The 65,454-nt window shown below is 34.2% G+C and overlaps 2 protein-coding genes across 2 annotated transcripts; one reads left to right on the top strand and one right to left on the bottom strand.

Moving 5' to 3' along the window:
- The first annotated feature begins 20,113 nt into the window (after positions 1-20,113).
- LOC148768864 (uncharacterized) lies at positions 20,114-27,922 on the top strand. Its single transcript, XM_088822424.1, has 23 exons — positions 20,114-20,429; positions 21,658-21,788; positions 21,890-21,974; positions 22,136-22,189; positions 22,368-22,459; positions 22,552-22,655; positions 22,759-22,831; positions 23,167-23,551; positions 23,674-23,997; positions 24,085-24,291; positions 24,404-24,499; positions 24,588-24,651; positions 24,733-24,860; positions 25,305-25,551; positions 25,630-25,739; positions 25,828-25,946; positions 26,034-26,148; positions 26,227-26,285; positions 26,402-26,492; positions 26,582-26,765; positions 26,860-26,962; positions 27,060-27,184; positions 27,698-27,922. Exons 1-23 carry the CDS (start codon positions 20,382-20,384, stop codon positions 27,832-27,834), a joined length of 3,081 nt encoding a protein of 1,026 aa, XP_088678550.1. The 5' UTR covers positions 20,114-20,381; the 3' UTR covers positions 27,835-27,922.
- An 18,195-nt stretch (positions 27,923-46,117) lies between these two features.
- Positions 46,118-53,148, bottom strand: LOC105964916 (phosphoinositide phosphatase SAC7-like). The gene is made up of 20 exons (XM_088822423.1): positions 52,830-53,148; positions 52,612-52,695; positions 51,549-51,676; positions 51,358-51,449; positions 50,806-50,863; positions 50,663-50,719; positions 50,531-50,564; positions 50,344-50,424; positions 50,073-50,179; positions 49,886-49,972; positions 49,560-49,637; positions 49,046-49,116; positions 48,783-48,881; positions 48,287-48,386; positions 48,061-48,169; positions 47,833-47,905; positions 47,553-47,646; positions 47,362-47,454; positions 46,592-46,658; positions 46,118-46,420 (listed from the first exon to the last, which is right to left on the bottom strand). The coding sequence occupies exons 1-20, from the start codon at positions 52,975-52,977 to the stop codon at positions 46,290-46,292; spliced, it is 1,791 nt and encodes a 596-aa protein (XP_088678549.1). The 5' UTR covers positions 52,978-53,148; the 3' UTR covers positions 46,118-46,289.
- Between the last annotated feature and the right edge of the window lie 12,306 nt (positions 53,149-65,454).

Genomic DNA, 65,454 nt, shown 5'->3' with positions numbered 1-65,454 from the left:
TGTCTACTCGAAGCACTAGCACTAACAATATTTTCATGTTGTGTAGTTGGATTCACATCATAGCTTTCATCATATAAGGCCAGGTGAGTCTTCATTGAGGAGATTGGTGAAATTTCCACAGTAATCGGAATTCATCTGCAATACAAAAACAAACAAAAAAAAAATATTAGAAATCATAAAATATAAATAAATACAATTAAACCAAACCAATTATAAGCCCAACCCTTACCCAAGTCTAATCCTCAAATTATTTTAACTAAACAAATTAAATAATTTTTTACATATATATATATATATATATATATATATATATATATATATATATATATATATATATATATGCTTATAATATTAAGATCATTGGAAAAGTATTGAAATGTATGTCTAACGAAAAAACATTGTTGAAATTTAACGTATAAAAATAATTACGATAACTAAGAAAAAAAAACTTTTAATATATTTTGTAGTATACTAACATGTCCTTGACATAACATTATATTACTTAAAAGTAAGTAACATACATTATCATTTATTAACTTATTATGTTTTATGTTTTTTTTTACATAATTGAATATGGTTAATTCATATTATCACTTATACTAATAAAATACATAAATAACGATAGTAAATAAAATTTAATAATTTATTTAAGCTCAATATTTTAAAATCAATCTTAGTCATTCACAACTATTTCATTTTATTTCTAAACATATTTCTTATATACTGGTTTTCAATATTTATTTTTAATTATATTTTGTTATTTCTAAATAGTGCTAATTAACCTGATAACGTTCACTTACATGTTTATGATGTCACTGAAAAACTCTATTATGATTTATGAGTTTTGTATGAAATACATTTTCTTTAAGAATTTAAGAAAATAAAGTCCGAGTTTCGAAATAAATTTAATATATGAAAAGATTATCATACTTTTAATATAACATAATATAAATAATAATTAATTTGAGATTACATTACTACATTTTCACATTTGTGGAATTTACGTAATAAAAATTATATGAGAACTAATTTAAAATTTGGAACTACTTTAGGTATCTAATGATTAACTTAAAATAAAAGGATTTATTTTTTAATAAATTTTTACATATATATACTTATAATATATCATTGAGAAGCTTTTCAAATGTAGTTTTATACAAATTAAATAACATCGAAAATTTCAATATGTATAAAAAATTTCCATACGAGGGATGTATATCTAATGGGCCCAAAAATTAAATGGTTCAGCAATCAATGGATATGGATTATGAAAATTCAAAGAACATATCACCAGTCAGGTCAGTAGAAAAAAAAAAATGCAATTCATTTTTGATATGTCGGCGTTAAACAAAAAATTGATTAGATTATATAGTGATGGGACCACTTTGGCTACACATGATTATTTGGGCTTTTACATACATGTATAGATTATATGAGTTTATTCAAGATCTTTAATGGGCTTAAATAATAATACCTTTCCGTGAGAACGATGTTTAGATGAATACTAGTATTTCACCCGTGCGTTGCACGGATGTCAGTTTTGAAATGAGAAAAAAATAATAATATGGAAACGACTATCTCTTTATAACAACACGAATTTAAATAAAACAAAATGGAAGGAAATAAAAAAAGAACATAAACTTTATCTCTTAATTCAGAGTTGTAACATATGCGTGAAGCGCACAAAACACGATATGATGATTAAGTGAAATCATTTAAAACATATGGTATAACTCTATTTCGTGGAATGCAATCTTCTACACTTATGATGTGATCCCAATCACATCATACACCATGTCAATCTTCTACAAAATAACTAACTTAACAACAAACACGGTAGCAGAGAAGTAACACAATAGATATTCAAATAACCTGCAAGTTTATCACTAACGGTGTTCAATTAGTAATATACATTACTCAAACAACAATACAACTTATAAATATCGCAAAAGAGATAAGATGTATACGCCATTATTGATACAAATGTTAATACCAATACCGATACCAATACCGATACAAATATTGATACCAGTATTGGTACTAATATCGATACTAATACTAATAATCGTACTAATATTGATATTAATACTAATACTAATACAATGCTAATAGTGATAGTGATATAGATAGTGATAGTGATATAGATACTGATACTGATACCGAAACTGATACTAATACTAATACTAATACTAATACTAATACTAATACTAATACTAATACTAATACTAATACTAATACTGATACTAATACTGATACTAATACTGATACTGATACTGATACTGATACTGATACTAATACTAATACTAATACTAATACTAATACTAATACTAATACTAATACTAATACTAATACTAATACTAATACTAATACTAATACGAATGTTAATACTAATACCTATACTGATACTAACACTAAGACTAATACTAAGACTAATACTAATTATAATACATTACTAATACTAATACTAATACTAATAGTGATAGTGATACTGATACTGATACTGATATTGATACTGATACTGATACCGATACTGCAACTGATACCAAAACCGAAACTGATGCTGATATTGATATTGATACTGATATCTATACTAATAACGATACTCATACCAATACTCATACTAATACTGATATTGATAATAATACTAATAAAAATACTAATAAAAATACTAATATAAATACTAATAAAAATATTGATACTGATACTGATATTAATACTGATATTAATACTGATACTGATATTGAAACTGGTACTGATATTGGTACTGATAATTATATCGTTATTGACAGTGATAGTGAAAGTGATACTAATACTGATACTGATACCGATATCTATACTTGATACTGTTATTGAAACTTATACCGATACCGATAGAGATACTGATACTGATACTGATACTGATATTGATACTGATACTGATACTGATACTGATACTGATACTGATACTGATAATGATACTGATACTGATATTAATACTAATACTAATATTAATATTAATATTAATACTAATATTAACACTAATACTAATATTAACTCTGATACTGATACTGATACTGAGACTAATACTAATACTAATACTAATACTAATACTAATACTAATACTAATACTAATACTAATACTAATACTAATACTAATACTAATACTAATACTAATACTAATACTAATACTAATACTAATACTAATACTAATATTAATAGTAATAGTAATCTTAATCCTAATGCTAATGCTAATGTTGATGCTAATACTAGTGCTAATACTAATACTAATACTAATATACTAATATACTAATACTGATATTAATACTAAGACTAATACTTATACTAATACTAATACAAATATTAATTCTATTACTAATACTAATATGTTAATATTGTTAATGTTAATGCTAATTTACATGTAGTAATGCTAATACTAATTTTTATGTTAATCATAATCTGGATATGCTAGTGCTAATTATAATTGTAGTCCTAATATTATCCAAATCATTATCCTATTCCTAATCCTATTCATAACACTAATCATGATTCTAATCATAATCATAATCCTAATCCTAATCATATTCCTAACACTAATCATGATTCTAATCCTAATCATAATCCTAATCCTAATCCTATTCCTAACACTAATCATAATTCTAATCATAACCCTAATAATTTTAATACTAAGGGCTCGTTCGGTTACCTATATTGGATTAGATTGGATTACATGAGATTGGATTAACTTCCTACTGACTAATTAATTATTTAGTTAGTAGCATGTACGGTTTCTTAGATTAGATTTTCTATTAAATTTGTTAAAATCAGTTATTACATATGAATTGTCTATAAAACCACTTAATTTACAATAATAAAATATAATTTTAAGGATAAAATTGTATTTTTCCTTTTTAGTCACCCCCTATTAAATTAATCTCAGAGGGAGGGGTGCTACTAATTTAATGAAATAGTAGCATTTAATAGCGGGCTTTGAATTTAATAGCGGGTTTGAAAAAGTGTGAATCTTACCAACCGGACATGCTATTAGCCCATATTATTTAGTCAGTAGAACCTTATAGCGGTAGTCGAACGAGCCCTAATAATACTAATGCTAATGTTAATTATAATTATAATTCTAATCTTAATTCTAATCATAATCCTAATCCTAATGCTAATCATAATCCTAATACTAATGCATGTCACTAATTGTAGTACTAATCATAATCATAATCTTAATTGTAATTCTAATACTAATATTAATCTTAATATTAATTCTAGTACTATATTAATTTGAATCCTAATCCTAGTTTTAATACTAATACTAATTCAAAGAATATTAATTTTAATCCTAATTCTAATGCTAATACTAATCACAATCCTAATTTTGATTTTGTATCAATGTTTTTCGCAATGATCTATTATTTTATATAAAAAACAATTATATTCAATCTTGCAACCTTTATATCAACTTTCTTATGTATGGTAGTTGACGCATCCAAAAACACATATTAAATATATTAGAAATTAATATTTAATTAAATTATCAAACTGACATTAAAATTATTTTAAATATTATAAGGGTATGAGCAAACGTTAAGACGTAAAAAGAAGAATAAATATCGTTGTTAATAGGATAAATTATGAAAATCTTCCTGAACTTTGGCTAAATTACGGAAAACACCCCCATTTATCGGTAATTACCAAAATTCCCCTGATGTTTGTTTCTATCTTACACGACCCCCTTAAGATGTGATTTTTTACGGAATATTTTTTATTCCATGTAATATCCCAAAAAAATGTGGATTCTATCCTTGTAGACGTGACATTTCTTTTATCCTATTTTTTTAAATAAAAAAATTTTCCTTAGGGGAGGTAAAGGTAATATTAAAAACTTGTGAAGGTGTTATTTAATAAGAATAAATTAAGATTCTGTGTAAAGTCCCCTTAGGGTAATTTTTTTTCTTTAAAAAGTACCATAACGCAATGTCGCGTGTGTAGGGTAGAATCAATATTTTTTGGGGTATATTCCAAGTAATAAAAAAATTCGTGAAAAGTCATACTGTAAGGAGGTGTATGTAAGACGGAAACAAACATCAGGGGAATTTTGGTAATTACGAATATGTGAGGGTGTTTTTCTTACCAAATGAAATGATAACCACCGATTTGATATTTGTTAGATAATTTTTTATTGATATACTATGATACTTGAAATTTTATAACTTTTTCCATCCATAGCAACAATATTGCATCAAACTTTCTCAATTTGGAAGAAACACACATAATTATGCAATTACTTCTTATGTAATAATTGTAGTCTTTTATATAATATATTAATATCTTATTGAGTTTTTAACTAAAAATGGATCGTAGAAACTACTGATTTGCCGATTAATATTGTATTTGTTAATGTAAACTATTTAAAGTAACAACGCCTCGAGTGAGTTTATTAAATGGGCTATCAAAACTTTTAACCACCATTTTCATTCTAAAAAATAGTAATTTTAATGCCAATAGAGTTATGAAAAAAGGGTTGTATTTTGATTTTTTTTTTTCGAAATGTAAAATACTTCACGCGGAATAAAATATCAAACATGAGTTATGAATTTAACCACCTCAGTGTCCATTTAGAAAATGACATATGGCAATTGGATATATAAATCAATTTAATGATTTTTAATTAACAACTATTTAATACCTATGGTTGGAGCATATTAAATATGATATAAATATTTGCAAAACCATTTTGAACTTTTGAGTTGGAGTTGCTCTAGGTATGTACTTAATTATATTTATCAAAGTTATAGAGAAATACTTATTAGTGAATAAGATATATAGTATATATGATCATTATACATTTTAAACAAAACAATTGATATTCTAAACTTTTGGTATTAAATAAAGTGAATAAACGAACTTAATACTAAAGATTTAGAATAGCATTGTTATATTTTGTAATATATGAAACCAATATTTTGTTATCAATTGATTAAACTTAACTTATGTTTTTCAGTTTATTAGTATAGCCATGAGAAAGTTTGTATTTTAATTAGTATATAATTAGAAAAATTAAATCAATCATAAAATTTATTGTCACTAGATCCGGTGAAGAAAAAAGAAAAGTTAAAACACTAACATGAAATTCATGTAGTATAGTTTTCAATATGGTAAATAATTGGGATAATATTACTGCACACATAGATGAAAAAAAAATAGTGTCAATTTCCGCAATATAAGAAATTCGAACATGTATCTTGCTTTTATACATATAATGTTAATATATAATATTAAATTAGTACAAAAAATACATATTCTCTGGTTATGTTCATGTAAAATATATAATATATTAATATCAAATAATTTATTCTGCGTATTTTTTAATATAAATCCAAATTTATTAATTAAAATACAAAATTTCCGTAACATCACCAATCATGCAACTATAATAAGTGAAGACTCTAAATTGAATTTAACTAAATTTAAATAAAATTAATTACTATTAAAATTAAACTTAAAAAATCTATTTATAGTTTCAAAGAAAGGTAGGGGTGAAAGTCGGATGGATCGGATCGGAATTAGCCTTTTCGAAAAAAATTCAAAAAAATTTGGAAGTACAAAATCGATTCCTATTCCAATTCCAAAAATTTCGGAATTAAAAAATTCATTCCAATTCCAAAAGGCCCGAAAATTTCGGAATTTCGGAAAAAAATCGGAAATCACATAAGTTTTAAAATTTTCAAAACTTAGCCGAAATTTTACTAAAATGTTCATAATATTTCTAAAATAAGAACATCCACAATGATAAAAATAAAACTAATAAGTACTAAATTTCAGTTCAAAAAAATAAACACAACGTAATATTCAATAAAACTTCTAACAATAATTCATTCTGTCAAAATCCTAAAACAAAACTTATAGGTGTATATTTCGGAAAATAAGTATAATATAATAAATATTATTTAAAGGTGTATTTTTCGGGGAAAATCGGAATTTTTCGGAATTAAATTGGATCGAAAATCGGAAATTCCAAATTTATTTTATATAATTCCAATTCCAATCCAAAAAAATCAGAAAAATTCGGAAATCGGAATTTCGGAAGTCGGAATGAAAAAAGTTGTTCCAAAATCGAAACTTTTCTGATTGGAACCGGCGGATATTGGAAATTCCGTTCCAACTTGCACCCCTAAAGAAAGGTGATATATTTTGAGATTTTATAAATGGTAGGATATAAATATATTAATAAAATATATTAAATTACCTTTAAATTTGGAAATAATGACATGTTTTTTATGATTTATTTGCACCAATCAATTTGCCACATGTGATGAAATTGAATACATGTCATTAATTAAAATTGCCAAATGTCAAACAATTAAGGATGGAATTCAACTTTTATATATTATATAAATATGGGGGAAGTATATATTAAAAAAGTGATGGATATAATACGAGTCTTATCAAAAACCACCGGACCTACCCTTTTGACCTAGACATGCCACATATATATATATTAAAGGTAAATGGGCCTTTTCTAACCACGTGGCATACACTTTAGGCCCAAATCGCAGCCACGTTATTACCTACTATGCCACGTGGATGATTACCATTGGTAATTTTCTATGTTATCTACCAATATTGGTCTGTCACGCTATTACCTACTATGCCACGTGGATGATTACCATTGGTCCTTTTCCCTGTTATCTACCGGTATTGGTCTGTCACGCGTCATTTTCGTATTAGTCCCCTTACTTTTAACTTTTGGGCGAGGAAAGTACACCTCTCTGCCAAGATGGCGAGTTATCTTGCCAACTTGACGTTATGACTTTAGCTGTACTGGCGACATGACTTCCCGATTATGCTAGGTTTCCCTCCTGGGCTACCCTATTCATCGCCGCCAGCCCACCATAGGGATAACCACAGTTGGGCCTTCTTTGGACTTTGGTCTTCAGGGCCTTCTTTTCTTATTATAAATGGGGGCAAAACAGTCTGAATCATATAGTTCTGTTTTGAATGCAATCTTTTGACATGGGAAGATGACATCAAGAACTGATTTGTTTTTTCATATGCTGTTTTAAGGTTTTCACTTGAATGTAAAAATTTATTCTTGTTTTACATTTTTGTTTTACCTTTGGCATCTGTTAGAGCTGTTTAGCTACAAATATTTCTATCCGTAGAGCAAATGTCTTCGCTTCTGCTTGATTCTTTGTCATTAACTTGTTTTATATCACAAGTCAACAGAAAGAGCTTAAAGATATAATTTTTTTCTCAGATTCTAAATTGTCAACTTCTTGTTGTAGAAATATTTTTTGAAGCACCAATCAGAATGGAAGCACATTGGTGAATGTCAAAACTCTCAATCACGATGGAATTCAAGCCCTCAGAGTACCGGACTTTTACACTGTAGTTGAGGGTTCATGCCTAGGGGAAGCGACACCTCAAAAGTATGTATTCATATGCTTGTCTAAATGAGCACATATATCCACTTTGCTCTGTGATGATTTGAGCTTTTGCTGTAGGTGTATTATGTGAATAGTGTAGATGCAATATTTCTAGGATACTTTTGGATCAAGTTGAGAGCAAGGGATTTCGGAAACTTGAAGTTTGCAATGGATTGAGATGCTTATGTCATCAAATTGCAACTTTATTCTAAGTAGACAAAAAATGGAACTAGTGCTCTATTATCATCAGTAAAAAGTATGTTAGATTGTTGTTACGAGTGTAAATATTCTTACTTGTTGACCATTTTTAACTGTTTCTGGCAATTGGCCAAAAATAAAACTGTGATGAAGATTTCAATATTTCAGGTCATTATCAATTATGAAATGTGTGCAGATGATGAAGACAGACAATTTCAGTTGTCCCTCCTATTATATTATATAGATATAAGTTCTGGAGATAGGGAAATAATTAGATGATCAATTTAGTATCAATGACATAGGTCGAATTCTTAGAGCCCGAACCAAGTTAAAATCTGTTTACAAAGATTTATTCGTAATTCACACTGCTTATTGACTAGATTATGGACAAGAGCATAAAATCTATACCTTAGTGATAGGACAAACCGAAACGGGGAAAACATATAATTGCATTAGAAATAACATTATTATTAAGGGAACATAAATCAAAATAACACCCTATAACTCTAGTACTAGAATAAAAAAATTGAAAAGCCTGCATAAATAAGTAATAATTTGATGAGCACAAAAACTAGGCGCTGTAATAGGATCGGGTTGGAAATGGAGTGAACCACGTTGGTGTAGGCTCAATCCTTCTAGCGCTGTGGCTATCACAAGGATAGTAGCACGGAGAGATGGTCCTTTCTTCGTAATTAAAGAGGCCGATATCGTGTCCACCGTAATCTTGTGTTCTCTCACTTCCCCAATAATAATCTTGTGGAGTGAGTTCCTTTGTGTCGGTGAAATAGATGGAATTGGGCTCCACATTATCTATCATTTCGTCCTTTTCAACGACGAACCCATCTCCACAAGAACCAATGAAGAACGCCATACCATCCAACGTACCCTCCATGTACCTCAACTCTCCTGTCTCCATAATCAATTCATGAGCTTCCATATCAACAGTCTTGTACGGAGCAGTTTCGTCGTACTCCTCATCGGCAAGGGGGCCGACGTAGAAATTATCAGCTCGGCGCACATGCTGCATCACGAACCGGTGCACGACGAAAGCCCGATTGGAGCGCTCGGCGTACACGATGTATTTCCACCTTCTGCAGAACTTTTTCCTGGCCACAAACTCGACATATGATTTGACGGGCCAAGGGTAGTTTTGTCTATTGAAGTCCATTTGGGCCAACGACTTCTTCCAGTTGAGCTTCGGAGACTGTGGGTCTCGGAGATCCCAGCTCTCAAAGTCATAAAACTTGGTAATGCACAACAATTGATTGTCCGAATAACAGACAAAGTCCTCGTAGCCCCTAGGAATCCTAGTCCTTCCCAATCTCTCATTGATTTTCTCGTTTTCATGATAGAGGGAACCTATGGGGGTCCACTGGTTACTAAGGCTAGGGCAGCAGAACGCCAGCTTTTTTGCATGTCCGAAAGACATCACCGCACGACATGTGTCTTCTTCTTCGGGAGAGGATGAAAGGATGATCTTCCTTGGTTTTTCCCGAAAATTACGTAATGTGTCTTCAGGTATAGGCAAGGTTTCAACTGGTGGAAGTTTTTCATAGCCATCATCTTGATGAGAGAGAGGATTAGTGAGAAATAGATCAAAACCGCCGAGCCTGCGACTTTGACTGCACCGCCACTTGTACAAAGCTAGCCAACCCTGAGAAGATCCGACCAAAGCACCATCGTCTTCTTCCCTTGTTTTTTTGCTGACTCTTTTAGTTAGATCGTACGGAAGGCTATAGAAGTTGTAAAACCTGTTCTTTTCACCTTCAATCATCAGCCATGGGGAACCCGCAGAGGGGGAACCCGCAGAGGATGATAATCGTCGAACTGACAATTCGGTTCTTATCGCCCAACACCCTTGACGGCGGAGTATGGAAGAGGCCATTTGTGCTGTAACTTTTTTTTTTTTTTAAATTATATATATATTGACTAACTTCGTAGTCAATACCCTAACTAAGAGATGCATATATATATATATATATATATATATATATATATATATATATATATATATATAATCACGTATCTAAGTAACCTAATCATATAGACCCAAAGCTGTAACTAATTAATAGCCCTTAAGGTTTCGGGTTCGGCCATCAGCCAGGCCCAGTTACCCTTGTTCTAAGTTTTATTTTTTATTTGAGTATAGTGGTTTTCATCTGTTTCTTTTTCTTCATTAAACTTAAACAGTGCTCGACACATCTATCTAGGACTGGAAAAAAATTACCAAATACCGATTACCATGGCATACCTACCACAAATTACCGAATAAATACTGAACTATCGGTTACCACTACATTTATTATGATATTGGTACCGTACCATTATTTTACGGTACGGGGTGGCAGTATTCAATCTTGAATACCATGGTAATACCTCAAGTTTCGAAACAACCTCATTGCATCACTCCCCCAAAAATCGACGCCTCACCTGAAAACCCATTGACACTGAGATCCAACTCGACCAATGGGACAAGCCCTGCAAGATTCCGACCGGTAAAGACCCGAAAAGCTGATTACTTCCGAGCCATGGAACATTAAGATTCGGCAACTGCTCAAACTCCGAAAGCTCACCGGCGATTCCATTATAGCCCAAATCCAAAACCCTCAAGTTTCAAAACAACCTCATTGCATAACTACCCCAAAAACCGCCCCCTAAATTATTACCACTCAAGTTTATGTGCTGCACTGTATTAGCCAAACTAGACACATTCTCCACACTCAAATCCATGGACCCGAAGAAGTTATTTCTGCTCAATCCAAGTATTCCACATTTCTCAGTTCAGGAATTAGTTGTTGTTGTGTTTCCACTCGAAGAATCTTATGATCCCCAGAAACACACACAGAAATGTTAGTACACAAATTACAAACATAAATGAATATAAGTAAATAGAAACTGAAAGACCAAAGATAATAGTGAACAAATCACCCACTCACCACAGACCCAACTCACAGAAGAGAAGGACAAGGCATGACAAACTTGGGTTTTTCTCTAGGTCTTACCTTCTGCCACTCTACTCCCCGCATTAAATATGAGCTACAGTCAAAGGTAACCGTTGAAGTGACCACCACTGGGCCAAGCACGGCCAAGGACGGTGTCGTTTGACCCATGGCTGTTGGAGCAAAAGGAGTAAAGAGCAGAAGGGGACAAAGAGGGAAAACAAAGACTGTCTAGGGCACAAAACGGGCAAGAGAGTACAAGTGAGAGGGAGAGTCAGACAAGATCAATGGCCAGGATTACAAGACTTAATCCCAGGGCTAGGATTAAGTCTTCCAGTACATTCCAACAAATGGGCTATCAACTGATGGGCCTTTCTCAATAGTGGTGTGTGTAGGAAATAAAGGAGCATTTGGGCTCCAGACCCAAACTACATTGAGCCACAACCTCAACAAATCTCCACCATGGACCAAAGTGTAGCATTAGTGAATTTATTGGTTTGTTTGGAAGTCATCATTGCTGTTTTTGACATATAAGTAAAACACAGAGTAATACTAGTACATCTTTCTGCTTTAATTTCACAAAGGAAGTCGAGGTAAATCACAAAGATTTCTACATTTACACAAAATGCAGAAATGCAATCACACAGATAGGCATATTGCAGTTCACAGAGAAAAGCATGAATGAAAGCAATCACACAAAAATGACACATAGATCAGTCACACAGACAGTAACAGGAAAAAAAAAAAAAAAAAGCACACATCAGTTTAATCTTGTGAAATTAAGTTTAAGTTTTTCAAACAATAACGAAATTTCTCAACAGGTAAACACTTTGTTCCCATATCAGCAGAATTGAACTCTGATGAGATTTTCTCAAGATCAATAACCCCTTGTTCCACAATTCTCCTAATGAAATGGAATTTAATCTCAATATTTTTAGTTCTATCATGGAAGACAGGGTTTTTGCACAATTGAATTCCAGATTGACTGTCAGAAAATACTACCACTTTGTTTCTCAGAAAACCAATTTCAAGCAACAGTCCTTTTAGCCAGATAGCTTCCTTAATAGCTTCTGTAGTAGATACATACTATGCATCAGTAGTAGATAGAGCAACAATACTTTGAAGCTGAGATTTCCAGCTAACACAGGAACCATTTAAAGTAAACACATAAGAAGTGGAGGATTTTCTGCTATCCCTATCATTGGCAAAATTAGAATCTACATACCCACCAAGTTCACTATCAGTTTTACACTTAGAAATCATCAAACCAGTTTTAACAGACCCTTTCAAGTATCTAAGCAACCATTTAAGAGCCTCCTAATGAGGTAAACCTGAATTACACATGTACCTACTAAGATAACTCACAGAATATGCAATATCTGGCCTAGTGCTAACCATCAAGTACATAACAGATCCTATAGCATTAGCATATGGCACATTATTCATTTCAGAGATTTCAGATTCAGTCTTGGGGATTGTTCCTTACTTAACATAAAATGAGCAGCAAGAGATACAGATACAGGTTTTGCAGATTGCATAGAAAACTTTTCAAGATTTTTTTCAGTATAAGAAAATTGATTCAGAAACAATTAACAACATTTTCTATCTCTGATTATATCCATGCTGAGTATCCTTTTAGCATTACCAAGTAATTTCATGTCAAATTCATCACTTAGATACTTAATGACATGATTAACAGTTTTAATGCAAGGACTAGTCAGAAGCATATCATCCACATAGAGAAGCAAGAAAACATGAATATGAGCAGATTGTTTGAAGTACAAGCAAGAGTCGTAAGAACTTCTTTTAAACTTCATGGACTTCATAGTTTGTCGTAATTTTCAAACAATAATGTATATTGTTCTTTACTTATCTAACTTTTACTTTCCATTTAAATGCCCTACTCTGCTCTAATCTCATAGTATAACATAAAAGATTTTTTCCGTGCATATACTGATTGCATGCTTCTCGAGCTTTTTAAGAGGACTTTCTCTAATTGCATGTTTCGTATTCTCTGAATCATCTTGTTCAGAAAGAAAATTACTTGTTTCACAAACTCAATAATTGTCATGTTTTGATCGACCGCAAGCTTAATTAACGAGTTCATTGACTTAACATTTGCATTGTCCATGTCATTGCCATAAAATGTTCGCAAAAATATGCCTCGAACCCCTTTTATTTCTTTTCAAATATAACTAAAACCCATTTTTTTTTCTACCTCATCATCTCAACTGTATTTGCCCTGCGTACCTTAAACTCATCAACTATACATGATTTCTTCAACAATCTCAAACAAATTTGAACAAAAATCTGGCACTTTGATATTTTGTAGAACATTTATTCCAAAATGCCAATCACATAATTAATGCTTTGTTCTAGGAAAGTTTGAAAGAATAGGAGCTACCATAGATGAATCTTGACCTATCAGAATAGACCTAGGAACTTCACCGTTCATCGCTTCAAGAAGTGCTTGCAACAACCATTGATACGAATCAATTAACTCATTCCTCAAGAAAGGTGCTCCAAGAAGGCTTTTTGAACCATTCTCAAATAGTAAAACATTCCCAAAAAAAGGTTCATATTCAGCTCTTGCAACTCCATCACACCAAAAAATATCTGAAAGGGCACCTTCTTCCTCCACCTCGTATTTGTAGAAAAAAAATCATCGTCTTTTATTTTCATACTATCAAATAAGGATAATAATGTGTTGATATTGCATCCTTGTATTCTTTCTCGCCATATCTTGTTCAACCAATTATAACCATCTTTCTTTGTAAAAGATATTTTTTCAGTGTCTCCGGCAAGCTGCTTCAACAAATCTATAACCATATATAGATTTATCGGGCATTGAAATGTACCTCTACATACCTCATAAATTTGCATACATATACTTGCATGAACCGTGAAACAAAAAAAATTGATCACCGAAAGAATCAAGTTAGGTATGTGCCTCTTCTTGAAACCTCGCAATTCATGATTATATCAAGATTCAAAATTCGTCACAACATAATGTCCTGAAAAACGATCATGTGCTACACGTTAGCCAGCTTTACAACCACATCTAGTTAGAGCTTTCTCCTTTCGTTTTCTAATATTATCTTCTTTTAGCGGTCTACAAATCCATCACATGTACAAATCTATTCCATGTACTTTACAAGGTCGGTGGATTTACGTTTCACACTCTATTTTTGAATTCCAAAACCAGCTAAGTTGAAGTAGGATGAGTAAAAACTTTCAGCATCATCGATACTTTAGAATATGAGTTGTCGGACCACATCTTCATCAATACTTTTTATATCAAAACCAATTGAATTGCCTCACTCATCGAAATCATGATTGAGTGAACTTCACAATCGCTATTATCTCTGGGATTACCTTCATTACCCAAAAAATGTGGGGTTGATTCCTCAAATCCAATGTTGAAATCCATTGTACCTATTCAAACATCACTTCAAATCACATTGTAGACAATAAATTGAATTGTAAAAAAATTCTAATATATGACATGGATAAATCAATTCGATTTACCTAAGAAAAAAAAAATATATAAATGGTATATAGACTTGATGCGATTAAGTCACTCGCTTGTAAACATTAGATATAGAATTGACATTGACTCATGCAATGCATAGAACATGACCGTATTATCTCATAAAAATATTATTACTTTGAAAATATAATATTTAAACAAGTAAAACCTTCAAAAGTACCAAAAGGTACAAAATTGTCATTTTTCCCGAGTGCAGTTGACAGACTTTAGGAAAATGATTGTAACTTCCTCCTCAGGTCTTCGCTTTGCAAACCTTATAAAAAAAACTAGACTTCGAGTGATTTCTAACCATATGTAGTATATATTATAATTGCTTCTCAATCGAATTAGTTTTGGGTTCAAACAGACCTTATATGCAGACTTGTATTATGAAATAAGAATATGATGGCACATGTAACATAAATCCAACGTTGAAATCCATTGTGCCTATTTTATGTCAAACATCACTTTAAATCACATTGTAGACAATATGAAAAAAAAACCTAATTGATGTAGTGGGTCAAACTTCATTTATGGTTGGTGGTGTTGGAGACTAAACTTCTCATATTCCAAATTACAAGATCATGAACAAGCCGAAACTTTCAAACTTCCAAGTTCATGAAGGGTTCTAGAGTCTCTATTTTTCAACACTCATATTTATTTACGTATTTATGGTTCTTGATAATTGTAACATGGCTAGCCTATAAATTTGTTGTATGGAAGGAGAAATAGAGAATGGAATATTGGAATTATCTAATAATAAAGTGTGAGATTATAAGCTCTCAATGTCATCTTATTTCAACTTGTATAATTGATTTTTGCATTACTTTGAATTTCTTCTTAATATCACCCTCATCATTTGGTATCACGATTTAATCTCGTTTCGGCCTATGTCTTCTTTCTCGATGGCAACAAAAGGAACCACAAAGGGTTGGAATCCATGGATCATTCCAGATTAGAACATTGGATTGGAAATGGATGAAGTAACATGCACCTGTTGGGATAAGGTTCTTGGATTGAATGATATCTTTCCATATCTAGATCTAAGATGCATCATGAGGGGTGGAATCAAGGTACATAAATATTTAGGTTCTAGTGTATTTGGAAGAGAGGAGAGTAATCTGAAGCTTGTTTGAGGGGATTGGCAAGGTTCGAGGAGAGTTTGACAATGAGGGCTTTGTTGGTATCAACCATTCTTCGAAAGCCAATTCCACTAGCTCATGGAAGGTAGATTGAGTCCCAGCATTTTGAGTTCCCACTTTGGTTTGAACGCCACCAGAATTTGCTCATATGTGCATCTTTATCTATTGACATATATTATTTGGAATAAGAAAGATGGACATGGGGTATGTGGGGATGGCATGAGCAACAATTTTAAGGAGAACTCCTCTACCAACTTATGAAAGGTTCTTTTCTTCCCATCCACTTAATTTGGAGGGTAATTTGTTCTTGAGCTCTTGAAAAATACTACATCTTGAGAGAGGCTAGCAAAAAGGAAGACAAAGATGAGTGCTACATGATTGTATTTCTTGAAGCAAAGAGTATTGATTATCATCGATTTTGTTTGAGGGTTTGTATTCCTGCCGATGTGGATGAGAGTTTTGTTGAGATTAACAATCTGACGGAACCAAAGGGTGAATTTAGACAAAATATTCTTCATAGCAATTGCATCTGAATTTGAGGATCTGCAATAGATAATTATATCGTTAGCATACATTAAATAAGAAATAATGGGGGAAGTTCTAGCAATTTTTATACCATTAAAGTGACTAGAATTTGTCTTTTAAGTAAGAATTTTGTAGAAAAGTTAAGTGTAAATGATAAAAAAAGAGTGGTATTATTTCCACCTCCAAAGTATCTCAATTCACCACTAAAGTGTATAATATGGCATAAATACCCCTCAAATTTATAATCCATCACCTTTCCTTATATCCGTTTAATCCTGATGTGTCTGAGTTATTTCCATTTTATTTTATTTGTTATTATTTTTTTATTTTTTTATTTTTTTGCAATGAAAAATTTATTACAAGATATTTAAACTTATATATCAGATGACATACAAATTATATAAATATTTCTTAGGAAACAAAATTATATTAAGCCAAATTGGCCAATTCTGGAGGAAGTTCAGAACTTTCCATACAAGCACTCTTAATTTATTTCTCCAAGAACGTGAATTCCTACTCTTTTTGACCTTCAAAAATATTTTTCTCGGATGAAAGTATTATTCATTTAAGGTGGAGATGGTGAAATTTTGCGGTAAAGATTCCAATGAAAATGGTGTGGGGTTTTATAAATATTTTAATTAGTTTAGTGATGGATGATTTATAAATTTGTAAGAATATATAGGTGAAAGAAAGAAAAAAATAGGCAAAATGGAAAGTATATTTAATTTGATGGTGGAATAAGATATTTTAAAAGTGAAAATAGCACCTCTCTAAAAAAAAGGTCTAGGGTTCGAGTCACACCTCCTCTAATTCCCCTTGTAATGACTTGAATTACTCAAAAAAAAAAAAAAAAAAAAAAAAAGGAGAGAGTAGTTGAGAAAGCCAAATAAAGATGGGGAAATATGCAATACACCCCTAAAATGGAAAATATTTTGAACTAAACCCAATTGACTTATAAAGACTTTTGCCTACACCCAAATTTCATTCTTAATTAGTGAGACCCCCTAGACTAGTGTGAGAAGACAAAAGTTCGAATATGATTATAGTCATATTTATGTATTTAGTTAGACGAATTGAAGCGTATTCCCCCTCCCACTCCTTCGTTAATTTTCTACCTTTATTTATGTACTTTCGATTTTTCTCTTTCTCTCTCTCTCTCTCCCTCTCTCTCTCTCTCTCTCTCTTCCAGATCTGAAAATACAATTCAGATCTGTACAGTAGCAGCAACATGACTATAGTCATATTCGAATATGACTATAGTAATATTTATGTATTTTTTCGAATATGACTGTAGTCATATTCGAATATGACTATTGTTGAATATGATTGTAGTCATATTCGAATATGTTCTATCTTCTCGTTTCAAGTTGACTTGTAATAACAAGATTCAAATTGTGATTGTTGTGATTTTTTGTGTGGATGTTGATTGCATTGTTTACCTAACCAATAGGGAATCGTAGTTGTTTTATATAATTTGGTAAACATGACTGTACCGCACAATATAGTCGGAATTTTGAAGTTAAAAATGTAAAAAAACGCAATTTAAAGAAAGAATATGACTACAGTTGATATAGTCACATATAGTCATATTCGGCATTGTAAACTGTCCAAAAAAATTCAATTTTTTGTTCAAAAAAAATATTTTTATTAAAAAAATATTAAAAAATAAAAAATGACTAAATAAAATCCGAAAATATTAAAAAATAAAAAATAAAAAAAAATCATTTTTTTTTATTTGGTAACAATTTTTTGGAATTTGGAAGTATATTTTTAGGAATTAGATTATTGTTATGGAAAGAGAGAAAAAAAAAAGAATAATTGGGAGAAATTATGCTAATTAAAATAAGGGTAGAATTGAGAATACAAATTCTATGATATTATCACAAAGAAAGATTTAAGAGGTGACATATCACCATTTCTTAATCATATAAGGGTTTATCGCTAATGACCCCAATAAAGATTTATCGATGAGCAGAAAAAGACTAGCCAATTATATAAGTTGAATTATGAGGATCTAGCCAATTACTCCAATAAATAAATATGATTATTTTTTTCTTTTTTTTTTTTTGATAATGGATTTTTTTTTTTCATTAAATTGTAATATATTATGACCATTGACCACGTAAGACCAACTAAAGTGCTATGTCGTGTAAGGTGAAATGACTTAATTACCCCTGGTTTGGACACAACTTGCATCTTGTACGTGGCAATGGATTATAATATTTGTCGTGTTGTAGACCGTTGGATGGTGACAAAAAAACAAATGTCAGCGAAAATATAGATCACACCGTCAAAAACTAGGGGTGAGCAAAAAAACCGAAAAACCGAAAAACCGAACCGAAAAACCGAAAAACCGAGCCGTTTTAAACCGTATCGAATAGCAAACCGCATGTACGGTTTTTTATTTTTGAAATACCGAATTATTCGGTTCGGTATGGTGGGAAGGTAAATAACCGAACCGAAAAACAGAACTGAACCGAAACTATAAAATGACTTCATTTTATATAATATATGTATTATTTTACCCTAATATTTATTTTCTATCTTTCAATTACTTGTCTCATTCTAAGCATTTGTTCATAAATTGAGACATTGTATTTTATTTATTTAGTAAGTAAAAATTTACTTGAGTTCATGGTTTTAATAATGTGGTAGATGAAAGTAGGAAAAAAAAATGAAGCATAATACATCATCTAAATTACGTAAGTCCTATGAAATTAAAGATTTTATATTTTCATTGCATTAGTAAGTTGTGAAAGTAATTGTAATTGTATTTTTTTGTTTGTACAACAACTTGAATATATATTGACACTTGAACCGAAAAATAACCGAAACCGAACCGAAATCGAAAGAAACCGAACCGATAAAAAACCGACATACACGGTTTTTAATTTTACAAAAACCGATATATTCGGTTCGGTTCGGTTTTTGGCTAAAACCGAACCGAACCGACCCGTGCACACCCCTATCAAAAACTACATTCTCTCTCCCAATCTCTACCCACGGATCAAACGGTTGTCAAGCTCCACGTGTCCCCATCATTGAAAAGATCCGACCGGCCTTCTCTCCTCTTTCCTCCAAATAAGTTCCTCTGTTCCACAATAACTGTCTCTTTTTTAAAATATTTTTGTTTCATATTATCTGTCACTTTAGATTTCCAATACTGCATTAAATGCATTTTTCCTGTTTTAACCTTATTAATTCAACTATAAATATTAACTCTCTTCTCTTATCACATCATTAAATAATCAAGGTTATTTTAGTATTTCTAATATATTTTACCTAAAATCAAGATATATTTATTGAGCTTGTTAATCCTGGTGCAAAGCAAAAAACGACACTTAATAAGGAACGGATGGAGTAATAAATAACCAACAACCAAACAAAGAAAGAAAAAAAGAAACTGCCCTCCCCTGTAATAAAAATCAAAATAATCAACCGTTACCTTATTATATTATTATATTATATTCATTTCTTCTCTTTCTCTCTTCTCCCTCCACTGTAAAGAAAGCCCATTTCCCCATAATTAATAATTAATACTCCCATTCTCTCTTTTCACTGAACTTGGAACTGATTGGTGTTCAAATTTCTAATCGGACAACAACAACCTCGGACGATTCTTTCATAGTTTGTGCATATGTCTGTGTTTGTGAAGAAACTTGTTGAGAAGGCTTCTTTGAAGAAGGTAATCATTTCTTTCAAATTTTGATTGTCTTTTTAGTTCGTAGTGGTTGGGAAAATTTTGTTGTTAAGTGGTTGTTTCATGTTTTTAGGTTGTGGGCTGATTTTTCTGTTAATTCATTTTGATGTGTAATGGGTTTTTTTTTTTTTTTTTTTTTTTTTGTTTTTCTTTTTCTAGTCTTTTGGTCTTTCTAATTCTTGTTTTTGTCATTTAAATAGTGATATGAAATTGGTGTTCAATTTTCCATGTTCTTTGACTTTAATCTGCTTTAGTCGAGATAAGGTAGCATGTTGGTAAGCAACACCTTGCACCTAGACCTGTTTCGTTATGGGTTCGAGACCCTAGGAGGGAATCGGGGAACCAGTAACTGTCCTCCATTAAGAAAAGAGAAAAAAAGAAAATGAAATTTGTTTGATGTTTTAGTTTCTTGGTGTGACGATTCGTTGTAAGATCCCGAACAAGGAAAATGTATCCCGAATGTCTTCAAAGAAAATGAAATTTGTTTGATGTTTTAGTTTCTTGGTGTGACGATTCGTTGTAAGATCCCGAACAAGGAAAATGTATCCCGAATGTCTTCCTATTGTTTGATTTACTAATTTATGCATTTATGAGGGTCTTGTATTTATGGTGGTGAACTTATGATATATGATTTGAAAGATAAAATCAAAGTTTATAGCAAATGGAGTTGGTAAACATCAATGTAGAAATCGAACCCATATCTTGTATTCAAGTTTATAATTTAATGTGTTATCCATGGAGATTGGTACCGAATCGGGTATGAAGCCAGCTGGCGTATTAATTAATACATATCATACATAAATGGAACTAAAGCTAAAAGAAACTTTCAAAGGCACAAGATTATTCAGGGCATATAGCTTCCCTGTTCTTGAAGTTACAAAGAACTACGGATAATCTTTTGATCAAATGTCGTGAACGAGAAAATAAAATAGGAAATTGAAAATAAAATAGGATAATATCCCCACTTAGAAGAATCGAGAATAAGTGAAGTGCATATCTTCTTGTTTGGAACTTATCCAAAGCACAAATGATACTGTCTGCTTTCGATTTTGTGTTATCAGGTCTGCATTACGAATTATTCCATGGGAAAATACGACATGAGTTAACCATATTAAATATTATACGTATATTTGTTTTACGAAGTCTACCATATATACAAATTTGGTTAAACTGTTTTAACTATTAACTCTTTGTTACAATATTGTTGTAGCAGCATGCTGTGTTTTCAGATAATCTTAAAACTGAAGATTTGCACCCTTATTTAGCTTTCCATTACGGGATTCCATCAGGATCGATACTTCTCGCATACGATTCCATTCAACAAATTCTTGCTATTTCAACTAAGTAAGTTTTCTCGTTCACATTTTCATCAAATAAATTGCGATTTTGTTTTTCACACGGTAAGATTGGACGAGATGAAACTGTTTTTTTTTACCCCGACTCAGAGATGGACAAATCAAACTTTTCGGTAAAGATGGCTCACAAGCTCTACTCGAATCTTCTGAGACAATTCCTAGCAAATATTTGCTTGTAAGTTTCAAATATGTCTTATTTCATTTACTTATATATATATATATATATATATATATATATATATATATATATATATATATATATTTATTTATTTTATTTTTATTTTTTGTTTTTGTTTTTTTACCTAACTCATACGAAGTGGTAGTTTTTGTTGACAGTTTATTGAGAACCAGGGAATTCTTCTAAATGTAAATGTCAAGAACCATATCGAGGCAAGTTATTTAAATTTATTTATTTATTTTAATTATAGTTGTATATTGATCATTCAATTTATCATTACTAAGAAAGTCTACGTTGACGGTTAATGCAGCAGAAGTTTTATTTTAATCTTTTTTTAATCATTATGGAGATCGAATTAATGACTGATTTTCTTACAAGAATCATTTGCAGGTGTGGGATTTAGACAGGAAGTTTTTGTCTGCTATTCATCACTTTGAAAGAGAAATCACCTCGTTTGCAGCCATTCGCACCGGACCTTACATGTATTAAACCGTAATTTTTCTCCAAATTAAAAATTAATTCGTATGCATGCAATGCTATATATTTTATTAATAATTATATTTGTTATCGACAGGTACGTCGGAGATTCTGGCGGAGATGTGTCAGTCTTGAGGCTACATCAAGACCAATGCCGTATTGAACTAATGAAATATCGCATTCCGTTTTCAGCCTCTCATGGTAGAAAGTTTTTGTAAAAAATGGGATTTATATATGTATATAAATATTTATTTACTATTTTTTTCGGAGATGTTTATTAATTTTTGAAATAATTATGCTGCAGGGAAGATAAACGAAGTTAGAAGCGATACCGCAGCAAAAGTTGTATTACCTCAACCAACAGCTGAAACTAAAAGGTAATTTATCTACGTGTAATATATAGTCTCGACTATTATTTAGAGTTAATTTTATGATTATGTGTACTATCGGAAGTACGAAATCGGGAATTTTTTCGAAGTAGATTCTTCCATGCCGCTACTCCTCTATGCGTTCGTATATAATCACTTAATAAATATGTACATTTATATTTTTAGCAACATTACATCACCTATTTAAAATTATATTTTCGAAAAAAAAAATTATATATCAAATGTAGGTTTAAATAGTTTCGATGATGGCTCGGCTCTTGTTTCTTGATTTTTTTTTTTTTTTTTATTTTTTTACGTAGAAATAATATTTTATTTTTCTTCAGGGTCCTTGTAATCTATTCAGACGGAATTATTACATTATGGTCAATCGAAGAAAGCAAAGTCATATGTACAAATTCGAGTGGTACGGCTTTGCAGTCTATATATCAAGAAGCAAAAAAAGTGACATCAGCATGTTGTGCTTGCCCCGATGGAACTAAAGTTGCGGTCGGATATAGTAACGGGGATATATTCCTCTGGAATATTCCTTGTCCTTCAGAATCTATTACCGAACAAAATTTTCAAGTAACTCCTATTTATAAGCTGAATCTCGTATATAAAGCCGATAAAATTCCAATAGCAAAGCTAAAATGGGCCGATGCAGATGGAAAATCGAGTCGATTATATGTCTTAGGCTGCTCCGACTCTCATTCTGCCAACATGTTGCAGGTACTGAATTTTTTCACTGTAGGGGGCCGTGGCCCCCCCATCACTTCTCAAAATAATTAATTTATTATTTTATAAAAAAAATCATTTTTTTTCAGTTTGCTGAAATGAATGCAATGTGGCAGGTGGTTTTACTGAACGAACAAACTGAAACTCGAACTATTAAATTGGGGCTCCATCTCTCTGAGTCGTTGATCGACATGGAAATTACTACAAGCTCGATTGAACAAGACAAACATAGACGCGATTCTCTTATTTTGCTTGGGAGGTCGAATAACGTCTTCACGTACGATGATTCCTCGATTGAAAGATACCTCGTACAATGCCAAACGAAGTCCTCGCCTTCACTTCCAAAGGGAGAAACGATAAAGCTACCGTACAGTGATTCAACCATCACCGTAACTAAATTCGTAACAAGCACTCCGTGTATGCCGTTTTCTTTGGATGAGGTAAGCACGTTGTTCATTGAGAAGTATGTAATAATAATGTTGAGTGGATAAGATTATAATAACACGGAATTTTTTTTTTTGGTCTAGGAATTCAATATGGTGGAAAAATACGGTTTGCCGTTTTTTCCCTTTGAAAAAAGATTAGTAAAAGATGGAAGCAACTCAAATTCGACCACGTTTGTTCCGTTTTCCAAAGCTGCGAATCTGTTTATAACGGGGCATAGTTCGGGGACGATTAATTTTTGGGATGCATTTCGTCTGCTTTTGCTTCCACTAGCTTCTATAACTCAGCAGGTAATATAAATATTTAGAAATTGATTTACTATTAATTTTAAAATTAATGGATTGAAATTATCAATTTTAATGAAGTGTTACCGATTTTATTTATTTATTTATTTTGGTGCAGAGTGACAGCGATATTTCCGTTAGTGGCGTATCGTTGACGGCATTGTTCTTTAGCTATGAATCGCACATTCTCGTGTCTGGAGATCAAAGCGGAACGGTAAAACAAACACTTATTTCGATACATGTATATGTGGTTTTACGAATGTGCCATGCAGATAATTTTATGTAAATAATGTTTTACATAGGTTCGTATATACACGTTGAAATCCGAGGTGTTTGCCCCTCAAACCTCGTTTTTGTCGTTCCAAGGTAGTAAAAAAAATTCAGCTAGTGCATAATGGTTTGTGTTCGTAGAAAATATTGCGTTTATCATAATAAAGAAAATATCAGGGAGTGCAAAGAAGGGAAGCAATCACATTGTTCGTAACATTAAAGTGGTGAAGGTAAATGGATCGATACTCTCGATAAACGCCACTGAAAATCTCAAACATCTTGCCGTCGGATCCGACAAAGGATATGTAAACTTTTTTCCCTTGCGTGTTTTGTTTTTACAATACTTCTTCTTTTATTATTCGAAAACTGTCGATTTTGAAAATGTTTTCGTTTCATAATGTAATTACTACCCGTTTTCTTAATTTTGCCGTCGTGCTCCTAACTAATGGAGAGGAAATTATTAGAGACAAAAATAATAAGAAAGGGTATTTTAGTCCATTTTTACGAAACTTCAATATTTTGTTAGTTTCTTAATACTTGTGCCGAAACCTTAAACGGCAAATAATATAAAATAGTGGGAGTACCTTAAAATTCAATATTGTCACTGCACGAAAGCTATGCTTCTAAAATTTTACGAGTTTCGATATTATTACTTGGTTAAGATTTGGAAATTTAATCCGTTCGTTCCACATAGCAAGTTAAGATATTTGTCACATTAATAAATATATTTTCTACTTATTTGCGCACAGGTGTCGTTAATCGATCCAAAGGGTCCGAATATCTTGTACCAAAAACACTTTGCTAGTGAATTATGCACCGGAATTTTCTCCATGCATTTCGAAACATGCAGCGTCCATGGCTTCGAGAAGAACGTTGTAATTGTCGCAACGAAAGATTCATCTATTTCGGCACTCGACAAAGATACAGGAAATTCACTAAGCTCTGCTGTAGTCCGTCCAAATAAACCCTCGACTGCTTTATTTACACGGATTTTGGGTCAGTAACATTTTTTTTTAATTTCGAAATTCGAACTCAAAATGAGAAAAATTACGAATTTTGCTAACATATCAACAGATGGCAATGACATCAGCATAAATTCAGACAACTCCGCACAAAAGCAAACATCTCTATTGCTATGTTCGGAAAAAGCCGTTTACGTTTATTCCTTATCGCATTTGGTCCAGGTAGGTATATACGTGTCACCATTAAATAATAACATACCGTAAAAAGGCAAACTAATTTGTCGTGTGTTCTGTTTTTTTTACGACACAGGGTGTTAAAAAAGTGGTCCACAAAAAGAAATTCACTTTGTCTTGTTATTGGGCGTCGACTTTTGGCTCTCCCGATATCGGACTAATACTTCTATTTTCCAGTGGCAAAATCGAGATAAGGTGGTAATATTTTCTCTATTTATATATATGTTTCTATATTTTACGTGTGTCTAATATTTAAATTGTGTTTAATGTTTTACATTTCAGGTCTCTGCCGGAATTATCCCTTATGAAGGAAAGTTCAATACGATTACTCACATTTTCAACTTTCAGACCGTCGGACATTATCGTATCATCGTCCAATGACGGCGAACTAATTATTGTAAGTGACCAATGTCTATGTTACTAAAAATACTTTAGAAATTAAAGTCAATTAATTGATATTTTTGCGATAAACCAGGTCAATGCCGACAAGGAATTACTCTTTGTCTCGACTTTGCTCCACAATGAGGCTTACCGGTAATAAGGGTGTACTCATATACAATCTACTTTTTTTTTCCGTACTTACTCCAAAATTGAGTATAAGTAATTAATCATTTTTTTTCTATAATTAATTCGACTTAAATCCATCAAAGACTTCTCGAGACTGTTTCCCAAGTTGTTAATAGAGACCTAATCGGCGATCAAGGACTGATTTATTCGCCATCCACTAAAGAAAAGAAAAAGGTTCGATAGTAGATTTTTATTACGAACTATATCGATATTATATATATTTAAATTGATGAAATAAATAACTTATAGAAGTGTTTCAATAGGGTATATTCAGTTCTGTGATCAAAGACAATAAAGGTACAAAACCGAAGAATGAGCTCGAAAATGAAGATTCTCGACTAAGCGTGGAAGAATTATCGGCAATATTTTCAGCCGTTAACTTTCCAATTGATAGTGAAACGTCGGAAAAGAATACTAGGAATGAGGATGATGTGGATTTGGATATAGGTATTTATTTTTCGGTTTATTGCATTTCTTAATGATTTAAAAGTATATCTGTGAATTACTCCGTTTTACTAATTGTTGGTTATGTTCTCAAAAGACGACATCGACATTGAAGATCCGAAAGAGAAACCGAGAGTAGGATATTCAGCTATGGCAGGATTGAATAGACTTAACATTTCGAATAAATTACAAGCAATTAAAGGTGCTATTATTTCCCGCCATTTTTCATTAGTATATATTCTTCTTGAAGTCATATTCTTATTTATTTATTTATTTATCTTTAATTTTAAAAATGACGGGCAAGATGAAATATGCTAAGGTCAAGAATGATAAAGTGCCGGTAACAGACGAGCCACAAGAGGAGAAAACCGGTGCCGTTGATCAAATAAAGAAAAAATATGGATACGCTACTTCTGGTGTAAGTGCATCAATTAACCGATTCTATCTATTATAATAGTAATTATTTAATTAATTTCAATGACACCTCTCAAAGAAAGAAAATAATTAATATATCGACTTTTTCGGTATCGAAACTGAAAAATCAATGCATTTCTCAATTATTATGTTTCGGGTGTATATCGGATATGATTTGTAGTTCATCAATTGATAATTGAGCATATCATGGATTAAAAAATACTACGATTTTTATTACAAAAATGATTTTGTTCATAATATTTCAAAAACGAAGTTCCTTGCTATATAACTGACGCAAATGCAGGAGTCGGGTATTATTAATGATTTCATAAATTACTGACGCAAATGATTTTGTTCATAATATTTTGTTCATAATATTTCATAATGATTTTGTTCATCAATTGCAGGTATTATTATATATATTCCCTTATTCGTATTATATTATTATATGCATTTTATCGTACATTTTTTACAATCTTTAATATAATGTGAAAACGAGATTCGTTACCTAAATTACTAAGATAATATTTTTATGTGTATGACGACGAACAAGCAGGGCATTAACATGAAAACGACGGAGATGCAAGACACAACCCGTTCGTTTTCTTCGATGACTAAAGAGGTTTTGAGATTTGCTGAGAAAGAGAAGGGAACCTAATTAATTCGACATATATATATTAATTTCACACTGATATTTCATAACTCTTTTTAGCATTGTTTGAAATGAAAAACGTTGCTATGTGTAGTGTTGCTGTGTGAATATATATAATTTGTCAATGGTATATGCATAACTGATTGACTGTACGCGTTTGCGTGTGTGTATATATATATATATATATACAGGGGCGGACCCAGGGGTGTTTTCTTGGGGGGGCGGAAATATAGGGGTAAATTAAGAGAGAATTTTTTTTTTTTGTTTTTAGGGACTAAAATGTACAAAATTAAAAGTTTGGGGGGGCGAAAGTGTATAAACTAATACATAAATACCCAAAAAAAAAAAAAAAAAAAAAAAAAACAGCTTAAAAAAAAATTCTTGGGGGGGCGGGGGCCACCCCAGCCTTAGGCGTGGGTACGCCCCTGTATATATATATATATATATATATAATATATATATATAAATATATGATGTTTATGCAATAATCTATAATTTCCTTCGAGCTTCTTTAATTTGAATTTCTACAACGGGGTCAATTACATAAATGGTGTAATAGTAAAATTATTTTACATGAATGGTGTATTTTTTACATAGTTTACAAGAATGGTGTATTAAATACATTTTCCAAATGTACACCAATTCAACTTATTTTTTAAAAATAAAGTAAATTTTATGGTTTATAATTTCTTTTTGTTTCTCAAATTTTTAAGTCTCCATTTTAGTTTTTTGCTTTTATTTATTTATAATATTTATATAATAACAAATTAAAATGACACAATAAGTATAAACTTTAATGTACATTTAATTTAACTCAAAATAAATACAAAATAAACAAATTTCATAATAGAAAAATAAAAAAAAATCAATTGCATACAACTAAATTTGATGTGTACAAAATTGCGACATTGTTTGTATTCTTTTATTTTGTCCACAAAATAATATGGCTATGTACATGGCCGGTCCTGAATACAGTTGGTCGCCTTGGGCTCTCAATTTTTAGAATAAATTATGGGCCCCCAAATAATGTTTTTGTACTCTTTATATGTACTAGTCATAGTATTAGATGGTATTTAAAATATATAAATAGTTCAACAATTTAAATAACTATAACTATATTATTTCACATAGTATAAGTATTGGTTGGAAATTTTCACTTATTCTTGCATTTGATAGGAATGAAATGTCTTAGATCTGTTATACTTAATTAGATATTGAGTTCTTCTAGCAATTTTTTTATCTATTTTAAGATTTAAATTTTTTTTTTCCCAACAATCTTTGCATTTTTTAGTTATCTATATTTTCTAGCTCTAACTTCAAAGAGTTTAGACAAGTTGAAATATATACTATATTTTATTATATTATATTTAAACAAATTTACATAAATTTACTTGTTCAATAATATTTCTATGACTATTTTCAAAAAACTTCGGGTTCTGCCCTGAATCCCATAAACTTTTGATTAAGCTTAATTTCGTCGATATATTATTCATATTTTTCCCAAGATTCTTAACTATTAATAAAATTTCTTGTCTAGTCTTTCTCCTTAATGAATTAATGTGTACATTATACAATACAAATAGGGAGTCAGTTTTACAAATTCTTAAAACTCGCCTAGGGTTCCCAATTTCTCAAAAAACAGGCCCCATTATGTATCATAAGTAGGTTGGACAGTAAACGTATGAACTGGATCGATCATCAAAAACTAGCGTCATTAATTTTGTTCCAATTTTTTTTGGAAAAAAAATTAAGGAACTAGAATTTCGAAAATGGAAATGAGGAAACCTATTCAACAGTCGGAAAAGTATCGCTTCACAATTGATGGACCGTAATTAAAAAAAAATCATTTCTTTTATCCATCTCAAGTAAACATATGGGGCGATTAGCAAAAAAATTCTCAAAAATATAATTTCAAAATCAAATGCAAAAATTGTAAAAGTGATTATAAATGCAAAAGTCAAAGGCCCACGTCAGTATAGGTTGACGGATTCTAAACGGGTGGACTATTTTAATGCATTTTGAAGTTCAAATAATTATTTTATATGTTGGTGTATAATTCAGATAAGTAAATTAAATTTTAACCAATTTAATTTCTTTTTTGAGGAAAAATTAACTTTATTTAGGCATACCTTGCCAAATCTGAAGGAAGATTATAACCTTCGTTACAAGAGTCACCATAATTTTTAGCTATAAGATGAGCTAAAATATTTCCCGAACGTTTAATAAAATTAAAGACATCTTTCAAAAAATTTAGCCACACACCAGCAATCTTCGACATAAGCGCCAAACGAACATGATTGAGCATCCTCTCCTCGAAGAGCTTCGACAACTTTGAGGCAATCTCCTTCCAGAATAATTGATGGCCAACTTTCCTCTTTGGCTCTAGTCAATGCGAATAGTGCAGCATGAGCTTCACAATCGACTGCCCTTGGTCGGCCTCTAAAGCTTCTAGCTGCCCAAAAGATACAGTGACCCTGCCAATCTCGAGCTATCACAGCCACCGAATAATGGTCTGTACCAGCTGGAAGAGCTGCATCAAAATTCAGTTTAATTATTCCTTCTCGAGGCGGTTTCCACTCCGTTGGATGAGCGCGTTGTTGTATGGGAGTACGAGGAAGTTGTGCTTGTTGATACAAATTGAGAAAAGTCAGACCCCAGCTAATAAACTCGTCCGTCGCCATCCCTTGCTCTCCATGCATCTCTCGATTTCTTGACTCCCAAGCTTTCCACACTACGACGACCGCCAAGAGAAAGGAATCCTCTGTTAACTGTTGCTGCCAATGAATTATCCAATCCCACATAGACACTGGTTTTGGCTGCCCTATAATGCCAAAAGGGTGTGACTTCCATATTTTTTCCATTCCTCGACAACGGAGAAAGACGTGCATAGGTGTCTCCCACTCTCTCCCGCAATGGTTGCACATTGGAGAGGTGGCAATCTTTCTTCTAAACAGCTCGGCTTGTGTGGGGAGTATATCAGAACAGGCCCTCCAAAGAAACATACGAATTTTCGGGGGAAGTGCCAAATGCCATATGTTCCTCCATCTTCTGCTTGATAATCCACTCGACGATTCATTCGCTAGACCCCTATTAGCATGATAGCTGTGTGTTGTTACTAGGGCGAGTTGATAACACGACTTAACCGTAAATTTTCCGTCCTTCGTGTAGTGCCAAATCCATTTGTCCGATGCATATGAACTTCCAATCGGTATAGCCAGAATACGTTCTCGATCCACTGGCCAAAACTGCTCATTAATAATCGAGATATCCCACGACTTTGAAGTCTGGTCAATTAAATCTTCGACCCTATCTGGGAAACACGAGTGCAGAGGTCTTCGAGTAATAACTTTGAAATTTCCATCGTCGCCGAGCCATGGGTCCGCCCAGATAGATGTGCTTGAGCCATCACCAATTCTCTTTCTTAAACCTTTGAGCAGATGAGACCGTGCCTTAACTAAACTCCGCCAAGTCGCTGAAGGCCGCGAACCTAATTCAGCCGTGAGAACTTCACCATTGGAGAAATAACGAGCTTTCAGAATTTTGGATAATAGAAGGTCAGGGTAATTTAAAATTCTCCAGGTTTGTTTGGCTAATAATGCTATATTGAAACTACGCAAATCCCGAAATCCAAGATCACCATCAGCTTTCGACATGCACATTCTATTCCACGCTAACCACGGCATCTTCCTATCATTTCCATTTCCCCACCAAAACCTTCGGATAGCCGATTCCAGATCCTTAATGAGACCCACCGGTAACATAAAACAACTCATCATATATGACTTTTTAATTTCATGGTATTATAATAAACTTTTTTCCCCTAAAAAAGAGTGATTTTTTTTTTTGATAATTAAAAAAAAAACAAAAAAAAGAGAGTGATTTTGTGTGTCCCCCAATTCGATACGCATATGAAATTTGGGGGTTGTCGCTTTTATTTTTGTCGTCTTCCGTGGGCGGATGCCACCTATATTATTATTATTATTGCTTTACTGAAATGCTATTCATAGAACATATTTTACCACCTTGCAGTGCGACTTTATTTCATTTGTAATTTTAAAGTAAAAAACCACAATCCTCTCAAACCCTTTCCCAACTATATTTCATGCATGAACATTTCGTATTCCCTAACACGAAATGGATGAAGGCATTCCATGCAAAGAAGCACGAAATAGTGTTTTTTACGATACACGAAACCATAAATTTATGTTTTTTATGCATTTTGTGTTGTATTGCACGAAATGAAATACTGCATTTTGTGCAATATAACACGAAATGCCTTTTTTTCATTAATTGGTTTTATTTCGTTTAAATTTACACGAAATACAAGTTTGCATTTCGTATAAATTTACACGAAATAAAACAAATTTATGAAAAAAAAGGCTTTTCGTGTTATATTGCACGAAATGCAGTGTTTCATTTCGTGCAATACAACACGAAATGCATAAAAAATGTCAAAATTCGATAAAAAAAATACGTTTTTTATGTCAAAATCGAAGTAGGTTTCTTTCGAATTGATAATTATTGTGTTCTAATTGATATTATCGGAAAAAAATGACGATTTGAAAAGTTTAAAAATTCGGAGGTTGAGAGAATTTGGAAAAAAGTTAAATGAATTCTTGACAAATGAATTATTTCGTACTGTAACTGGAAAAAATTGCACTATGAATAGTAATTAAGCCCTTTGCTTTATGAGGAAAGGGGCCCAATTAGATCATAGCCAGATAATAATTTTACTGAAATGCTATTCATAGAACATATTTTACCGCTTTGCAGTGCGACTTTATTTCATTTGTAATTTTCAAAGAAAAAAACCACAATTCTCTCACACCCTTTCCCAACTATATTTCGTGCATGAACATTTCGTATTCCCTAACACAAAATGGATTCCGTGCAAAGAAGCACGAAATAATGTTTTTTTACGATATACGAAACCATAAATTTATGTTTTTTATGCATTTCGTGTAGTATTGCACGAAATGAAACACTACATTTCGTGCAATATAACACGAAATGCCTTTTTTTTCATAAATTTGTTTTATTTTGTGTAAATTTACACGAAATACAAGCTTGCAAAATACAAAGGGAGATACAAAGGGAGATACAGTGGTATCAGGTAACAAACTAAATTTTCACATTATTATGTACTAGTTAGCTAGTAACTAGTTGTTTTTTTTTTTTTTTTTTTTTTTTTTTTTTTTTTTTTTAATTTAATGCATATTCATAACAAAATTTTAGTTGACTAGCAACAGCTCGAATATGATGTATTTTATATTTCACAGCTAGTTGAGAAACTCGTTGCTCGAAGTTCCAAAATTCAAATGAACAATGAGGGAAAAACTCCCAAGTTGGTTTTTACGGAGGAGCACAAGAATTTGGAAGGTGCAAAATGGATGAAAGAAACATCTCAAAATTACACAGTAGTGTAGCATCCTTAATTGTAACTTTCATGTTCTCATTGATTTCACAATACAAGGTGGCAATGATAGCCACAATGGCTTGCCTATTTTCCACCGGCGAAGAATGTTTTTCGTATTTGCTATGTTCTTGTTTCTCTCGTTGTCAGCATTCACGTATGCTTTGATAAGTTTCTTAGCAATTCTAATTTTATGCTATTCGGAACAAGAATTTCTGCATATTTTTTCCAAGAGATTGTTTATTGGCCTCTTCATATCCGTCGTACTTATGACGGTAACATGCACCGCAACTGTATGTTTGGTTTTCGACCACTTGAAGTGGGTGCTCATCACAATGGGAGTGTGCAACACTTTGCTGCTTAGTCTTTTTCTACGTATACTATTCCGCGACTTATCATCGACTTGATTAATTGCACGTATGGTCGTGGAATTTTCATGATACAGATTAGATGTCCATTGTACTAGGATTAAATTGATAATTTGCTTGACCTAGTAGATTGTTTTGCTACTAGTAAGTGACACGTGCAATGCACATGATTCATATAATTTTAGTCAATAAATAAAATTTATTAAAATATTTAATTGGTGAAAGCTAAATAATTTTCGATCATAAATTGATATATATTAAATATGAAAAAAAAACATGTGCTTATTACTGATTAATATATGAATGATAAACTAAAATTATTTGAATCAGTAGACTAAAAAAATGAAAAAAATGAAAAATATAGAATTCTAAACAAATAAAATAAAATCCCACAATGGAGGCTCTATAATTTTGAGTCTCTAAACAAAGTCCCATGATATACACATAAGTCTCCAAACAAAGCCCCATATTTAGGAACACGTTTGGAGATTTTGTAAAAATCTGAGCCCCACTAAATTTCTTGTTGGTGTTGAATTTTCTTCCATTTCTATATTTTAAGCCAAATGGAGTTATCTTACTCCATTGGAGATGCCCTAACTAAACCATATTTTACAGATGAGTTTCTATTTATATGAATTCCTCTTTTGTTATGATGATTCTTGAATATTTTTTTTCATTTCTTTAACTTATTTACATATATTATCTTTTAATTATAACTTGACGATTTAATCACAATTATAATCACGTGCATGTCATGTGCGTCACGTGCAAATTTCTTATGCACCATGCCATTGATGATAAGAAAGACAAATAGAGGGATAATTTCCATTTACATTTATTAGATCCTTCGTATAAGCAAATGATATTTAATTGGAATGGCCTGCAATCTATTTCTTTTGAAAAAAAAATTACTTCAAAAATTTAAGGGTAAATGGCAAATTGGCCCATGACAAGGACACTTAATTAAAAGAGGGACATCCAACTTTTTTCTCTTTCAAATAAATCCAACTCATTCAAACTTATTTGCAAATAAGGAAAATCCTTGTATATATACCAAAATTACCCTCAATTCATTGAAACACAATTCAACTCCAATTTAATTCATTGAAACCCAATTCAACTCCAATTTCATGATTTACACCCCAATTTAGCCCAATATCATCAATTAACCAATTTTAACCCTAATTTTAATTTTGACCTGCCACCACCGGAGACCGCCGGTCGCCGCCGTTGACCGCCGGTCTCTGGCGTTGACTTTTTCCTTTTTTTTTTTTTTTGAAAACTTTTTTTTTGCCGGTAGGTCAACTGCCGTTGACCGCCGGGTCTCCGGCGTTGATTTTTTTTTTTTTTTATAATTTTGTTTTTTCTTAAAAAAATATTTTAATTAATATTACTGTCTTGGCTGCTAAATTACTGTCTCCAGCAGTTATTAAACTGTCAGATACAGTAATTTAACTGTTAATTGATTTTTTTTTTAATATTTAAATTAATATTACTGTCTTCGCTGCTAAATTACTGTCTCCAACAGTTATTTAACAGTCGGAGACAGTAATTTAACTGTTAATTGACTTTTTTTTTAAATATTTTAATTAATATTACTGTATTCGTTGCTAAATTACTGTCTCCAGCAGTTATTTAACTGTATGAGACCGTAATTTAACTGTTAATTGACTTTTTTTTTTAAATATTTTAATTAATATTACTGTATTCGTTGCTAAATTACCGTGTCCAACAGTTATTTAACTGTCGGAGACAGTAATTTAACTGTTAATTGACTTTTTTTTCTTAAAAAAAATATTTTTAATTAATATTATTGTATTCGTTGCTAAATTACTGTCTGAGACAGTAATTTAGTAGCCAAGACAGTAATATTAATCAAAATATTTTTTTCTAAGAAAAAAAAATTCGAAAAAAAAAGTAAACGCCGGAATCTGGCCGGAAAAAAATATATTTTCTAAAAAAAAATTATTTTGGGGGTTAATGTGATATATTTGTTTAAATCCGGGGTCAATGTGTAATATTAAGGAAGTTAGAGCATAATGGATGAAATTTGTAACACCCCACCTTTCCAAAACCCGAAAATCCTAAAACCCGAGATTAATATTTCTAACTCGAGAACCCTTAGGTAATATTATTACGTGAAAAATTATTATATGCATTACGTGAATTCAATTATGTTATTTACGTGAATAATTACGTGCGCTATTATATGTGTTATTTATATTTTCGTAAATTGAAATTCTAGGAATTTCATGAATTACGTGATTTATGTGAATAATTGCGTATTTTATCTAGTTGATAAATCACTTAGTAAGTTATGTGGAATATATATATATATATATATATACATATATATGCCTATATATATACGTACATACATGCATGCATACGTATACATATATATATGTTAATACTTGCATTATACACCTAAATATACACATATATATATATATAAATATATATATATGTCCGAATTGTGTGTGTGTGTGTACTCGGATTATGTGTGTGTGTGTGGTAATTATGCAAGTTGTGTTTATTTTTAATAAATTAATTAGTGAATAATTGTGCATGTTATTACACTTGGCAAACTCTAATCATTTTGCCTAAGCCTACACTCAACACTCCCTTTGAAAGATGAAGAGACACCCTTCATCTTTCTTCTTCCAACACCTTGCCACATTACTTGTCTCTCTCCCCTCTCTCCACCGAAGCCATCACCACCATCATCGGCTCTCCTCTCTCCACCTCACTTCATAATTTCCAAAGAATTCCCAATATAACCATGAGAGTTCCCTATTTAACTCTTGCCTTGGACTACTCCAAGAACACCGTGAAAACCACCTGCCTTCTTACGGGAGACCACAACTCCTCCCTCCTTGAAGCTCACACCATCTCCTTCACCATCAAGGTGGCTTGGCTAGACTTTGGTGCTTGAAAGTTTTTCTTCCTTTTGGCCATTTTTCTTCTTCGATCTTAAGGTAAGAATTTCCGATTCTTGCTGCAATTAAATGGCATCAATAGTATTGAAAAGATTTTTTATGAAATTTTAAAAGATTGGGAAAGATTTCGAGAATTTGGGGCTTTTTGAAGAAAAATGGAAATTTAGTGTTTCTTGTTAAATTCTTGTTCTTGCATGCATAATCTATGTTGATAGTGGTTAGATGCAGCATTTATTGGCCAAAAGCCTTGAGAATTTCAGATTTCAAAAAGGGGTTTTTCAAGAAAATGAGATTTTTAACTTTTTGTGGTTGCATGTGTAGATCTTCGAAAGTTTGGGCCAAATCTGTAATTTTTGTAAAGTTTGTCCGAAAAAGGTTTTTCAAAACTGATTTCCAGCATTTATTGAACAAGATTTTCGGATTTAAAGGATTTTTGTAAGAAAAAGTTGATTTTGAAGTTTTAATAGACTTGCATGTGTAGATCTAGAGATTTTGGGGCAAATTATGCAATTTCCGAAATTTCTGCATAAAGAGACTTTTCAAATTCATTTTCTGCATCTCATAAAGTGGAATTTCAGATTTGTTAGGGGTTTTCAAGAAAAAGGTGATTTTGAACTTCTAGTGTGGTTGCATGTGTATATTTCGAAACTTTTGGGTCAAAACTGCAATTTCTGAAAAATCTCTCATTTTTAAAGTTTGAATCTGTTTTTCAGCAAGTATTAGATAGGAAAAAGTTTTATTTAACAAGTTTTTAAATTAATTAGAGATATACAAGAGTTTTGGATTTTTAAATTTAAAAAGGGATTTTCCTGAATTTTATTTCAAGAAAATTCGAAACTTTGTGAAACTTTAAAATAATTTCAGAATCTGGAATTTGAGTCAGTTAGGAGTTCTAGGATTTAATTTGAGAAATTTTGGAATTTATTTGCTAATATTTCGAAATTTAGACATTATGCATGTCATTTAATATATTTTGTGCCTTAATGCTTCTATTCTTGATATAATGGTGATGAATGATGGATTATAGTATTTGTAGTACTTTAATTTCGGTTGGATGTGTTTAATGGCTGTGGAAATTGATTTGAATGGATTATTACCTAGATGTGGTAATAAGTCCATTAAATGAAGGTAAAAAGGTGTTTTGTTCTTGAGCTTGCTTTGATGAGTAATTAGTGAAGTTTAATGTGTTGATTGTGCATGTGTGTATGCTGAAATTGTGTGAAGGTGTGTGTGCTGATTGTGCATGGTGTGTGTGCCGTGTGTGATTGTGTATTTATGTGTGTGAATTTGGGAGTTTTGCCCAAATCATAAATATGTGGTAAATTGTGGTATTTGTGTGATTTGTGATACTTGATTGACATTTGTGATGTTATGTGTGGGTCATATGCATAATTTCGAAAAGTGCATTAAATGATTTTATTTGAAAGGTTAATGGAATATCGGGTAATAAACAACTCGGATATAGTGGGCCGGTATCCAACTAGGATGATGTGGTAGTGGTTTGATTCCACTTAGTGAAAACGGGCTCGTAACAGGTTTATTATTCGGTACAGAAATTAATCTTTCACGGATCCGATAAACCGAAAAATGTGTTTTTCATGATTTTCACAAAAAGGGCATTTTAGTCATTTTTGCATAATTACGTGATCTTGTGAAATGATGTGCTTTCGTGAAATATGTGATTTGACCGATTGCCTTGTGTTGTTGTGCGAAACGTGGGTAAGAACGGGTATACTCTATTATATATATTATATATATAACGTATTTCTAAAGTTTGATAATACTCGGATTTCTTACTGAGCTTTTTTAGCTCATATAGATGTCTTTTAATTGCAGGTAGTAGTAATCCTCAACCGGGATGGATCGAGTAGTGGATCGAGGTCTTGCCCGGGATTTTGGAAGACGTACGAGGACCTATGAACGAATGCTAGAATTTTGGTTATTTCTTTTGGTGGTGTAACCCTAAAACCGTAACATTTCCCTTTCGTACTTTTGAACTCGTTTTTCATTATGAATCGTACTTATTTCCCAGCTTAAATATATTAAGTTTCGTAAATTGCTATTTTCATGCCTTCGTTAGGAAACTTCGGATTATTCACCAAAATAACCTTTTCGAACTCTGATTTATTCTCGAACCGAAAAGAACGTTTAGTGAGAATGTAGCACTCGAATAAGAAACCTCCTTTCGAAATTCATTTCCAACCGAGATTTATATTCGGCTAAATCAATTCAATAAAAGTTTTCGAAAATGCCAAGTCTTCAACACCCAAAAGAACAAAGTTTCGATAATTGTATTTTCACCCCATCCCAACATTTCAAAAATTACAAAGAGATCCTTTGCTTCCGCTACTTTAGTAAGAAATTCCGATAAACCGGTTCGATTTATCGCCCGACTAGAAGGGGGGTGCTACAGAGAGTGGTATCAGAGCATTGTTCATAGATACTCGTACGAACTTCACGGGCTTAAGGACTACTCGAGACGCGAAACTCGGACCATCCGGTAACGTATGTGTATTATTTTCTTTATGTGTTTTATTTGCTTTACTTATTAATGATAATTAATATAGAAATAATGGCGAGACGTATAACCCGAGCAAACCCGAGCAATCCCGCCGATGAACCGCACGACCCCAATCAAACCATTAATAATCTCTCCAATTTAATCCGAGAACAAGCCCAAAACCACCAACGTCAAATCGAACAACTTCTCCAACGTAATCAAAACCCGCCTCAAAATAATGCGCCTCAAGCCATATACGAACGATTTCTCCGAATGAACCCATCCGAATTTCACGGTGGAACCGACCCCACTATAGCCGAAGAGTGGATCAAATCTCTCGAAGTCATCTACGACTACATGCAAATGACCGACCGCGACCGCGTGCACTGTGCCATTTTCCTCCTCCGAAACGAAGCTCGTAACTGGTGGGAAGGAATCAAAGAAGGAACGAACCTCGAAACTCTGCCATGGACCGATTTCAAAGTCCAATTTTTCGAAAAATACTTCTCGAAAGACGTGCGAGCCCACAAACTCAAGGAATTTCTCGAACTCCGACAAGGCGACTTACCGATGATCGAATACATCCGCCGTTTCGAACGTGGCTGCCTCTACGCCCCATTCATCGCTCGAGACGCCGAAGAAAAGAAGAACCATTTCATTCGTGGCCTCCAACCCGAAGTCCGTAGAGACATTCGTATGTCCGACGCCTCAACTTTCCGCCAACTAGTAGACAAGGCACTCATGGCTGCCCAAGACGAACGAGATATTCAAAATAGCCGCCGACCACAAGGAATTACTCCACGCCCGTGGAAAAAGAACAACTTTGGCAACCGCCCATTCCGAGGGAAAGGAACGCAGCCCATTCGCCAATCAACCGGACCACCGCCACCGCCGCCAAGGCCAACCTGCCCAAAGTGTGGAAAGAGTCACTCCGGAGAATGCGTACACGGAACACGGAGCTGCTTTCGATGCCATCAGCCCGGACACATGGTGAAAGACTGCCCGAAACCTCCACCGAACGTCCCCGGTCGAGTGTTCGCCATGACTCAAGAACAGATCGAGCAAGACCCGTCAATGATAGCAGGTACCATATTTATCCTCGAAGAACCCATTTACGCTCTTATCGATTCCGGCTCTACTCATTCCTTTATATCGAAAGACATAATTGCGCACTTAAATCTCGAACCGAACCGATTAAATTACGAATACCGAATTCTCATTCCCTCTGGCGAAGAAATGTGCTCTAACCTAGTCATACTCAATTGCCCAATCCGAGTTCATACTCAAACCATGAATTTCGACCTAATCCTCTTACCGATCCAAAACTTCAAAGTTATACTAGGCATGAACTGGTTAACCAAATTCAAAGCCCAAATCGACTGTGCCTCTAAAACGGTCATTTTTCCACTTCCGAACGGCGAAACCCTAAAATTTCGAAGTCAACCCAAACCCTCGATTCCAATCATATCCGCGATCAAAGCAGTCAAACTCCTTCACAAGGGTCATTCCGGCTACTTAGTGGATATTCTAAAATCCGAGTCCGATCCCAAAGCCCAAATTTCCGATATTCGAGCTGTCCAAGAATTTCCCGACGTATTTCCCGATGATATTCCCGGACTTCCGCCCGATCGAGAGATCGAGTTCGAAATCAACCTGATCCCCGGAGCCGCGCCAATTTCCAAAGCACCGTACCGCATGGCCCCGATGGAATTAAAGGAACTGAAGAACCAAGTCCAAGAATTGCTCGACAAAGGCTATGTTCGACCCAGCCATTCCCCGTGGGGAGCACCGGTTCTCTTTGTCAAAAAGAAAGACGGATCCCTCCGCCTTTGCATCGACTATCGGGAACTCAACAAAGTCACGATCAAGAATAAATACCCTCTTCCTCGAATCGATGATCTTTTCGACCAACTCCAAGGCTCATCAGTCTTCTCGAAAATCGACCTCCGATCCGGCTATCACCAACTCAAAATTAAAGAATCCGATATCCCCAAAACGGCTTTCAGAACCCGATACGGCCATTATGAATTCGTTGTTATGCCCTTCGGCTTAACCAACGCCCCCGCCGCTTTCATGGACCTGATGAACCGAGTCTTCCATCAATACTTGGACCAGTTCGTGATTGTCTTCATCGACGACATTCTCATCTACTCCAAAACCCAAGAAGATCATATGTCTCACCTTCGTACCGTACTCCAAACTCTCCGATCACACCAACTATACGCCAAGTTCAGCAAATGCGAGTTCTGGCTTTCGAGTGTGGCTTTCCTTGGTCACATTGTTTCGAAACAAGGAATCTCCGTCGATCCCAGCAAAATAGAAGCCGTGTCAAATTGGTCAATTCCGAAGAATGCGAAGGAAATTCGAAGTTTCCTTGGACTAGCCGGCTACTACCGCAAATTCGTAAAGGATTTCTCAAAGCTTGCCTCTCCACTCACACGATTAACTCGGAAAGACGTCAAGTATCAGTGGACTCCCGAATGCGACGCCAGTTTCAACGAATTAAAGGCTCGACTCACCTCGGCACCAATTCTCGCACTACCGGAGAAAGTCGGAGAATTCATAGTCTACAGCGATGCTTCGAAATTAGGTCTAGGCGCCGTACTTATGCAAAATGGAAAAGTCATTGCCTACGCCTCACGTCAACTCAAAGAGTACGAACGCAATTATCCAACGCACGATCTCGAATTAGCCGCCGTCGTTTTCGCACTCAAAATCTGGCGACACTACCTCTATGGTGAAAAGTGTACCATCTACACCGATCACAAGAGTCTGAAATATTTCTTCACTCAAAAAGACTTGAACATGCGGCAACGAAGATGGCTCGAACTAGTCAAAGATTACGACTGCGAGATACTCTATCACCCCGGCAAAGCAAATGTGGTCGCTGACGCACTTAGCCGCAAATCGATCAACGCACTCATCGTCCAACCTAACTTGGGAGAATCGATCAAATCAGCCCAGCAAAACGATCCGCAAATTCTCAAAATCCGCAATAACCTCGAATCCAATCCCAACTTTCAAATCTCCAAAGATGGTCTCGTCCGATTCCAAAATCGCATTTACGTCCCCGATGACCCGAATGTTCGCCGACTCATCTTAGCCGAATCTCACCAAACCACGTACACTTGCCATCCCGGAGAAACCAAGATGTACCAAGACCTCAAAAAGCTCTACTGGTGGCCTGGAAGGAAGAAAGACGTGGCCCGATTCGTAGCAGAATGCCTAGTGTGCCAACAAGTCAAAGCGGAACATCAAAGACCCGGAGGCCTACTTCAATCGAACCTAATTCCGGAATGGAAATGGGAAGCTATCACAATGGACTTCGTACAAGGATTTCCGAAGACCCAAAGAGGATCCGACGCCATTTGGGTGATCGTTGACCGACTGACCAAAACGGCTCACTTTCTCCCGATCCGAATGACGTTTAGTCTAGAAAAGCTAACCGAACTATACGTCCGCGAGATAGTCCGACTCCACGGCGTCCCCGTCTCGATTATTTCCGACCGAGACCCTCGATTCACGTCAAAATTTTGGAAAAGCTTACACGAAACCCTCGGAACGCGATTAAAATTCAGCACCGCCTATCACCCCCAAACCGACGGTCAATCCGAACGAACTATCAAAACCCTAGAAGATCTTCTCCGCGCTTGTATTCTCGATTTTGGAGGAAATTGGGAATCCCGCCTTCCACTAATCGAATTCGCGTACAACAATAGCTTTCACTCGTCAATTGGAATGGCACCCTACGAAGCTCTTTACGGCCGCAAATGTAGGTCCCCGCTCCATTGGGACGAAATCGGCGAAAGAAAATTTCTTGGTCCCGACCTAGTCCAACAAACCGTCGATATCATCAAAAGCATCCGAGAAAAGATGCGAATTGCCCAAGATCGGCAACAAAGCTATGCCAATACACGAAGGAGAGATCTCGAATTCGAAGTCGGAGACTCCGTATTCTTAAAAGTGGCGCCTTTCAAAGGGATTATGCGATTCGGGAAAAAGGGAAAATTAGCACCGCGATTTATTGGCCCATTCGAAATTCTCGACAAAATTGGTACTCGCGCCTACCGACTCGCCTTACCACCCAACTTATCCAATTTTCACAATGTCTTTCACGTTTCGATGCTTCGAAAGTACATTCGCAGCCCCGACCACATATTGAAAACCGAACCGGTCGAACTAAACCCCAACCTATCCTACGAAGAGAAACCTTCCCAAATACTCGATTTCAAAACCAAAACCCTTCGAAACCGAGACCTTAAATTCGTTAAGATCCTTTGGCAAAACCATACCCCCGAAGAAGCCACGTGGGAACGAGAAAAAGAAATGCGCGAGCGATACCCCGAGTTGTTCAGGTAACAATTTTGGGGACAAAATTTCTTTAAGGGGGGGAGATTGTAACACCCCACCTTTCCAAAACCCGAAAATCCTAAAACCCGAGATTAATATTTCTAACTCGAGAACCCTTAGGTAATATTATTACGTGAAAAATTATTATATGCATTACGTGAATTCAATTATGTTATTTACGCGAATAATTACGTGCGCTATTATATGTGTTATTTATATTTTCGTAAATTGAAATTCTAGGAATTTCATGAATTACGTGATTTATGTGAATAATTGCGTATTTTATCTAGTTGATAAATCACTTAGTAAGTTATGTGGAATATATATATATATATATACATATATATGCCTATATATATACGTACATACATGCATGCATACGTATACATATATATATGTTAATACTTGCATTATACACCTAAATATACACATATATATATATATATATATATATAAATATATATATATGTCCGAATTGTGTGTGTGTGTGTACTCGGATTATGTGTGTGTGTGTGGTAATTATGCAAGTTGTGTTTATTTTTAATAAATTAATTAGTGAATAATTGTGCATGTTATTACACTTGGCAAACTCTAATCATTTTGCCTAAGCCTACACTCAACACTCCCTTTGAAAGATGAAGAGACACCCTTCATCTTTCTTCTTCCAACACCTTGCCACATTACTTGTCTCTCTCCCCTCTCTCCACCGAAGCCATCACCACCATCATCGGCTCTCCTCTCTCCACCTCACTTCATAATTTCCAAAGAATTCCCAATATAACCATGAGAGTTCCCTATTTAACTCTTGCCTTGGACTACTCCAAGAACACCGTGAAAACCACCTGCCTTCTTACGGGAGACCACAACTCCTCCCTCCTTGAAGCTCACACCATCTCCTTCACCATCAAGGTGGCTTGGCTAGACTTTGGTGCTTGAAAGTTTTTCTTCCTTTTGGCCATTTTTCTTCTTCGATCTTAAGGTAAGAATTTCCGATTCTTGCTGCAATTAAATGGCATCAATAGTATTGAAAAGATTTTTTATGAAATTTTAAAAGATTGGGAAAGATTTCGAGAATTTGGGGCTTTTTGAAGAAAAATGGAAATTTAGTGTTTCTTGTTAAATTCTTGTTCTTGCATGCATAATCTATGTTGATAGTGGTTAGATGCAGCATTTATTGGCCAAAAGCCTTGAGAATTTCAGATTTCAAAAAGGGGTTTTTCAAGAAAATGAGATTTTTAACTTTTTGTGGTTGCATGTGTAGATCTTCGAAAGTTTGGGCCAAATCTGTAATTTTTGTAAAGTTTGTCCGAAAAAGGTTTTTCAAAACTGATTTCCAGCATTTATTGAACAAGATTTTCGGATTTAAAGGATTTTTGTAAGAAAAAGTTGATTTTGAAGTTTTAATAGACTTGCATGTGTAGATCTAGAGATTTTGGGGCAAATTATGCAATTTCCGAAATTTCTGCATAAAGAGACTTTTCAAATTCATTTTCTGCATCTCATAAAGTGGAATTTCAGATTTGTTAGGGGTTTTCAAGAAAAAGGTGATTTTGAACTTCTAGTGTGGTTGCATGTGTATATTTCGAAACTTTTGGGTCAAAACTGCAATTTCTGAAAAATCTCTCATTTTTAAAGTTTGAATCTGTTTTTCAGCAAGTATTAGATAGGAAAAAGTTTTATTTAACAAGTTTTTAAATTAATTAGAGATATACAAGAGTTTTGGATTTTTAAATTTAAAAAGGGATTTTCCTGAATTTTATTTCAAGAAAATTCGAAACTTTGTGAAACTTTAAAATAATTTCAGAATCTGGAATTTGAGTCAGTTAGGAGTTCTAGGATTTAATTTGAGAAATTTTGGAATTTATTTGCTAATATTTCGAAATTTAGACATTATGCATGTCATTTAATATATTTTGTGCCTTAATGCTTCTATTCTTGATATAATGGTGATGAATGATGGATTATAGTATTTGTAGTACCTTAATTTCGGTTGGATGTGTTTAATGGCTGTGGAAATTGATTTGAATGGATTATTACCTAGATGTGGTAATAAGTCCATTAAATGAAGGTAAAAAGGTGTTTTGTTCTTGAGCTTGCTTTGATGAGTAATTAGTGAAGTTTAATGTGTTGATTGTGCATGTGTGTATGCTGAAATTGTGTGAAGGTGTGTGTGCTGATTGTGCATGGTGTGTGTGCCGTGTGTGATTGTGTATTTATGTGTGTGAATTTGGGAGTTTTGCCCAAATCATAAATATGTGGTAAATTGTGGTATTTGTGTGATTTGTGATACTTGATTGACATTTGTGATGTTATGTGTGGGTCATATGCATAATTTCGAAAAGTGCATTAAATGATTTTATTTGAAAGGTTAATGGAATATCGGGTAATAAACAACTCGGATATAGTGGGCCGGTATCCAACTAGGATGATGTGGTAGTGGTTTGATTCCACTTAGTGAAAACGGGCTCGAACAGTCTCGTTTTTCTATTTCTAGGGGGGAAAGTGCAAAAAACGGCAATTTTTGAGGGGGTGAAATGCAATTTGCCCAAAAAAAATAGGGGAAAAAAGAAGAAAAGGGATAAAATGGGAAATATATTTAATTTGGTGGTCAAATTAAATAAGATATTTTGAGGGTGAAAATAGCATGTCTCAAATACGGGTAGACTAGAGGCTCCATAAATTTGAATAACAATCAGTATCTAATTTGCGACAAAATATCTGACCAACATGCATTTATTAAGAATTAATTGTTGTAATTGACAATTTCACTATAAAAAGGTCAAAAATTATGCTACGCTCGATGAAGTGTACATCGGAGAAATGTTTACAGTCATACTCGGCAATATGTATGTCTACGAACTAATAATATTTCTGAGAAGCATCCTTAGTGCTCAATATCTAGGTTGGTGCAAACGAGGACGGTTACAAAAAACGCGACCGTTGGCCCTCACAAACGATGTTACAACGAAACTCATGCCCATCCACATCACTGCAACTACTAAATTCCACGGATCGTATCTAACTGAAAAAAAAATAAAAGACTTGTAAAAATTAGTTAAAATGCCGGGTATTTATATACGAAGACGAAGATCAACTTTTCATTAACGAAAATGCTGAAATTTTTGCATGATAAGCGGAAATTTTTGCATGATAACTATATGATAGAAGATGTTAGGTTTAAGTGCCTTTTAACCTTGTCTTAGTGAAATCGTTCCGAAGAAGAACCCAGTCATAATCAACGAAAATGCCACCGGAAAGGACTGCATAAATGAAACAGTGTAAAATAAGAATCGGCCATTTTTTCTCGGGTGGCATTTCAAGCAAGACCATTTTAGAGCGAAACTAAATGTATATATTTTTTGGTAAATTACAACCAACCCCCTGAGGTATGGTCAATTTACGAAAAAACCCCTATTGTTTGGATAATTACATCTACCCCTCAACTATGATTGTTTCTTACACCTCCACCCTTATGGTGTCAAATTCAACATAATCATCTAGATTTTATGGAATGTGCTCTAGTTTGTACTCGTTTTGTGTATAAATACAGTTTCTGATGCACCACAATCTGATATATACACACCAAAAAACACATATTATGATCATCTTGCTTCAAATGTGGAGTTCGAGGGATAAAACGGGTACAAAAGTGATAATATTCCATGTAATTTCGAAGATTCCACTAAATTTGAAATTGCAAGGGTGGACGTGTAAGAAGATTTATAGTTGAGGGGGGTGGTTGTAATTACCCAAACAATAGGGGGGTTTTCGTAATTTGATCATATACCATATAATTTTTTCGTAAATTACGGTTATCTCCGCTGAAGTTTGGCCTAAGTTGATATATAATTTTCAAGTTAACGGAGACGATAACTGAGACGAAGCTCGTATATATTGATATGTCGGATAGCTGAATAAAAGAAAATTTACCACATGCGACGGAAAAAAAAAAGGATTACTCACCGCTAGAGCTTCGATACCACCTTTCTTTATCGCAGAGGCCATATTCTTTGAAACGGATACAATGAAGTATCCGTGTAGTAAATCGATTGCATCCTTTCGGGAAGAAGTAAAAGGAATATTATCGGGATTAATTCAGCATATATTTATAGACACTAAAAGGAATATTATCGGGATTAATTCAGCATGCAAACCTGTTTTGTACCGTCACGGAAGTTGTTTAAGTAGTACCGCAGTAGAGAAGTCCAGCTATCTTGGACAATTCCTTGCATCGTCCTCTGGCCGCATCTGATATTAATCGGGGGAAAACATTTCTAATAACGAAATTTAAATTCTTTTACACTGTTCAAATCAAGATTTGTGTAGTACGAGTCATTTGTCGACGTATACAATGGAACGCCGGTAGAAATTGGTGCAAGAAAAATTTAATACACCCATGCTTCAAACGTAAAAAATAATTTTGATAAACGATACCTGACAAAATCTCCTTTCATAGCAGGAGTGCCTGCATACTGGATGCTAATGTCGTCGCCGTGATTAGCCCACACTGTTGAAACAACATCAATTTACGAGAAGAATATGCCGTACGAAAAATCGGATGAAGTAACAAAAATTCTAACGGCACGACTTCTAGCGACTAGCGAGTTGCAATTGAAGTAACATACACATTATATTATTTATCCGAGTAAAGGGCACACTCACAAATTTTAAAGCTTCGATCCAAATTGGGATGTCCACTAATAAATTCACCAACATTAAAAACACCGATCCTTCGGAGTTGGGATTCCAACATTTTACGAGCAAACATGCTCTGCAAATAAAATTGGCGATGTTAATTATATCAAAGTTAACGAATGCCTCCTCGCAAGATTACTTCTATTTTTCGAAAATATCTATTTGAGTTACGAAATAAAAAGAAAATGAATACCTGAGTGACATTAGTACGGTCTAAGCAGTCGATGCAATTTGTCCTTACAACTCCGACTTGCCCCTGAACTTTCTCCCCCTTGTCATTTACTAAAAAATACCTACAATTCCCAACAAAGTAACAAAGAACAATTTCACATTTTACAAGACATAAAAACAAAATTTATTATCTCAATTTTACGTCCAATTTACGCGACAAACGTAGAAGATTTTACTTTATTGTTTTTTTCATGCCATCTACCGCTTCCCATTCAATTTTGTACACTCCGTAAAACTACATTCCCGATTTTTATAAGAATTGACATGGGAAACTCGTAACCATATTCAAGTATTATTTGCTAATATGAGAGCAATAAAATTCACTTACATTTAGAAAGATTACGTAGTGTATTAGTGAAAAAAAAAAAAAAAAAAAAAAAAAAAAAAAAAACAAGAAAACAATATAAAATCAGGAAAATAGACTTAAGAAAAAAACATTTATAATATGATCGGCTTACCTGTTTAGGAAGAGAAAAGCCTCGACTCGGTGATAAAGAATGGAAAGCCACTCGATTTCGGTATCCCCACATATCTTGTGAAAATCAAAGTGCAAGTATCTGCTAAATGTTTTTCAGTTAAAGCATAACGCGAACAACATTGCCGAATATGTGTTAACTTTTCATGTAATTTTTGTGTGTGCTATGACCAAAGCAAACGAAGATCTCTGGCAAACTATGTAACTTACGGTAAGATAATCAGATTGAAAATGGAGTGAGTTTACCTTACATCGTCAATGCCGATACGTTGCATTGCGCTGCCATACTTTTCACATAAACGCCCCTCACCTCCGTGCTGTCAAATGTTCAGTGAATTACGACAATAATACGACGACATAATCCACATCCAAAATATAATTGCATGAAAATTAATCATACCAAGGATACGAAAGATTCTAGAACTCGACTTTCGGAAATAAAGAACAAATCTCATGTCTCACATGCACAATTTTCTTACCAAACGACAAAAGGTCGCTTTATTCAGAAACAACGAAAGGGGTTCAAAGAACGACAGAAGAATTATAATTAAGCTTGAAAATGAGAGATACATTTGAAATAATTTTCTAACTGATTTTTTTTCCTCGATCGTCCACTAATTCGTGATGGTTGTACGACATAAGAACGCAATTACTGCAGATAAATTATGGTAACATTTGACCATACAAATAAATCAGGACAAAAATTTCCACAATTGAAAGCAATTATATGGTAATCTGCATTTTTTTTAGATTAGCATACCTTGTTGACAAGATCAACGGCATGCACGTTTCCGTATCTCTTTGTTAGATCCAAAAAGTGTCGCTCGACTACTTGAGGCTGCAAAGATGCGTGTTTGTGACATATGCCATATGTTACCCGGGAAATTAGATGTTACACCTGGTTATTTACACTGGATGGATTTGACCCGTAGATCTACACATAATCACACACACACACACACATGTGTATGTGTGCTTAGAGGGTAGTTGTTTAATCAGAACTACGGTTCAAATCCACCCGTTGTAAGTAACCAGGTGTAACATCTAACTCCCCTCTCGTAATTAGAAGATTGGAGAAGTACTCACTACTTCTTCTAGTGTCAAGATTTCAAACTTCGGCCTATATGTTAAATCAACAATTTGATCCCAAATCAGTGGAATTGACCCCCGAACCTACAATACGAAATCGTTGAGAGGACTAAATTTGGGAATTCTCCGTACTTCCACAAATAAATAAAAATAAACGAAAACAATTAACTTATTACGAATTTACCTGAACAAATGATGCAGTGTAACCATTCATCTGCACGATTTGTTCGGTTTCCACAAAATTTGCAACGAAGCCATCAGAATCAGCTCCTCTTCTCCACATACGAGTGCCTTCCGGAAGACGCAAAAAAACGAGAACCCGTCGGAGGAACAACAAGATAGATAAAAGTTAAATATATAGCATGCTTCGGACTCAAACGATATATCTCGTCAAATCATTTGTCCACTTCTTCATTTGATAATCAAGAAATAGAAAAAAAAAACGGAAGTTTTACCGGTTCTTCTATTGCATCGTCTTGCAATCAGCGTGACGTCGAGGACGTCTTTTCCAACGGTAGACTGAAACTTCTGAAAACCTGATTGCTAGTTAAGGCTTAATTAAACAACTTTACACGATACAATTATATGATGATCGAGCTTCGGCACGGGGTGCAGAAAATCGATCGTATTTGAAAAGGATACTCCCTTGCATGACAGGAAGTAAGTATGGATCAAGCTGCACAACTACGATATATATATATCAGTCGTTAGATATGTAACCGGAATTTTCGGTCGGGGAAAAAGTGAATTGGTTTAATAAGATAGACGCCGAACCTTATTATCTATGAGAACTTCCAGCATATAGCTGTTCCAAAGAAAACGAGCGTCCACCTGCGGAAATAAATAACAACACACCGGGTTAGAAATAGTATTCGGGACAATGCAGAATAATGCAGAAGTGTATCGAGAAATATTACTTGTCTCCAAAGAGGAAGCAGCTTCGATTCATCACCCAAATCATGCAGTTGCTGAGTGCTGCAAAAGACAAATGCAACCATCGATATTGTGAGTACACAAATGCAAGACAATCAGACGGAATTGATCGAAAATAGCTTTTTTGGAAAATTTCCAATTTTTTTCGGAAGTAGAAAATTTCCAATTTTTTTCGAAAGTAAAAAATTGGGTTCCAATTTCCTTTCCAAAAAAATTGGAATGCAAATATTCATCCCGCCTTTTGGAATTGACGGAATTTCGGAAATTTCGAAAACTACATTAGTTTATAATCTCTAGTTCCAAATTCGGATATAAAAATGGAAATTTTCACTATACTTTTCTATCTTTTATGAAATTTTGCAGGAAAATGCAAGAAAATCCAGTTCGATAAAACGCAGTGAATAAAAACACATGTTGGAACAACAAACTGAAACATAGATTTTCTTATAAGCAAAAAATGCTTCATAAAGTATCTGATACATATTAATCTTTTCTAAAGAATAAAGAACCACACGTTACCGAGAAAAATGCCTCACCTCAATGATATGTTCACATCGTAAGAGAAATAAAGCCCCGGGGTTCCCTCTGCAACACTAAGTAAGTGTGAAAACTCTCTCTCCATCCATCTCTGATTTAAAAAAAAAAAGGTTTACATATAGAGCATCGGAACGGCAAACTTATGCATATACTCGATATATAAAATGAAAATAATTGTTAAATAGTATACTTGTTCTTCTGAAGCATTCTTGAGAGAATTATCACAAGGAAAAATCTTCATTGCAACGACTTTAAAGATGGGGTAGCCCAGATAAAACCCGACGCATTCACGTCCGGTAATCGCCAACAAATACGACCCTAAAAAAGGAAGTGACAAGAACATCAAGATCATGGGAAACATGAAGCTAAACATTTCAAATATTAGAAACCTCTTGAATTCTTCTAAATTAATATCTAGTGACATACTCCATATAATAACAAAATCGAACATCTACCAATAATCGCTACGTTACAACCTCTAGAATGAGGTTCGATTTATCTCCCTCTCTAATTTCAAGATAGCAATACCATTGGGGTTTAAAGAATTCTCTTGTTACACATTTTAGACTCTCTGTAAGCATGGAAAAGAACACCCGACGACGAGATGATTACTCAATTGTAATAAAAAAAATGTAAAATTACTAGTTTGCCCTCTCGTATACGAATGTTGTACTTTTCAGCATCCGTTTCCTGGAATCAATTCCAGAAGGATGGAATGGTCAGAGATGAAAATTGTGTCGTGGGATAATCACAAATAGGAGGAATGATACTCTTTTCAACTTCATAAAATATAAAATTAAGTGACCGCTTAAGTCACTAGCGGAGCCAGGATTTAAAGTTCGCATGCAGGGGCCGAACACATTAAATATTTCCGGGGGTTAATGCTATTATACACATAATTTTTCGTACTTCCATAGAAAATAATAGGAAATTTGAGAAATAAGGAGGGGCAATCCCCCCTTTGTCCTATGCTGGCTCCGCCACTGGCTTAAGTCCAATATCAATCACTAACTAACGAATTTGGTCTAATCAATGTTCTAATCAACAAAAGGATCAAAGACGAGTTTCAAAGAAACATACGCATACGAGATGGGGGACGATCGATTCACCTCATATACAACCGAAATTTCACCATTGGCCTAAAACTCGAATAAAAGAATAATGATCCATACATATATAATAACCATATATATATATATGAAAAGAGAGGCAAATACACAACAACGAAGTTATAAAAAAAGAAAAAAACATGCCTGCCAGCAGCTTGAGTGTCCCAACCACACCAAATATCGTCCAAATTTTCGGGACACGAACCGGATTGCAATGCGGTACTTCATCTGCACAACACCACCATAATTTAGAGAGAGAGAGAGAGAGAGAGAGAGAGAGAGAGAGAGAGAGAGAGAGAGAGAGAGAGAGAGAGAGAGAGAGAGAGAGAGAGAGAGAGAGAGAGAGAGAGAGAGAAAGAAACCAGTGAGATTGAAGGAGGCATCGAGGCGGCTGATAGAGAGAAAGGGGGCGGAGGAGCCGTCGGTGGGCTCGACGAAATATTGGTCGGGGAATTCCCAAAGGCGCATTCTGTTGTACAGCTTGTGTGCATGATCCGACTTCTCCATCATTATCAGTGTTTAACCACTCTCTCAATTATTTAATTGGATCTGCGATTTGCAGAAATTGATTATTTAATTTTTGCTATCTGGATGAAAAATTGAAGAATATTCAAATCGAATGAATGGAGCACAATTGTTTGCGCGGTAATTCTGAACGGAATTAACAGAAAATGCCGCTCCATTTTCGGGCTTCGGGCTTAGCTGTCTGTTAACTTGTCACTTATTTTTCTCTTAACAGTATTTAATTGTAAAATATTACATTTATGTGTATTTTATATTAGAAAAAAAGTGTAAAATTAAACGTGTTTTGGAAATTGAATGAAATATATACTTTTTTAAGAACTCGATTGGTTTTAGGGAAAAATATTCCTAACCAAAGCTACTAATTGAACCTTGAATTAATAAAAAATAAATAAATAACAGAAGTAGTGACTTATGCGAATATATATATATATATGCATGAAAAAGAGAATGTAACAAAGAAATAATAGAAACAGAGAATTATAATTGAAAAAGTGAAGTGTTTAATAATTAGCACTTCAATGCCAAACAGCAGAGTGACATTATTGATAGTAAAATAGATGAGATATATGAATGCATGCAAATATATCCCATCTATGAATACAAATGTATAAAACAACAAATCAAAACTCAGTCCAAATTAAAAAACAAAAAAAAAAAAAAAACAAAAAATCATAATAAGAAAAATCATTTTTCTATATGTATAGAGAATGGATTTTCCCCTTCTTCAGCCGTCGTTAAGATCCGGCAGGAGGTAGTTTCTCTTTGGCGGCTCCTCGCCGCCATCCTCCCGTGCAACTCCTTCCGGCGGCGCTTCCGCTCTTACTACAGCATCACCGCCGCCGTCTTCCACAGCAGCAGCAGGAGCGACAGCGGCAGCCCCTCCGGCGGGGCGATGATTGACGCCACGGAGGTCGGCAAACTCCTCCTCGGCCCGGAACGATGGTGGTGGATGGGCACCCTTCCACCCTCTGTCGGGGTGGGAACGCATGTGGCCGAAGAGAGCCTTCGGCGACATAAATTCTTTTGCGCAGACGCTACAGTTTACGGGGTTGCCTCCCCCCTCCGCCGGAATATTCCCTCCTCTAGCCGCTCCACCACCTGCCGCGCCGTCGCGGACTCTCTTCCTTGCTGCCGGGCTTCCGCCCACCCTCGCACCGCTGCCTCCGCCTCCGCCTCCTACGGCGATGGCCTGGCCACCTTGATATCCAAGGCCGCTGGAAAATCCGAATGGGGCTGCTGCTCCGCCCGCTCCGCCTGCTCCGCCGGCGGGACGCGGATTGTAAAGCAGACCAGGGTTTGTAGGAGGCGGCGGGGGTGGAGCATTCCTGTTGTACGGGGTGAAGGCTGACACCCCGGGAATCCCCATGACAGGAGGCCACAGTCGTGGGGGGCTGGCTGGAGGAGGAGGTGGAGGCGAAGGAGGAGGAGCGTTTGCTCCACCACCACCGATATTGCGGCGGCGAATGGGGCTCTCACCAATTGTGTTGGGAGAAGAAGAAGATCCTCCATTATCGCCGCCGGTAGTCATTGTTGGTGCAGGTTTTGATGAGAGATGATCAGTTGGAAGTGTGGGTGCGGTGGGTTTTATAGATTTGAAAAGGTAGGTGTGTGTGTGTGTGTGTGAAATTGCGAACGGTGGCGTTGGTTCAGTTTCAAAATTTTCGAACCCCATTTTTTCAGTTTTGGTGCAATTGCAACGCAACGTTTGGGGATGATCAGTGCAACCGATGCACCCGTCAACCGTTGTACGCCTTCTTGAAATTGGCGGGAAAATGTTTTTTCTTTTTTTCTTTTTTTCTTTTTTTTTTCTTTTTTCTTATAAAAAAAATCGATTCACCTACTGGTAACAACGGAATCCAGCAAAACGTATTTCAAATATGAAAATTAAATTCGATTAAACTTACACAAGCCACGATCAAAGTCACAAACCGATTTTTTTTTTTTTTCCTTTAATATTTTTTTTTTTTAGTGTTAAAGAAGTAATTTATTTCTAAAATGGTGTGTATACTCATATGACATAATATTTCTTATCCTAAAACTTTGAATGCACAAAAAAAAATTCAATAATATTTTAGCGCTAAATTTACACATTAAGGGACCTATAAATTTATTCTCGACGGCGCAAAGCATGCACTTCTTAGTTATTCATATTAATTTATGAAAATTATGAGTATAATATACATATATGTAAATTTAATGGTAAATTCATATATCTAATTGTTTTTAGCCGAAAATTTAAAAAAAATTAGTTGGTACAAGCAAACACTAAATAATCATAATATCTTTTTCAAATTTGTTTGCACTCACTGAAATGTAACCAAATCATAACTGCAGTTGAAAATTCCGTTACCTAATTTCTCTATCTTGTTATACATTGTTTAATTGTGATGCAGTCTAAGATGATCACAAAGACAATCTTAGAGGGGTTGTTGACACTAATGGATGTTCAATTATATAGTTGATTTTTTTTAATTGTATTAAATATTATAATTCAAATAATTTTAAAGAGAAAATCAAACTTCAAAACATGGAAAAAGACTTTTAAACACCAATATCAATATGTTAAAATCGGCTTGTTCTCTTATTATCTCAAAAAATAATTACATTAATAATGGTTGTGCACTTATCTAATGGTGTCAATTTATTGAACTATGAAGGCTACAATGAAAATGAGATGGGAACATTTGTTATGAAGTAAAAATTATTTGGATTTGGGAAAAACATAAATCATTCGAAGGCTCAAATTTAGCGCATGTAACGTGATTATAGATCGAGTGTTTATAACTATATTTTCAATAAAATATGACAAATTTTTTTTTTTTTTTTTTTTTGGTAATGAAGGAACCCGCAGCCAACCATATAGGTGCACTGGGTAAACCTACACTCTTGTATAATAGCTTGCAAACCATACGAGAGATGTAAACCACATTAGGCTAACCATGTGTGACAAGCTCGACCTAGCGACCGTTGGCAAGGGGATTCGAACTTGGGTCAATTGACACAAGCTCTCTTGCTCCAACCGCTAGGACATCCCATGAGGGACAATATGACAAAATTTGATTACAAGTAAACTGATCCGTCCGATATATGCATTGTTGGGTGCTAAATACCAACACGCAAGTGCACGTATCGGAAACAAGTAGTAAAGTGGACTCGTGAGAGTCGGATGTCGATCCCACAGGGAATACGCAAATTACCTAATCCTAAGTACCAAATTCTAACAATTATGATTTTTATCCAGCCTACGCAAGTTTGTCAATTTAAATTAATTAATCAATTAAACTAATTAAGAAAACAATAATCACGAGGAAATATCAATATAAAACGGATCTAGGATTTTATCTTCCCCTATGCGGTAATTCGTCACCCAATTAACCCTCTATCATGCAAGTTACGATTCCCGATTATTAACCCAAGACACGAAATTACTCATAACCCGCTGTCGCGTGAATTATAAGTCTATTATTCATAAACGATTCACTATATGTCAATGTAAAACTAGGCTGAATAAAACATTAAAATAACAAGTCTCATAAACGGCTACCTAAGGTATTATCTGTATGTCTACGATAATACATGCAATTAACACACTCATCCGGTGAAAACTACTCGAAGGCTCTCCTATTGTTCTAATTATTAAAACGATATGTCAATCAATTCTAACAATAACATATAGCAACATAAATTAGCTACTTTCATGCGCTAAATAAGATCAAATAGGAGAAATAATCGAAGAATTTAAACTTGCATAATATTAGAAAAATAGGTTTGAATCACCACATAGGGTTCCAACAAAATCCTAGAACAAAAACTTAGCTACTCATGTTCTTAACGAAAAGCATAATAAAAATACGAAAGTTCATAAAAATCCAGAAATAAAAGTAAAGGAAGAACTATGATGAAGATTCGTCAAGTCTTCGTCTTCGTTGCTCCGTCTTGCTCCTAGATTGTGTGTGTAAAAGATTTCTCCTAATTGTGTGCTTTTTGGCCTTTAAATATGGTGCAAAAATAAAAGAGGGCGGTTTCCTTGTGTAATTAAACTTCCGTCACTGCGCCACTTCGTCAACCCGGACGGCCGTGCGAGAATTAGACTTGAAATCCGGACGGCCGTCCGGTCTTTAATTCTTCAAATTTTTTATTTTCTAACTTTTGACCCACTTTTTCTCCGAATTTGCAGTTTTTGCCCCATAAGTTTCTAATTCTTCAATTTGTACCTAAAATACAAATAATAACCATTTTAAGCACCAATTATCGTTAAAACACACCAAAAGCCCCAATTAAAAGGTGCAATTAAGTGTAAAAATATACACTTAACACACCCCCTAACTTGAACTTTTGCTTGTCCTCAAGTAAAATCAAATTATAGCACAAAACTCAACTACACATCTCATTACATAGATCAATGGCTCAATTTCGCGTTTTCAGAACTTGTAATTATGATGACAATTCTTAGGCATTCGCAAGCTCAACATTCAACGGCACTTAGTCACTTACTATCACCAAAAACCACAAATCATACAATTGCTTCAAGTATCCAATATTTGCAAATTAAAGATAGAAAGAATTTATACTTACATGCATATATTTGACTCCAAATACTCACCAAATTATTCTACTCAACTAATATTGAACATTAAGCTGTTGGGATCATTGGGACTTTGTGGCTTTCAATTGTTAGACTCTTTGGTCCGAGGTAGGTAATATGGATATGTGTGGCTAATTTTCTTGAATTGAGGTGATTACGCCTAATTTTGAAAGATAGGCGTTTGAAACAATGAATTCACCTCTAAGGACTTTAATAAACTCGACTCTTAAGAGTTCAAAAGTCTCCACTTTTGCTCTTAAGAGAATGGATCGAGCTTTCAAAACAATTCAACAACTAGTCCTTACCTCTCCCTTCTAGTCTCTTCTTCTTCTTTTCTCCTTTTTTTTTTTTTTTTTTTTTTAATAGAAGAAGAAAGACCTTATAAGAATTTTCGACCGAATTTCAAGGGATAATTATTCAAAAATCTCCACTTTTCTACCTTCTACATATTGGCTAAAAGAAAGAACACCTTTTCTCCGAGGCTCAAATCAAGGTTCTAAGGATAATTTCGATAAAAAAGTAGGCTTGAAAGGCTCAAATGGTTCAAAGAAGGCCCAAATCATATCCCAAATCACTTACTACCCAATACTTCGTATCATAAATGTCCTAATGTGAGATTTAAAACCGAACAAAGCATGATTTAGCACAAATAAATTCCAAATTTATAATACAAAACATTCAACCAAAGCAATGCACAAGGTGTGATTCCTAGCAATAATTCACTTCTACTTTCCGTTGAATCGAAAGCTAAACGAGTATCTAATCCCTATCAACATAAAACAAGCAATTTCATCATCAAACATTGACCATCTCCCATCATCATAATTCATTGATGCGTCGAACCAAAATTTGTTTTTTTTTTTTTTTTTTTTTTCAAAGCAAATAATAAAACGGAAATAATAAAACGACAACAAAAACAAAAACTAGAGCATGCAAACTAACAAACAAGTAAAACACAAATAAAACGCACATAAAAGAAAACAAATAATTAACCACCCCCAAACTTAAAATTCACATTGCCCTCAGTGTGATTCGCCCGAAGTTCAAGGATAGAAAACATCTGTTTAAGCGTCGGGACCATCGTCGGGTTGCTCACCAACTCCACCTCGCGCATGAGCATCACCATCCTCCTCATCATCCAAAAGCTCGGGCACCGGCTCTAGAATCGGTGCGGGCAATGGTTCCGGTTCGGCGCACTCGGGAGTACCGCACGCCAAATGACGCACAATGGCTTGGAGCATCTTCCCCGACCACCGTTGAAGGCATTCGATTGTGCTCACCTTGTGCTCCACCGTGGCAAGACGATTTCTAGTAATCACCAACTCTCGCTCCATTCTTCTTTGAAAACGGCGGTCCGAACTTGTGCTTGGACCCTCGGGTGGAGCTAATGGTTGGTTATCGATGGGTTGCTCGCCATCGTGGATGGGTGCCTTGAATTGTCGAGCCGCAAGGTTACTCATCGGCTTCCGAATTAGTGTGAGAATATCCGTCGTTTTGGTTGGGACCTTCGCCTTCTTGCATAGACCGGTAACGAGGCAAGGGAAATAAAACCCTTTGGAGTTGTTGACCATGGAGGTCCAAAACCGGTCGGATATAATTTCGCCAATATTGATCGGTGTGCCATTTAGAATGTAATATGCAAGGGCACACCGTTCGGGATCCACGTGAGTCCACGAGCGGGTGGGGATGAGGTTGGCACAAATGAAAGTAAGGCACGCCTTGCCTATTTGGTGGATGCATTTCCACTCCAACTCGTATGCCTCCTCGGTTGAGAGTTCGGACCAAATTGGCGGCCCATCGCACAACACCTCGCCGAGTTGATCTCTTGTTACCGCGAGTTGCATTTGGTTCCAATTGAATGGCTCATGCCGGAGGTTATAGAATGAGTTGATGGCCTTGGCGCACCAATCGACCCGCTTTCCTCTAACTACTCGTTTTTCTATCTGAAGTTAGGAGAATACGGGTGTTGGCGTAGAACTCGCGGACCAAAGATAAGTTGATCGACCCCTCCGGTTCCAATAATGCATGCCACCCTCGTCGTAGGAATTCTTGATGCAACGGTGCAAATTGTGGAAGGGTGATCTCATATGCACGCTCCGTCACAAGTTTCTTCACTTTTTGTTTCTCAAAACGAGCCTTGGCGCCTTCGACACAAAAAGAATCGTCATCGGGGGTTGGAATTTGATCGGCCTTCTTGCCCTTCCCCTTGCCTTTTGAAGGGCCTTCGCCTTGTGAGGTGCCCTCTCCGTCACGTCCTCTTTTGCCCATGATGTGAGAATGCTTTGTGAAGGGATTTGAAGTAAATTGGTGTGCAAACTTTCCCCCAAACTTGACTTGAGCAAATCGTCGAACACCTTGTGGGCGTTCCTTGTGGAATGAATTTGTGGAGAAATTTGCACCTTTCTTGAACCCTCCCTGCACAAATCAACAAAAATCCCCAATGTTTGAGTGTTATGTGTGTGTAGTTCGTGAATGTGAGGCGAAATTTTTCAAAGAAAAGGAAAAGTTTGAGAAGAGGAGGTTAGGGTTCGAATTTGGGAGGAGAGGTGAATGGGAGTTGTGGAAATTGGGGTGTGAAAAACCCTATATTAATATGCCCGTTTTTATCTCGGACGACCGTGCGAGATTTAGGTCTAAAATCCGCACGGCCGCGCCCTTGCTCAAAATTGGGCAGTAACCTCTTCAATTCTCGACGGCCGTCCGAGATTTAGGTGTAAAATCCGCACGGCCGCGCCCCTTCTCGATTTTGTCCAGTAGCTTATTTTTTTTCTCGGACGGCCGTGCGAGATTCCTGTTCTTTTTTCGCACGGCCGCGCCCCTTCTCAAAATTTTCCAGTAGCACCTCTAAAATCTCACACGGCCGTGTGAATTTTCTGCCCTTTTTCTTGCACGGCCGTGTGAATAGTTGCAGAAATTGCAGTTAAGCCCCTGAAAAATAAAAACTTCTTATTAGTGCCCCTGAATTTTTTTTTTTTTTTTGGCTAAAATAAAATAAAAACTAAAACTAACAAAATAAATAAAAATAAAATAAATGAAGAAAAACGAAATCTCGGGTTGCCTCCCGAGAAGCGCTAAGTTTACAGTCTTCAGCCGGACTTTGTCTGCTTCTTTGTTCAAGCTAACGTGACCGAAGTCACTTGGCGATTGAATTCCCCTCCACGATAATGCTTGAGGCGTTGCCCATTGACTTTAAACGATTTTTCGGTTTCGGGTTCCAATAACTCGACTGCGCCGTGCGGAAATACTTCGAGTATAGTAAACGGTCCGGACCATCTTGACTTGAGTTTTCCCGGAAACAACTTTAGACGGGAGTTGTAGAGGAGAACCAATTGCCCCTTTTGAAATTCTCGATGCAATATCTTGTTATCGTGCCAAGGCTTGGTTTTCTCTTTGTATACACGATTGCTTTCATACGCATTCAATCTCAATTCATCGAGCTCGTTGAGGTGGAGCATTCGTTTCTCTTTGCACGCTTCAAGATCGAAATTCAGCTTCTTAATTGCCCAAAACACATTATGCTCCAATTCAACTGGTAGATGACACGCCTTGCCATAAATCAATTGAAACGGTGTCATCCCAAGTGGAGTTTTGTAAGCTGTACGATATGCCCAAAGTGCATCATCTAATTTTCTCGACCAATCCTTCCGGGTAGGACTCACAACCTTTTCGAGGATGTTCTTGATTTCACGATTCGTCATCTCGGCTTGCCCATTCGTCTGAGGGTGGTAGGCCAATGCGACCTTGTGCTTTACACCATACTTGGCCAAGAGTGCTTCGAATTGTTTATTGCAAAAGTGAGTGCCTCCATCACTAATAATTGCTCGTGGTGTTCCAAAGCGGGTGAAAATCTGTCTTTTCAAGAAAGCACAAACCACTGCAGAATCATTAGTAGGTAAGGCGGCCGCCTCAACCCATTTAGATACATAATCGACATCCACTAAGATGTATAAGTTATTGAATGATGGGACAAAAGGTCCCATAAAATCTATTCCCCATACATCGAAGGGCTCTACTTCGATCATTGTATTTAATGGGAGCTCGTGCCTCCTTGAAATATTACCAACTCGTTGGCATCTATCACAACTTGAAACAAAATTATAGGAATCTTTAAACAAAGTTGGCCAAAAGAAACATGATTGAAGCACCTTTCTCGCCGTGCGCTCACCTCCATAATGTCCCGCATAATCCGAGCCATGGCAGTGAAAAAGTATATCTCCTTGCTCGCTTTCCGGTACACATCTTCGAATGACTAAATCGTTGCATTGTCTAAACACAAAGAGATCTTCTTACTATCATCTATAATAAAAATGTGAGTTATTAATTCATAGTCATATGGATGCAGATATAATGTGTATTATGATAGCTTTCATTTTGTATTAAGATTTATAATTTGCATTAAAAAAAAATAATCATTCGAAGGCGCAAATGTAGCGCATATAACGTGATTATAAATTGAGTGTTTATAAGTATATTTGCAATAAAATATGGCACAATTTGATAACAAATAAACTGATCCGTCCGTTTGAAAAAAATACGTTATCGAATTCATTTATCTACTTTTATAAAAAAATAACTATAACTCAATACACAAGCTTTTAATTTTCAATATATTTATAGTAACATGTTTTGGCGCAATATTTGCACTTTAATGGGCGTCTTATAATTTTATCCGTGAATGCTCAAAGTATGCACTTATTATTAGTTATATATATTATTCATCAATGAGCATTTACTTTAATCATTAAACGTAGATTAAATTTGATTATTATTTTTTTCTTAATTTCTTTTTATGTTTAGAGCCGCAAACTTGTAATGGAAGAAATTTACAAACTCTATTTTCTTTTTATTGAGTTTTGACATACAGATGGAGGAGAAGCATATCGAACAATATTCTCGTCAGCGGCATAAGGGTAAAACCAATTTTCTGACAAAGTTAACTTTTTTTTTTTTATTGGATCACTTTTTTTTATCCAGAAAAAATCAGTATCATTATTACAAAAGTTTATGAACTCGCTGTCATGTTTTTTTGTTGTTGTTGGTGAATTTCAGATCTCTTAGAATGTGAAGATTTCATATAGAAGTCGATTTCTGTCAGATGAAAAGATGTTGGAAAGTTTTTTTGTCCAAAGCTTTTGATGACCTATTTCCTCGCTATCACTTTGTATACATCTCTGATGATCTTCTTTTCTTTCTAGTATGGATGGATGAGAGCTTTTAATTCACAGCCCTACTATCATCTATAATAAAAATGTGAGTTATTAATTCATAGTCATATGGATGCAAATATAATTTCTATTATGATAGCTTTCATTTTGTATTAAGATTTATAATTTGGATTTGAAAAAAAAATACTCATTCGAAGGCGCAAATTTAGCGCATATAACGTGATTATAAATTGAGTGTTTATAAGTATATTTGCAATAAAATATGGCAAAATTTGATTACAAATAAACTGATCCGCCCGTTTGAAAAAAATACGTTATCGAATTCATTTATCTACTTTTATAAAAAAATTACTATAACTCAATACACAAGCTTTTAATTTTCAAAATATTTATAGTAACATGCTTTGGCGCAATCTTTGCACTTTAACGGGCGACATATAATTTTATCCGTGATCTCTCAATGTATGCACTTATTATTAGTTATATATAGTATTCATCAATGAGCATTTTCTTTATTCATTAAACGTAGATTAAATTTGATTATCATTATTTTTTTAATTTCTTTTTTATATTTACAGCCGCAAACTTGTAATGGAAGAAATTTACAAACTCTATTTTCTTTTTATTGGGTTTTGACATACAGATGGAGGAGAAGCATATCGAACAATATTCTCGTCAGCGGCATAAGGGTAAAACCAATTTTCTGACAAAGTTAACTTTTTTTTTATTGGATCAATTTTTTTTATCCAGAAAAAATCAGTTTCGTTATTACAAAAATTTATGAACTCACTGTCATGTTTTTTTGTTGTTGTTGTTGGTGAATTTCAGATCTCTTAGAATGTGAAGATTTCATATATAAGTCGATTTCTGTCAGATGAAACGATATTGGTAAGTTTTTTTGTCCAAAGTTTTTGATGACCGGTTTCCTCGCTAACACTTTGTATACATCTCTGGTGATCTTCTTTTCTTTCTAGTATGGATGGATGAGAGCTTTTAATTCACAGCCCTACTATCATCTATAATAAAAATCTGAGTTATTAATTAATAGTCATATGGATGCAGATATAATGTCTATTATGATAGCTTTCATTTTGTATTAAGATTTATAATTTGGATTTGAAAAAAAATACTCATTCGAAGGCGCAAATTTAGCGCATATAACGTGATTATAAATTGAGTGTTTATAAGTATATTTGCAATAAAATATGGCAAAATTTGATTACAAATAAACTGATCCGCCCGTTTGAAAAAAATACGTTATCAAATTCATTTATCTACTTTTATAAAAAAATAACCATAACTCAATACACAAGCTTTTAATTTTCAAAATATTTATAGTAACATGCTTTGGCGCAATCTTTGCACTTTAACGGGCGACATATAATTTTACTCGTGATCTCTCAATGTATGCACTTATTATTAGTTATATATATTATTCATCAATGATCATTTTCTTTAATCATTAAACGTTGATTAAATTTGATTATTATTATTTTTTTAATTTCTTTTTTATATTTACGACTGCAAACTTTTAATGGAAGAAATTTACAAACTCTATTTTCTTTTTATTTGGTTTTGAGATATAGATGGAGGAGAAGCATATCGAACAATATTCTCGTCAGCGGCATAAGGATAAAACCAATTTTCCGACAAAGTTAACTTTTTGTATTGCATCAATTTTTTTTATGCAGAAAAAAATCAGTTTCATTATTACAAAAGTTTATGAACTCACTGTCATATTTTGTTGTTGTTGTTGATGAATTTCAGATCTCTTAGAATGTGAAGATTTCATACATAGGTCGATTTCTGTCTGATGAAAAGGTGTTGGAAAGTTTTTTTGACCAAAGCTTTTGATCACCGATTTCCTCGCTATCACTTTGTATACATCTCTGGTGATTTTCTCTTCTTTCCAATATGGATGGATGAGAGCTTTAAATTCACAGCCCTACTATCATCTATAATAAAAATATGAGTTATTAATTCATAGTCATATGGATGCAGATATAATATGTATTATGACAGATTTCATTTTGTATTAAGATTTGAAAAAATAAAAATCATTTGAAGGCGCAAATTTAGTGTATAACGTGATTATAAATTGAGTGTTTATAAGTATTTTTGCAATAAAATATGGCAAAATTTGATTACAAATAAACTGATCCGTCCGTTTGAAAAAAATACTTTATCGAATTCATTTATCTACTTTTATAAAAAAATATCTATAACTCAATACACAAGCTTTTAATTTTCAAAATATTTATAGTAACATGTTTTGGCGCATTCTTTGCACTTTAACGGGCGGCTTATAATTTTATCCGTGATCGCTCAAAGTGTGCACTTATTATTAGTTATATATATTATTCATGAATTAGCATTTTCTTTAATCATTAAACGTAGATTAAATTTGATTACTATTTTTTTTAATTTCTTTTTATACTTACAGCCGCAAACTTGACATACAGATGGAGGAGAAGCATATCGAACAATATTCTCATCAGCGGCATAAGGGTAAAACCAATTTTCTGACAAAATTAACTTTTTTTTATTGGACCAATTTTTTTTATACAGAAAAAATCAGTTTCATTATTACAAAAGTTTATGAACTCACTGTCATGTTTTTTTGTTGTTGTTGGTGAATTTCAGATCTCTTAGAATGTGAAGATTTCATATATAAGTCGATTTTTGTTAGATGAAAAGGTGTTGGAAAGTTTT

The sequence above is a fragment of the Erythranthe guttata genome, chromosome 8 (genome assembly GCF_056151865.1).
Source record: "Erythranthe guttata isolate IM_541 chromosome 8, IM_541, whole genome shotgun sequence".
In the NCBI taxonomy this organism is placed as follows: domain Eukaryota; kingdom Viridiplantae; phylum Streptophyta; class Magnoliopsida; order Lamiales; family Phrymaceae; genus Erythranthe; species Erythranthe guttata.
The sequence above is the reverse complement of the archived record's forward strand: the minus strand, read 5'-3'. Positions and strand labels throughout refer to the sequence as shown.

Bases quoted from the DNA above. Each gene is read 5' to 3' on its own strand.
- LOC105964916 (XM_088822423.1), bottom strand. From the start codon at position 52,977: ATGATGGAGAAGTCGGATCATGCACACAAGCTGTACAACAGAATGCGC. The intron at 49,638-49,885 runs GTGAGTACTTCT...GCATCTTTGCAG, and splicing joins TCTTGACACTAGAAGAAGTA to CCTCAAGTAGTCGAGCGACA. The intron at 48,170-48,286 runs GTATTCATTTTC...TTTTATTTGCAG, and splicing joins ACCGTACTAATGTCACTCAG to AGCATGTTTGCTCGTAAAAT.
- LOC148768864 (XM_088822424.1), top strand. From the start codon at position 20,382: ATGTCTGTGTTTGTGAAGAAACTTGTTGAGAAGGCTTCTTTGAAGAAG. The intron at 24,292-24,403 runs GTAATATAAATA...ATTTTGGTGCAG, and splicing joins TAGCTTCTATAACTCAGCAG to AGTGACAGCGATATTTCCGT. The intron at 25,740-25,827 runs GTAGGTATATAC...TTTACGACACAG, and splicing joins CCTTATCGCATTTGGTCCAG to GGTGTTAAAAAAGTGGTCCA.